At 39.6% G+C, this 72,089-nt stretch overlaps 3 protein-coding genes across 3 annotated transcripts; 2 read left to right on the plus strand and 1 right to left on the minus strand.

Moving 5' to 3' along the window:
• Positions 1–18,240: 18,240 nt before the first annotated feature.
• Positions 18,241–19,172, plus strand: LOC142103977 (gamma-crystallin-3-like). Its single transcript, XM_075188399.1, has 3 exons — positions 18,241–18,249; positions 18,431–18,673; positions 18,897–19,172. Exons 1-3 carry the CDS (start codon positions 18,241–18,243, stop codon positions 19,170–19,172), a joined length of 528 nt encoding a protein of 175 aa, XP_075044500.1.
• Positions 19,173–38,001: 18,829 nt separating this feature from the next.
• Positions 38,002–38,725, minus strand: LOC142103985 (gamma-crystallin-3-like; the record flags this gene model as incomplete). Its single annotated transcript, XM_075188411.1, has 2 exons — positions 38,002–38,277; positions 38,474–38,725. Coding segments are annotated over 2 exons (528 nt in total), but the record flags the coding sequence as incomplete, so codon positions are not given.
• Positions 38,726–42,786: 4,061 nt separating this feature from the next.
• On the plus strand, positions 42,787–53,260 carry LOC142144555 (gamma-crystallin-3-like). The gene is made up of 4 exons (XM_075203973.1): positions 42,787–42,979; positions 43,535–43,584; positions 52,487–52,762; positions 52,985–53,260. The coding sequence occupies exons 1-4, from the start codon at positions 42,787–42,789 to the stop codon at positions 53,258–53,260; spliced, it is 795 nt and encodes a 264-aa protein (XP_075060074.1).
• Positions 53,261–72,089: the final 18,829 nt, after the last annotated feature.

Here is a 72,089-nt window from a genome sequence, read left to right on the forward strand (position 1 = left end):
TAATCCCTCTCCATATTGATTGATTGATCAGGATAACTGTTGTAAATATGAGGACGACTTTCTATATCTATGAGAACTTAGGATCATATACCTGAAGATGCGTGTGTATGGCTACATAATTTATCATTTATAATTTATTATTATTAATATTTTTATATATTTTATTAATTATCTATGTACAATTTATTCATTATTCAACTGCATCTGATATGATATATTTGGTTTTGTTTTCATTCACATATCCATATAGATTAATTGGTTCAGATAGATTATATAGCTTTAGTGCTATTTTCATTCTTTTTGGGTATATGTGTTTACTTGCACATTTATATGTGTCTTTTGATTTATATGTACAGGTATACTGATGTTTTTTTTTAGCTACTGTTTAAGCAGCTCCTTGTAGGAGGTGAGTATGGGCATGATTCATTAAGGAACTTAAATTAAGAAGTTAAATACTGACTGTTTTTTCATGTAGCACACAACTTTAAATTTCAGTGTACAAATAAGCTATCAAGTATTTGTGTGCTACATGAAAAAACAGTCAGTATTTAACTTATATGCAAAACAAAAAACAAATTTTCACCCCTTGTATTGTAACATGGTTTTGTCCAGGAGACTTAAATAAGAAACTTCTTAATTTAAGTTCCTTAATGAATCAGGCCCTATATCTTTACCTTATACCTTATATCTTATATTATATCTTATAAACGTATCCACATATCAGCAGCAGCAGCTATTTAAATAAACCCACTAATTTTGCAGCACTGTACAGAGAACTCAATCACATCAGTCCCTGTCCCATTGAAGCTTACAGTCTAAATTCCCTAACACACACACACACACACACACACACACACACACACACACACACACACACACACACACACACACACACACACACACACACACACAGGGAGAGACTAGGGTCAATTTGATAGCAGCAAACTGACCTACTAGTTTGTTTTTGGAGTGTGGGAGGAAACCCATGCAGACACAGGGAGAACATTCAAACTCCACACAGATAAGGTCATGGTTGGGAATCGACTCATGACCCCAGTGCTGTGAGGCAGCATATCATATCTCCACTACCCTCTCTTCCCTTCTCCTGTGCACTATGGAACACCAGACATGTTTGTAACAAACTTACATCCATCCATGATCTATTCATTTCTAAATCCCTCAACCTCCTTGCCATTACAGAAACTTGGCTCACCTCCTCTGACACCATATCACCTGCAGCACTCTACTAAGGGGGACTTACCCTTAGCAACACTCCCAGACCCGAAAACAGACAAGGTTGTGGACTAGGCATTTTACTCTCTCCAAACTGCACCTTCCAAGTCATATGCTCTGAACCCTCCGTCTCATTCTCTTCCTTTGAAGTTCATACTATCCGTCTATTTTATCCTCTTCACCTCTGTGTTGCTGTCATTTATCGCCACCCCCCAGGTCCATTTTCCCAATCCAATTCCTTGACAACTTTGCAGCCTGGCTCACTTATTTCCTATCCTTTCACCTGTCTACACTCATACTACATAATTTCAACATTCGTTTTGATAATCCCACTGTCTCTTCTGCCACTAAACTTCTTTCACTTACTTCATCCTTTGGTCTCTCCCAATGGACCTCATCTCTCACCCTCTGTGATGAACACTTCCTTGACCTCGTCTTCTTCCGCTTCTTCCATCTCTAGTTTCTCCAATTTAGCCTTCCCATTCTCCGCCCACAACCTCCTTTCCCTCAGCCTCACCTTACCTCATGCGCTTCCCCTGCACCAAAATACACATGAACACAAAGAATCCTAAGTACTCTTATTCAATCCACTTCTCATTTTCCCTAAAACAATTATTTTCTCCAATGACTACATTGTCTTGTCCTAATCAGACTGCCTCTTTCTATAACAAAACACTCACTTCAGCCCTAGACAATGCAGCTCCAGCTACTACATATAGTCTCTGACAATCCAATCCCCAGCTATGGCACAAAAAACAGACCCACTACCTACAAAAGTGATCCCGCATTGCGAGCCCCACTGGAGAAAATCTCGTTCCTATCCTGTTTTCCTCCACATTCATTCATCTTACAGCACTGCCCTTTCAATTGCCAATCAAACATTCTTCAAATCTCTAATACCCACCCAGTCTTCTAACCCACGCCGCTTCTTTGCCACCTTCAACACACTTCTCTGTCCGCCTGCACCTTCTGCTCCTTGCTCACTCACTGCACATGATTTTGCTACCTATTTCAAAGACAGAATTTACACCATTCGACAAGATATTTCCTCATGCCAAATTCCACTCCCTCTACCCACCTTTACCTACACTCCCCAATCCACCCTTATTTCATTCTCTCCAGTAACTGAAGATGAAGTCTCTGCACTCATCTTATCATCTCACTCTACAACCTGTCCACTCGACCCTATTCCCTCATAACTACTACAATTCTCCTCCACTGCATGCCCACCTCTAACTCTCCTCTTCAACCTGTCTCTCTCCACTGGCACTTTTCCATCCTCATTTAAACATGCGCTCATCTCACCTATTCTAAAGAAACCATCCCTAGATCCAGCCTCTCTCTTAAACTATCACCTTCTCTCCTTTGCTTCCAAACTACTCGAGCGATTAGTGTACAAAGGCCTGTCTCACTTTCCATCCTCTCATTCCATTCTCTGCAATTAGGCTTCCGCCCCCAACATTCTACTGAAACTGCTCTCACAAAAGTGACCAATGATCCACTTACTGCAAATTCTAATGGTACTTTCTCCATACTAATTATTTTGGATCTCCGCGGTTTTTGATACTATTGATCACTCTCTTCTCCTACATACCCTTCACTCCATTGGCCTTCATGATACAGTTCTTTACTGGTTCACTTCCTTCCTATTGAACCGATCCTTTAGTGTTTCTTCCTCTGGCACATCCTCCCCTCCACTCCCACTATCTGTTGCGGTCCCACATATTTTCTTGGCCCTTTACATTTTTCATTGTACAACTCTTCTCTTGGGGCACTAATTCACTCATTTGGCCTCCAATAACACCTCTACGCTGATGACAACCAAATCTATATCTCTTTCCCTGACCTCTCTCCTTCTGTACTATCTTGTGTAACCAGTGTAATCTGTGTCTTTCTGCTATCTCCACATGATGTTCCAATGCTACCTATAGCTCAATATGTGAAAACAGAGCTTATTAACTTCCTTCCTGCCAGAGTTACCACCTGCCCTGAAATCACTGTCAATAACATCACAATTTCTTCAGTCTCACAAGCCCGCTGCCTTGGTGTCAGACTTCACTCCGCCGTCTGGTTTATTCCTCACATCAAGACTTTCTCCCAGTCCTGTCAACTCCACTTTAAAAACATTGCCAAATTACGCCCTTTTCTTTCTCAACATGCTACCAAAACTCTTATTCATTTTCTAATCATCTCCCATTTTGAGAATTGCAACCTCCTGCTATCTGACATTTCTGACACCTATATATCCACGCTTCAATCCATCTTAATTGCTGCTGCAAGATTGATCTTCTTCTCTCACCACCCCACATCTGCTGCACCACTTTGCAAATCCCTACACTGGTTCCCTGTATCTTCCAGAATCCAATTCAAATTACTAACCCTTACCTACAAAGCCCTCAACAACACTACAACACTATACATCTCAAATCTCATATCAAAATACTCCCCTTCCGCTCTCTTAGGTCTACCTCTGACCTGCGCCTTGTTTCGTCTGGTAACCACCTCTCACTCTTGCCTACAAGACATCTCCTGTGCTGCTCCCCACTTACAGAATTCCCTACCATGCTCAATCAGACTTTACCACAGCCTTTAAATCTTTAGATGGTCTTTGAAAAACCATCTCTTTTTTAGAGGTGACCTTATCCTCGATAAAACTATTCACACTAATGCACCCTCACAACTATCCCAATCTCCACTCTGAAACACATTTACTCCTCTTGTTTTAGCTGTGTCCTCTTCCACTTAAAATGTAATCTCTCTGATGAGCAGGGTCCTTCATACCCTTTGTTTTCATGTGTGCATTTATTTTCTCTACCTTGTATGTCCCTATTTTATGTATTTACAGTTTCCCAACTGTACAGCATTGCGGAGCACTTTGGTGCCTTACAAATCTATGATAATAATAATAACAATAATAGGAGTATGGTTGTATGGTTACACATATATAAGAGACAATATTTTAAAGATCATTATGAGACACAAGACTTTTTCAATTAACTAATTTTCAGGGTTGGACTTACCAGCCATAAAAGAAAGCTGGGATAGAACTCCCTCATTGTCTTTGAAAAAGTATGAGAGATTCAGATGAAACGCATCAGACAGAGGAGACAAGGTCCACACTTCAGTTCTTATTCAACTTCCACATTGACTATACTTCAATTTTTTTATTGGATTTAATAACAGCATACAATTACCATAAATGAGCTTAAGCTGACTATACCGAGAAACTAGCATCTTTTGTGCAGAGTTCTGCGTGATAACTCCAATATAGGATGCAAGTGTTTTCACTAACACTGCCTGATGGCTGCAACAACATCCAGACAAAGATGAGAGTTCTATCAGTGCCCCAGCGTGATACCGCTACCAAGGAGTCCACACCTGTACCCCGGTTTCAATATGGAAATGGTAGTTCTTATTATTCCTGCCCTATTACAAACACCACACTCAGGTGACAGCATATGTTTCATTGGCACTTATAGTATGACAACGCTATCTAGGAATCTGCACTTATCATCCCAGGTTGAACATCAATGGTTTGAAAGGCTTTTTACATGGACATTTGTTTCATATTTATACTACTCATTATATTATTTCTATTATATATAGTTTCTAAATATTTTATCACAACTTTATTTAAAATTTAAAAATGCTGTAATTTTCACAGTTACGGATAGCACGGTATACTAATCTTTTTCTGCTTTGTAAGAGTAAGGACTTTGGCAAGATCCTTTTTTTTTACAGCTGCGACATAACATATAATATCATTAGCTCAGCGCTGGATATTCTTGTATGTGTGTGTGCGCGTGGTCTCATATACACAGAAACATATAATTACTATATTGTTAGAATGGCCAAAAGTAAGGATGGTGATTTCTAGAGTGTCGATTTTGGTTACATCACTTTACTGGTGATTTAATATCAACTCGCACTTTCATACAGTGGAAGCTTCAAACTTGCCTGAGAAAATTGCTGACAAAGAAAAATCATAGCTTGGTACATTTTGCCCTAGATGTTACTGGATTTGACTAATATCCAGGGATCCAGGGATTGTTGTTTTATTCATAGAAAAATTAAGGTTGAAACAAGAAATAGATAAAATGCATATAATAAATGATGTGATTGTGAGTCATATAGTTTGAAATATTAATTATTGTAAAAGATTTGCACTCTAGATTTGAGGAAACTGTTGAAATTAAAGAAATGTGTCTTATTTTTCTTAATTTTACATTATTTTGAAGACAGATATCTGTTTGACAACATTTTATATTTTATACATTTTTTAAGCAATAAATCATAATCACATATTACTTACTGTGGAAATATGTGATATTTTTAAATGATTGATTATTATTATGATACTTATTCATAGGGTAGGTTATACACTGTGGGTGATTTATTCGGAATACAGCAGAGATTTTATAAGTCCTATCGTTATTAAACTGCGGGAATGGTAGGGTACATAAATGAAATATTTAATAACAGAAAGATACAAATGATACTGAAAAATTGTAAACTAATTAAGAGAGCTAATTTGTCATTAGTACTGACTATAGTTCATACTATATTGTTAGTACAGCAAGTGGGAAACAAATGAGAATTTAGTTAAATATAAAAACCTATATATATTGATTAAAATATGCTTGTGTGATGAGAATTGATGCTGTAATTTCTTCTTACAGCATGGGTTGGAAAATCAGACATCAAGTTCTGGTGATTCACTTCCGTGTCTTGCTTCCACTCTCAGTATTGAACTGTGGTTCTCTCCTTGAGAATCTCCCTTTAACTGCAGCGGGATCCTCAGTGTCCTTACAATAGTACCACCAGGTTCCAGAGCAGAGTGCAGAGGCAAGGTCCAAAGACAGGGACGACATGCCGAGGACAGAGGCTGTCAGTAAACTGAGATGGAACCATAGTACTGGCTGTAGTCATGGCTGGCAGAGATCAAAAACAAGGTTACGGAACAGGCTGAGGTCAAGACTGGCGCCAGACTAAGAACAATCCAGGAACCAGGCAAAATGTATTTAAAATGGGGAATCGTTATTTTGTGACTGACGTTTGCAATGGGGTCAGCAAAGCAAAAACACAACTGATACTACATGGAAAACAGTAATGCTAAGTTATAGTATCGCAATGTAAAGTGTTAATTAGTAATAGCATGATTTTCTAATGTGGTAAAGAGTCGGATGTCATGTTAATGCTTGCTACATCTGTACCATTATTTTAAAACCTTGCATGTTTTGTATATTTCTGTATTCTGAGTATAAGGAACAATTGGAAATAATGTTCGAAGAAAATAAATTCAACATTTGACTGCAGTGATAAATGTATTTTTCAGAGTATATGCTAAATCATTAATGTCAAATGAACATACCGAGTAAATGTAATCTGATCTAACTCTTCCATCACATCCTTGTGTGTGAATTTGGAAAAAGCTTCCAAGACTAGAAGCTTATCACTAAAATAAATCACTATGTGCTTTGAAAACACATACAATTGATTGGGCAATGCTTATTTGAAAACAATAGAATTACTTTAATAACTCATGCTACATAATTTCAACATTCCTATTGATAATCCCACTGTCTCTTCTGCCACTAAACTTCTTTTACTTACTTCCTCCTTTGGTCTCTCCAAATGGACCTCATCTCCCACCCTCTGTGATGAACACTCCCTTGACCTTGTCTTCTTCCGCTACTGCTCCATCTCTAGTTTCTCCAAGTTAGCCTTCCCATTCTCTGCCCACAACCTCCTTTCCCTCAGCCTCACCTTAGATCATGCGCTTCCCCCTGCACCTAAATACACATGAACACAATGAATCCTAAGTACTCTTATTCAATCCACTTCTCATTTTCACTAAAACATTTATTTTCTCCAATGACTACATTGTCTTGTCCTAATCAGACTGCCTCTTTCTATAACAAAATATTCACTTCAGCCCTAGACAATGCAGCTCCAGCTACTACATATAGTCTCTGACAATCCCATCCCCAGCTATGGCACAAAAAACAGACCCACTACCTACAAAAGTGATCCCACATTGCGAGCCCCACTGGAGGACATCTCGTTCCTATCCTGTTTTCCTCCACATCCGTTCATGTTACAGCACTGCCCTTTCAATTGCCAATCAAACATTCTTCAAATCTCTAATATCCACCCAGTCTTCTAACCCACGCCGCTTCTTTGCCACCTTCAACTCACTTCTCTGTCCACCTGCACCTCCTGCTCCTTGCTCACTCACTGCACATGATTTTGCTACCTATTTCAAAGACAGAATTCACAGCATTCGACAAGATATTTCCTCATGCCAAATTCCACTCGCTCTACCCGACTTTACCTACACTCCCCAATCCACCCTTAATTCAATCTCTCCAGTAACTGAAGATGAAGTCTCTTCACTCATCTTGTCATCTCACTCTACAACCTGTCCACTCGACCCTTTCTCCCTTAACTACTACAACTCTCCTCCACTGCATGTCCACCTCTAACTCACCTCTTCAACCTGTCTCTCTCCACTGGCACTTTTCCATCCTCCTTTAAATATGCGCTCATCTCACCTATTCTAAAGAAACCATCCCTCGATTCAGCCTCTCTCTTAAACTATCACCTTCTCTCCTTTGCTTCCAAACTACTTGAGCGATTAGTGTACAAAGGCCTGTCTCACTTTCCATCCTCTCATTCCATTCTCTGCAATCAGGCATTCTACTGAAACAGCTCTCACAAAAGTGACCAATGATCTACTTACTGCAATTCTAATCGTACTTTCTCCATACTAATTTTTTTGGATCTCTTCGGTTTTTGATACTATTGATCACTCTCTTCTCCTACATACCCTTCACTCCATTGGCCTTCATGATACAGTTCTTTACTGGTTTCACTTTCTTCCTATTGAACCGATCCTTTAGTGTTTCTTCCTGTGGCACATTCTCCCCTCCACTCCCACTATCTGTTGGGGTCCCACAAGGTTTTTTTCTTGGCCCTTTACATTTTTCATTGTACAACTCTTCTCTTGGGGCACTTATTCGCTCATTTGGCCTCCAATAACACCTCTACGCTGATGACAACCAAATATATATCTCTTTCCCTGACTTCTCTCCTTCCGTACTATCTTGGTAACCAGTGTAATCTGTGTCTTTCTGCTATTTCCACATGATGTTCCAATGCTAGCTAAAGCTCAATATGTGAAAACAGAGCTTATTAACTTCCTTCCTGCCAGAGTTACCACCTGCCCTCAAATCACTGTCAATAACATCACAACTTCTCACAAGCCCGCTGCCTTGGTGTCACACTTCACTCCGCCCTCTGATTTATTCCTCACATCAAGACTCTCTCCCAGTCCTGTCAACTCCAATTTAAAAACATTGCCAAATTACGCCCTTTTCTTTCTCAACATGCTACCAAAACTCTTACTCATTCTCTAATCATCTCCCGTTTTGACAATTGCAACCTCCTGCTATCTGACATTTCTGACACCTATATATCCACGTTTCAATCCATCTCAATTGCTGCTGCAAGATTGATCTTCTTCTCTCACCACCCCACATCTGCTGCACCATTTTGCAAATCCCTACACTGGTTCCCTGTATCTTCCAGAATCCAATTCAAATTACTCACCCCCACCTACAAAGCCCTCAACAACACTACAACACTATACATCTCAAATCTCATATCAAAATACTCTCCCTTCCGCTCTCTTAGGTCTACCTCTGACCTGCGCCTTGTTTCGTCTCTGGTAACCACCTTTCACTCCTGCCTACAAGACATCTCCTGTGCTGCTCCCCACTTACGGAATTCCCTACCATGCTCAATCAGACTTTACCACAGCCTTTAAATCTTTAGATGCTCTTTGAAACCCCATCTCTTTTTTAGAGGTGACCTTATCCTCGATAAAACTATTCACACTAATGCACCCTCACAACTATCCCAATCTCTACTCTGAAAGACATTTACTCCTCTTGTTTTAGCTTTGTCCTCTTCCACTTAAAATGTAAGCTCTCTGATGAGCAGGGTCCTTCATACCCTTTGTTTTCATGTGTGCATTTATTTTCTCTACCTTGTATGTTCCTGTTTTATGTATTTACTGTTTTCCCAACTGTACGGCATTGCGGAGCACTGTTGTGCCTTACAAATCTACGATAATAATAATAACAATAATAGGAGTATGGTTGTATGGTTACACATATATAAGAGACAATATTTTGAGGATCGTTATGAGACACAAGACTTTTTCAATTAACTAATTTTCAGGGTTGGACTTACCAGCCATAAAAGAAAGCTGGGATAGAACTCCCTCATTGTCTTTGAAAAAGTATGAGAGATTCAGATGAAACGCATCAGACAGAGGAGACAAGGTCCACACTTCAGTTCTTATTCAACTTCCACATTGACTATACTTCAATTTTTTTATTGGATTTAAAAACAGCATACAATTACCATCATTTACCATCATTATTTTATTCAAGTCTATCAGTCCTCCTTACTTTCTTGTCCTGGCTCTCTCCCCTAGTTAGTACCCCCATTTATGTGTCTCCCCTCCCTCTAGGTTGTTAGCTCTCATGAGCAGGGCCCTCTTTCCTTGTGTGCTCCTTCTACAGTTCCTTCCCCCTCTGTACCTCTTGGCCTGATTCGCTAGCCCTGTTTTCCCTGTTTTATTAATCTTTGGCCTTCTTCTTGCTGATCTCTACTATCCCTTTCTCTTTCTGTGAGATATAATCTGATTTGCTTTACCCTGTCACCTGTGTTTGTATATATTTGTATCATGTTGTGTCTTGGTTCTGTTTTCTGTATATGAAATGTACGGCGCTGCGGACCCTTTGTGGCGCCTTATAAGTCAAAGATAATAATAATAATAATAATAATAATCAATGAGCTTAAGCTGACTATACTGAGAAACTAGCATATTCTGTGCAGAGTTCTGCGTGATAACTCCAATATAGGATGCAAGTGTTTTCACTAACACTGCCTGATGGCTGCAACAACATCCAGACAAAGATGAGTGTTCTATCAGTGCCCCAGCGTGATACCGCTACCAAGGAGTCCACACCTGTACCCCGGTTTCAATATGGAAATGGTAGTTCTTATTCTTCCTGCCCAATTACAAACACCACACTCAGATGACAGCATATGTTTCATCGGCACTTATAGTATGACAACGCTATCTAGGAATCTGCACTTATCATCCCAGGTTGAACATCAAAGGTTTGAAAGGCTTTTTACATGGACATTTATTTCATATTTATACTACTCATTATTTATTTCTATTATAAATAGTTTCTAAATATTTTATCACAACTTTTTTTAAAATTTAAAAATGCTGTAATTTTCACAGTTACGGATAGCACGGTATACTAATCTTTTTCTGCTTTGTAAGAGTAAGGACTTTGGAAAGATCCTTTTTTTTTACAGCTGTGACATAACATATAATATCATTAGCTCAGCGCTGGATATTCTTGTATGTGTGTGTGCGCGTGGTCTCATATACACAGAAACATATAATTACTATATTGTTACAATGGCCAAAAGTAAGGATGGTGATTTGTAGAGTGTCGATTTTGGTTACATCACTTTACTGGCGATTTACTATCAACTCGCACTTTCATACATTGGCGGCTTCAAACTTGCCTGAGAAAATTGCTGACAAAGAAAAATCATAGCTTGGTACATTTTGCCCTAGATGTTACTGGATTTGACTAATATCCAGGGATCCAGGGATTGTTGTTTTATTCATAGAAAAATTAAGGTTAAAACAAGAAATAGATAAAATGCATATAATAAATTATGTGATTGTGAGTCATATAGTTTGAAATATTAATTATTGTGAAAGATTTGCACTCTAGATTTGAGGAAACTGTTGAAATTAAAGAAATGTGTCTTATATTTCTTAATTTTACATTATTTTGAAGACAGATATCTGTTTGACAACATTTTATATTTTATACATTTTTTAAGCAATAAATCATAATCACATATTACTTACTGTGGAAATATGTGATCTTTTTAAATGATTGCATATTATTATGATACTTATTCATAGGGTAGGTTATACACTGTGGGTGATTTATTCGGAATACAGCAGAGATTTTATAAGTCCTATCGTTATTAAACTGCGGGAATGGTAGGGTACATAAATTAAATATTTAATAACAGAAAGATACAAATGATACTGGAAAATTGTAAACTAATTAAGAGAGCTAATTTGTCATTAGTACTGACTATAGGTCATACTATATTGTTAGTACAGCAAGTGGGAAACAAATGAGAATTTAGTTAACTATAAAAACCTATATATATTGATTAAAATATGCTTGTGTGATGAGAATTGATGCTGTAATTTCTTCTTACAGCATGGGTTGGAAAATCAGACATCAAGTTCTGGTGATTCACTTCCGTGTCTTGCTTCCACTCTCAGTATTGAACTGTGGTTCTCTCCTTGAGAATCTCCCTTTAACTGCAGCGGGATCCTCAGTGTCCTTACAATAGTACCACCAGGTTCCAGAGCAGAGTGCAGAGGCAAGGTCCAAAGACAGGGACGACATGCCGAGGACAGAGGCTGTCAGTAAACTGAGATGGAACCATAGTACTGGCTGTAGTCAGGGCTGCCCCTTAATGTACTTACTTTGCTACCATAAGGTTAGTAGATAGGTAGAACTGACACTTCTTATCTGTATTAGACATGTCAGCTATGTGCAAGGGGAAGATACTGGGATCAAATTAATAATGGGCCACAGCTCCAGGCTTCCTCTAACATATAGGCCCAGGGGTGCATCAGGGACCCGATCAGGTCCACATCCTGGTGGCTGTCACTTCCCAGGGACCAATCACTTTATTATGTGCCACACAGGGCTAATCTGCACTCTTCCCTCCATCCTGGCTCTCTGGAGTAGCAGCTGCAAATAAGCATCCCACTTGAAAATTCTTGAGAATGGTTCATTCTCAGAGACCAGTGTTCACTGTGCCCTGTGCTGTAAGCATAAGATCAGGATGAGAATCATGCACCAGGGACAGTAAGGTCAGTGTATGTTTTTTCAGTGCAAACAGCATTTATTGTGTAACATTTTGGTGTATCAGACTCTGCTCTGTGCCCGTTGGTGTCATAATCTGCTTAGTGGGATTGTCTCTTTCGAACTTACAAGCTACCACTATGGATGGGTATCAGTGAACAGTGTGAGCACATTAGTGAGCCTACAGAAACATTAGGTGGAAGTTAGCAAAAACTAAATATGCATTGTCTGGCTATTGTTCAGTACGAAAATGAGCATTGTATATGTATATTGTTGATTAATAATTGTGCAATGTGTGTGTGTCTTAGCGATCAGATGAAGTGTATTGTTATTGTCCACCAGTAGAAGCCTGTTGGGGACAAACACTAGAGATGAGCTGTTCGGATTATGTGAAATCTGACAAAATCCAACATTGGCAATCCGGCTGAAACCGAGTCGTGATTTCTCCCACCAAACTTGGATCTCAAAACAAGGCGAAACATAATTTCAATAATTGATTTTTGCAAAACTGTCAATAGTTTTGGATCACCATCTTTTGTATATATAGTCCGCCCTTGTTCTCTCACGTGCCATTTTAGAAGAGACACCATGTAGAGAGGAGGTTATTTGCACTGCTCTGCTGTTAAATATAGTTCAGGGTGAACTAGGGACAAAGGAAAGCAATAGAATACTTTCATTATTGTAAAGCAGTTCTGTAGAGAATAGACAGCTACAATAGTTTGCTGATCAATTGCTTTTAATTTCAATCTTAATACACTTTACACAGACTAGTGGCTACTTATTATTGTTAATGCATTGCATTGCATATACTGTATATCATAGTAATAGACAGTATACAGACTGAGTTAGATAGATATCATTCTTAACTAATTAGTATATTCTTTGAGATTAACAGTGCTTTTGCTGACTATTAGCAGCAGAATACAAAAAAACAAACAGATTTCTTTCTTTTAATAGTGAAAGTCTTTCTAGTGAAAGTAATCTTGTGTGGGGCAGTGACAAGTGAAATAATTTTGAAAAAAACTGGGTGTTTGCGTGTGAGATTTAGCAGTAGTTGCACACCCCAAAAATAGCTATATATTTCAATCTTTTCTATGTTCAATACATTTAAAGTTTGGAAGGGTCATTCAGTGAAATCTATATTTAAAGAATATTGTTAGTGAGGGTCAGCATGCAGCAGCACACACCCCAAAATAAGCTATATATTATAATCTTTTATATGTTTCAATACTTGTCCATTTTGAAAGATCATTCATTGAAATCTATATTGGAAAAAGGCTGTTTGTGTGAGGGTCAGCAGCAGACACATACACCAAAAAGTAAACAGGGTCTTCTTGTCTTTGACTCAGAGTAACACAACACTGATAAAATATAAAACTTGTTTGGTAAAAGTATATTGTGGAACAGTGTCCTATCATTCCTTGCTTTCCCTATCTTATTGGGCGTTCCTCTGGTGTGTTGGCAGAGATATACAAGTAGCTCCAATCTGGTCAAGTAGCATTACTCCTCTTGGCAACTATTGATCACTGTACTGATCAGGAGAAACTCAGTATCAGTACTTGCGGTAGTACTAATGTTACAACCTCTACTAGTATAAAAGGTAATGTGGGAAGAAAGTTGACAAACGCTTCCTCAAAATCCATGCACTTTTTGTCAAATTCAATTTCTAAGAAACCATCAGCTCTTGATGTAAGGAGGGGGATTAAGAGGGAATTATCTGATAAATGCGGTGATTTGTCTAAAAAAGGAAGATAGCTAACATTCCATATATCAACCACAGTGATAAGACAAGGCTCAGACTATGACCACTTTTTGCTTGTAGGAGTCCTGCTACTGCTGGTACTGGTATACTCACTAGAATGGCAATTCCAAAACATAGTTCCCAACGTGGTTGTACATCTTCCTTAACTTAACATTCCCCACCATGTCGCTCAGAGTGTGCGTCTTTCACTGACACCTCCAAAAGAGACAAGTCAGTGCCTAAGAATAAAACCGAGGTTGAAGAACAACTTGTGCACTAGCAGAATCATGAGGAGAGTTTAAAGAGGGTATCCATGAGTGCTATATGTTAGTCTAAGGTTTAAGATTCAGACACTGTAATAGTAAAACAGCCTGATTCAAGTTTTCAACCATTTAGATATGTGAGGATGGGTATTATTAGTATGAGGAGGATTATGGTGATATGTAAAAGTAAGGCTGCCAACGGTGTTATCACCAGCAGATACATTTGTCTCTCTCTTTAGACCATGCCTCTGCAATCTGCTCCGGGACCTGGTAGTACTGTCGTATGGATACTGAGGATCCCAGTGCAGTTACAGGGAAATACTAAGGTAGAGAGTACTGAGAGTACTGACAGAATCTATAATCTGGCCACTAGGTGATGCAGGTTCCTTCTGTAGGAACAGGAACATGAACACACACTTAATATTGTAACATTAGTTAAACTAATAGTATTAGGAAGCGATAGTTGCGGGAGTTCTACCCGGGACACTCCGTGCTGAGCTTTATTTGTCATCATGCTTATTGTTTTCAGCTAAAGGGTAAGAGGCCATCCATCCTCGGTGCAGGAGTTTTTTTTAAATATCAAGAACGTATGCATGAAGTTTTTTTCTGTATAAGAACGTTTTTAGCTTTTTATATGTTGGAAATAAATTGAAAAAGGATTTTACACTATGGAACACTGTGTTTCTCCCATGTTTATATAACGGTGGAGTGGAATCTGGTATTTCATATACAAAGTGAACAAGAAGACATCTGTTCAGTGATACGCCTGATTTCTAGCTGACTCTAGTGAGTACATATCCATAAGGGGTAAAGAAGATTTGACACACGAGGTGGTTATTTACTTATATGCTTCCTTTGAGATTGGCTCTAGTAAGTGCATACCCTGGAGGGGTCTAACACCTCCCCCTTGTTTTTCACGTGGTGTTTCCATTAACAACACTTTCACACAGGCTCTAAAGGACTCTGTCTCCTTTATATTTTGATATACATACAGGTTGCACTATGTTTGTTTATTTTCTTTTTTTACATGCTCATCCATCTGACCAGCGACTATAAAAGATTTGGTGCGACAGAGAAGAATTAATATACACAGTAATTGAACTATACAGACTTTCATGGATATTTATCATCATGTAAATTGTTTTTTTATTATTGTTATTATTTTTTATTGGTATTTTTCATGTGTTTTGTATTTTATGTGTTAGATATTGCAAGATCATCTTACAGTTTAAAGTAGGATAGCCATGGTCCTATCTGCTTTTTCTATGTGATATCCGGTAGCGCCCATTTCTCTTAATATTTTTCTATTTAAACCACTATTACTGCATAAATTGGGGATTGTGAATTTTAAGAGGAAAGACAGCTTTGTGGATAGACCGCGCAGAGAAACATCATTATATATTTTTTATAATAGTATTGTTTCGCCATTTTTAACCAATCAATTTGAAACCATTTATCATTACAAGTGGGGAAAAATACATTAACAAGATCAACATTGCTATATACCAAAGCATTAGTATCCCTACATGTCTGGCATCTGTCCCCTGTCATCATTTTTGAACCTCATAAGTCTCTTAAGAATTTCCATTCCTTGATACATCTCACTTGTCATATAGTTAATACATCATCAACTGATGCTCCAAATTCAAAATCCTGCTCAGTCCGTTTTTGTTTAGATGTTCCAAAAAGTTAAATATCAGGTATATGAGAAATACGCTGTCCAAAGTTTCTGGCATAACTAGGGATATTGCTTTATAGAAACACTCTACCAGAAGTTGATGTCTGATAGTTATTTTTAACCAATGCTGTAAGAAGAAATGACAGCATCAATTCTCATCACACAAAACATGTTTTAATCAATATTTACAGTTTTTATTTATTTAATTAAATTCTCATTTGTTTCCTGTACTAACAATATAGTATTAGCTATAGTCAGTACTAATGACAAATGAACTCTCTCTTAATTAGTATACAATATTCCACTATCATTTTTATATTTCTGTTATTAAATGTTTAATTTGTGTACCCTACCATTCCGGCAGTTCAAAAATGGTACATATATAAAATATCTGCGGTATTCCTACCAAAATCACTCATGGTACAAAACCCACCCTATGAATAAGTATCATAATATTATGTAATCCTTCTTAAAAGATAATATATTTCCACAGCAACTAATATGTGGTTAAACTGTATTGCTTTTAAAAAAAAACAAAAAACAAAATGTAAAATGTTGCCAAATAGATATTTTTCTTGATTTTATACTATTTTGAAGACAGATAAGACACATATCTCTAATTTCAACAGTTTCCTCAACTTTAGAATGCAATTTTTTTTAAATAATTAATATTTCAAACAACTATATGACTCACAATCACTTCATTTATTATAAGGTCTCTATTGTTGCAATGAGAACATACATTTTATCTATTTCTTATTTCAACCTTAATTTTTCTATGATAAAAACAACAATCTTTGGATCTGTCACTAACCGCGGCTCACGTAGGGCCACTTCCTCTTCTGACCCAGTTGTTATGGCAACAACCAGGACGTCATTTCCAGTTACTCCGTCCCAACTGTTGCCAGGGCAATGGCCAGGACACTTTTACTGTCAGCGCCACATACTGGCATCTGCAACAGCCGTGCACGAGCGCAAATAGCATTAATTAATGGCAGACTAGGGTGCTAATTATGATAGCCTGATCCTTGCCCCCTGATTGGTTAGTTTCGGTATTTATGGCAGGGAGGGCTTTGACTCCCTGCCCTTTCTAGCGTCTCCTGAAGCATTGCTGACCAGCTCTTTGTGTGTGTTCTGTGAACTCTAAACTCTCCTGCATTGACTTTTTGTTTTGACCTTTTGTTGTGACCTTTGGCTTGTTATTTGGACCTTGCTCGTTTCCTGATTTCCCTGATCTCTGATCTGTTATTTGGAATTTTCCTGCCAGCCCTTACCTTATTGCTCGTCTCTGACCATCCTGTCTCCTATGGCCCCTGACTCTGGCTTGTTCCTGACAACCCGCTACCATCCGGACTCTTCCCTCCTACCTTGCTACTGAAATATTGTTCATAAATTTGCACTACATTAAAGTTAAGACCTGGGGGCATCTGAGTACACGTGGCATTTAACCTGGTGACAAGCTACATAGAAAATGTTGATTGCTCACTTCAACTTCCTTGTTACCTATCGACCTGGATCTAAAAATGGAAAGGCTTTAAAACAATTTGAAGCTACTTCAACGTCACATTCTCTAAAGATCCCATTTTACCAGCAGAGACTTTCCTCGCACCAATTGATTCCACAATGTTTCGGATAAGAGTGATGTCCTCAAGCCAGGGATTGCAATTGTACGCATCCTTAATACAATACATTTTATTTAATGTTGGAGCAATGTTATTAATACATGTTGAGACAATCCATAGAATATTACATCAGTCCTACATTGCAGAAGTTCTATGTCTATGTCACTGAAATACAAAATATCTCAAAGTGAAATGTAACACTTTGACTAATGATGATATTGATGTAAATGTCGACTAATATTATTAAATTATATAAAGGTACCATGAGATAGAAATCAGTCATTTTATAAGCTCCCGTATAATAGGCATTTAGCAAAGCTATTGCTAATCAAATAATAGAAATGATCCAGAGTTTCAAATATTCTATATGTGAAAATAGCTTATTGTGGATTGTGACCAGTGTGTACTGCAAAATGGTAGAAGCTACAAGGTCAGGAGTATGTGTTTTGGTTTTAAAATTACCTAAATGAAAATGCATGAAACACAATAATCGGGACCATTCATATGGTTGTGAAAGGTTTAGGTTAAATGGTTTTTAGCATTCTAAGCAATGCTTTGGAAAAATGCCAGTGAGCATTAAAGAACAATTGTCACATAGAATGACAAGTCAGTATACTTCTGCTTACAGAAGAAAAATTGAGTATATAAAGCTCCCTTTCCTCATGCCCTGACTACACAGTTCACTAGAACATATTAAACCAACAACATGGGAAAGGTAAAATATCCCTAATGTCATATATATATGTTTTTCCATTCAATTTCTAAAAAGTGATTTATCTTAGACAGAACTGACAACAGCCTGACTTCATAATTTGTGTTCTACAGATTTTGTTGTATGCATGAAATGTAAATGTTTCCCCCAAAAATTGAAATATGAATATATTTTCTGTTCACAGATCATTTTCTACGAGGACAGGAACTTCCAGGGTCGCTCCTATGAGTGCAACTCTGAATGTCCAGACATGTCCTCATATTTTCGACGCTGTAACTCCATTCGTGTGGACAGTGGAAACTGGATCCTGTATGAACACCCCAACTACAGAGGACACCAGTACTTCCTCCATAGAGGAGAGTACCCTGAATTCCAGCAATGGATGGGTTACAATGACTCCATTCGGTCTTGTCGCCTAAGCCCACAGGTAACTAGCAGACATTTTTATTTAATAAGGTCTCTTAAAATACAACATGTTAACATTTAAGAAATTGTTGAACAAAACTCATCGACTTACTGCCTTGAAATTAGACAAAGTGTGAAGATTAATATCACTTATAATTGTATTATATATTTAATGTGCATTTATTTCTGAAATTAATTATTTTTGAAAATTATTAGAATTGTAATTTTTTATATCATTATGGCAGCACCAAGGTTCATTCAGAGTCAGGATCTATGAGAAAGAAGACTTCAGAGGTCAGATGATGGAATTCAATGAAGATTGTCATAATGTCAATGAGAGATTCCGTTACAATGATATCCACTCTGCTCAGATACAAGATGGGTACTGGATGTTCTATGAAGAGCCCAACTACAGGGGACGTCAGTTTTACCTGAGACCTGGAGAATACAGACGATACACTGATTGGGGAGCCACAAGCCCCAGAATTGGTTCCTTCAGACGTGTCCATCATATGTATTAAAACAGCATACAAATCAAACTGTTTTTTTCATTCATTAAAATATTTTGAATTCATGGTTTGTTAAAATGTATTTATTTATGCCTTTATTTATTTTAGTCCTTTAGCCTAATTCTCCAACTAACTCTTGGCTTGCTGAAGAAAGATATGTAATATCTTAGTGTAAGCTGGTATTTGTATATTACTATAGTATATGTGTCTGTGATGTAATCTCATGTCTGTCATCTAGACTTTCCATTAGGACAGGGTAAGGAAGGTGGCACATTCATTATTTCAATTTAGTTTGTATGTACCTGACATTGGTGATTTAATACCCTAATTTAAACACATATCTTTAGAGAGGCTAAATATTACAAAGTTTAATTCTCTTCTTACTGAATTTCATTCTTCAAGTTAACTTAAAAAAGCACTTTTGAAAATTCACATATTATATCATATAAAGAAACTGAGCTAACTTCTACACTTCTATTCCAGGGCCAGAATAAAAGCAACATGTGCTGGATATTATTAAAGAACTATGGTGAGCAGCACCATGCCACCTCTAGGGGAGTGTCCAGCATCATGGAGGGCATGGGTAGAGCCTCCCTCCAACAACCCCAATCATCATCATCATCAACATTTATTTATATAACGCAAGCAGTTTCCGTAGCACATTACAATTGAAAACAATCAGTAATAAAGCAATACTTTGTAATACATACAGACAGAGAGGTAAGAGGGCCCTGCTCGCAAGCTTACAATCTATGGGACAATGGTTTGATACACAAGGGTAAGTGCTACATCATATTGAATATCTGTCCAGCTAGAATGCAAGAGCTACAAAGTATTTAGTGGGCTTTATGCTTAGTCACACCACTATGTTGGTCAGATGGTTGTTGTCTTGTGTTAGATGTGTAGAGAGTGGTAATAGGGTAACATAGGGAGATTAAGAGGGTGGAAGAGGAATATTATGAGCTTGTCTAAAGTGGTGGGTTTTCAGAGAATGCTTGAAGGTTTGAAGAGTAGAGGAAAGTCTTGTGGTGCGAGGGAGTGAATTCCATAAAGTGGGTGCAGCCCTAAAAAAGTCCTGTAGCCTAGAATAGGAGGAAGTAATGACAGTGGAAGAGAGATGCAGATCTTGTGCAGAACAGAGGTGTCTAGTTGGGAGATATTTTGAGACAATGAGGATATGTATGTCTGTGCAATATTGTTGATGACTTTGTATATTAGTACAACTGGCGTTGTGCAGATGAACCACGGCAAGTAACTTCAGCTTGTAGATGAACCACTAACTGACATACAGCGGAGCCGATGGAGAGCAATGATGACAGGTAACTTTGGCAACCGATAGTATCCAGGAGAGAAACAGAAAGACCGATATGCAGCCAGAACCCACAGCAGTGTGAGCAACACGAAGATCAGGCAATGAGTCCATGATCACAGATGATAGAAATAGTCCTCTGGAACCAATGAGCTTCAGAAGGAGGTCCCAATCAAGCTAACAAGGAACACCCATGAAAAGGTAGTGACTCTGAAGCAGGAGCAAGCACCAACTGAGCCAAGGACAGACAGCATTGGAGGTCGCCCTGGACACAGGACTCTGACTATAACCCGGTGAGTAGAGTTTTCTACTCGTCAGGCTCCTCTGTTTAGCACTTCCTCGGGTCAGTCTAAGCATTCAGGCACGCAGATCTGGAAGTCTCAGATTTATACAGTAATTACGAACACAATTTGTTTATTGTAATTGTATTGGTAATTAGATTTCTGAAAGATGAGTGAATTTTGAGTTCAAGTGTGACACACCAACACCCTCCCCAGAAATTTATCTTAGATGAATTTTGCGGACCTTCGTACCAGATACTGTCAAAAAGGTTATTCAGCAGAAACATCCAGTGTAAGGAGTCCAACAGAATCTGACGTCCACCCCAAGGAGTCCAACAGAATCTGACGTCCACCCCAAGTAGTCCAACAGAATCTGACGTCCACCCCAAGGAGTCCAACAGAATCTGATGTCCACCCCAAGGAGTCCAACAGAATCTGACGTCTACAGGACGGGACATCCACTGATGGGACAACCCACAGAAACTAGATCAGAGTCCCTGTCTGGACTCAAAATTACTGTCAATATGGGGAATATAGACAGTAAATACATAGCTAACAGCAACTCCCCCATAGAAATGATGCACAGATTTCTCGGATATGTGGGGAGTAGAAGATCTGCAAGCATATTTTAAGAAAGCGGGAATAGCCAAAGAATTGTTGAGTGGATTTGCTAAATGCTTTTTAAGCTGAATGATATAATGAATCAAGTAGGTTGTGTACTATAAATGTATGTTTGATGCTGCGCAGCTGAAAAAGTGAAATGTGACCCCTCCCTTATTCTGTGTAAAAGATTTCAGTGTTTTAAGATAATAAGGGGGGCTATGAGCTATGAGCAGCAGGGAAGCAGCAAATCTCTCTCCCCCTATCTGTCTAGTGTGAAAAAAATCTTCTAGAAGGACTCTGTATTTTGTTATCTGACAATGTATGTAAAATTGATAAGTTCACGCTGTTTGTCAAGAGTAACTAAAATGTGTCCGGAGTGGTGAGCGGTAATATTATATTGAAGCTGACTTGTATTTAGTTTAATACTGGAACTTGTAGTTCCACAGCAGTAGTCTTGAAGATATCCGTTAATTTTTCTTCCTCTGTATGTGAGTTTTGTATCCATCTTACTGCGTGTGAGGGATATCCGTGTTTGTCTGCCTTGACCGTTTTACAAGAAACATGTTTCAAGGTCGGAAAAAGTTGTATATTTGTAAATGTAATGCCTCTATTGCTTAATTGTAAGCTTCTGAAGAGATGCAAAAGAAGTTTTAAAACCTTTGGTCCATCACTGCACAAATCAGTGGATGGACAAAACTGTAAATAATGTACAGATAGTGTCAGGAGAAAACATTGACCTCCAGCTGGCAGGGGTTCAACAAACTGTTTCCGTAGTGAATTTGAGGAAAAATAGCTTTCACTTTAAGTTAAAAGAGATAGGTGGTAGTGAGCTTTTACATGCAGGTATTATAAGTGGTTTTAGTCTGTGTGAAAATTGTGCTGATGAATGTTTTCAGAAATCAGAAGGGTTTGTTATGCCCATAAGAAATGTTACGAAATAAAATGCTGTCTGTGAGCGAGAAATGTTTAAGTGAATATATTTGTACTTTCGACACGGAATCTGTGTGAATATTTGGTGATGGGAGATTTTATTGAGAAAAAACTGAGTGGCTTGCGGACACAATGTGAGGTGTCTAACGAGAGTACTCTGATACAGAAATACTTTATACAACTTCCCAAATGCTAGGGCTTTGAGAATTTGCTCGCCTGTGTCGACTTCTTTAGTCACTGGCTGGAGGCATGGCTGTATAGGAAAGCAAATGCTAAAACAGTAGCCAAAAAAATTGAGGGAAGTAATCTGCAGATATGGGGTGCCAGAGGTTATTGAAAGTGACAGAGGGGCACACTTTAATGGGCAAGGATTCCAGGAACTGTTTAAAGACATGAGAATCATATCTGCCATTCACATTCCCTACAGACTCCAAAGTTCGGGATGTGTGGAGCGCCTTACTGGTACACTGAAATTGAAAAAGCAGAAATAAAGGCTAAAACAGGCCTGCCATGGATTCCATGTTTACCCATGGCAGAGATTCTGTTTGGCACAGTACACAGAACAGGCTGTTGTTTTCCACAGCAACTACCGCATGTACATAGTGATTTGTTAAACTATGTTGCCTAATTACAGAAACAACTAACTGAGATACATGGTCAAGTGTTCTCTTGCATTGCAGGCCCTAATTTTGAAGCAGACACCCATAAACTGCAAGCAGGGGACTGGGTAATCGTGAGAAAGCATGTCAGGAAGAGTCTTAATCCCAGATACGGGAGTCCTTTCCAGGTCTTATTGAGGACTCCAATGGCAGTGGAAGTACAGGGAAATGACACCTGGATACAAGCATCCCACTGCAAGATCTTCAGACAAGGGAAATCTGAGTAAAATGTATTTTACAAGTTACTTAAAGGTCCAAGGGACACTAGTGAGTGGTGTTCAATGATATTAGCAGGAGGAATATTGATTGCACATTATTTTCTTTTGCTGTAGGCGTTAGATGTGTACCAGTCTAGAAAGGAAAGCTAGGTCTGGAAGAACCAGACTCATGGCAATAATAATGTAGAGATCATTATACATTATGAGAAATTCCAAAATGAAAGTTTAACCAAACCAAATAAAGAAAATAGCAACCTATGACTGTAGTGGTTTATAACAAATACAGAAATGTATTTGTTAGTATTGTGGCTCAACACATTATTACATTTACACAAGACAATAGGTTAATATTGGACTACCCGACAGCTTAGTCTGGAGGGTACTGCCTGAAAAAAAAAAACTATTTCTCTGGCGCTTATAGACAGCAAATTGTAAAAGATATAGGTATCAGATGCAGCAACTCAAAAAAGAGGCAGTGTTTAACCTCTATAAGAATATAGCAAAAAGAAAAAACAAGAGTTGCGCAAAATCTCCTAATATTTATTAACTCATTGAATCAATATAAACATATATAGCATACTGGCTGACCCTAAATACTCAATTTGGAGCCCATGGTTGCACCTTTTTCATTAATGACACAGATGATCAAGAGAAAATAATTGATGAACACTTACAAAAAATAAGACATGAAATATACATTTTTAAAGGAGCATGCTGGAGATGCTTATCTAGAAGGATAGTTTCCATGGCTGCACCTGGCCGATTGGTTCAAGGGTATAGGAGGATGAGTATCAGATCTTATACATGTTGTATTTCAAGGACTGTTACTGATCCTTATAATATATGTATTAATGAAACTGATGATTTGGCTTGTTAACAAGTGTATTAAAGCTGTGTTAAAGTGTTTCTCTTCCAGAAAAATTAAAGTTATCACACCTGTCTTAACCGCTGTACTGTACACCCTATCTAATGAGTGTGAACCTTGTGGAACTCTCAGTACTACTGCCATCGGTGCAGAAACCAAGAACCTTTTCCTTGGAATCCACATGCTCATAATTGAAGCCTATCCTTATGAAGATATACAGCACAATGGACAATCCCTTCTATTGTGAAATAAGTGACATGTAACATTTGCGGAGCGCACTGTGTATTTTCCCCCTCCCTTTCCTTTTTTCCTTCCCTATGAAATCCATAGTTAGGAGACAAAAAGGAAGCACAAGAGGCCCCAGAGCCTCTCATTTCCACTGATATGTGAAGATCTGACATCAGGACATGCAGCTGGTGCAACATGGTTGTCGACTCATTGACCATCTATTAATATCAGCTTGGAAAGGGATCATGGTCTTGCTACTAGTGGGGGATGGATTGTTCTATGTGCCCAGTTTTAGGCATCCCTATGCATATGTTCTGTTAGAAGGGTGTATGTGTATAAGTACCCATTGTAAGTGACAGCAAGAATGTGAGCTCTAATAGGTAGTATAGGGTAAATAATGAATAAAAAGATGGGAAATGGGAATAATGAATTTGCTGAGCTAACGCCATCTTGTTCCCTGTCAGGCATTTTGTCCTTGTACAGCTTAGACAGCTTAAATGCAGCTAGTTTGTAGAAGTTATTCAATATTATTTTGTTTGAAAGAAGCTATACCCACGATCTTGGATTTGGCAGACAGGAGATAAACCACAAGACCCCTTGGAAGATTTCCTGTCAGAATGTAGCAAGGTCTGTGTAACGAAATCATGCACAATGAGTGGTTAAGACGAAGATAACAGTTAGGGGCGTAGTTTGCTGAAGTACGTAATTTTGTGTAACCAGAGTGGTAGAAGTATGTGAATTTGTAAACAAAAAAGTAGAGCTTATTGCACACACAGAACTTGCAGTGTCTTTTATTCTCTCCGGCTGATGAGCTCATAAACTGGTAAACTGACGCTTACAGGTGAACTGACTGATTAGATCCAACACTTGAAAAGGACGAAACCACTAGGCTACATAATATGTAATCCAGGCAGTTCAGATTGGGCAATAGTTGGCCTTCTCACACAAGTATATATTGTAATGGCAAAAGGGTTTCTGGGATCTGTCTCAGGACCCTTGGGACTATCTGTGGCAGGAATGTAGTGGAAACTGGGAGACCGGATGAATGTCTTGCTCATAGAGTTTGTTCTCATCCTGTATCCCGGATGTTAGGAGGAGTGTGGAGGTGTCCCCGGAGAAGACCCCCACCAGCGCTGTGTCCCTGGAGCCGGTGCCCGTGAAGAGGGCGAAGATTCCGGCTGTCGCTGTGCACCTGGAGGGGCTGAAGACTCCCCAGATGGTGGTGCCCTACAAGCGGGTGAAGAGGGAAGAAGAGAAGTACTCACCCGTCCAGCGATCCAGCGGTGAGTATCGTGGCTTTCTTCCTGCAGGTCCTGTGCGCGGAGGAAGGATGAGCCAATCAGGGCTCATCTTTCCCTGCTGGCCAATCAGCGGCCGGATGCGCGAGCCAATCGCGGCTCACGCCCGGCCATTCAAAATATGCCTGTAGTCCCCCGCGTCTTGGCAAGAGCAAAAGCGAGGAGGCGGCAAGTGGGCTTGGACTGAGAGTGTCCTTGTTCGTTGCCGTATTCTTGGACAGCCCTTACCTGGTAGGCACGGCCGTAATCTCTGTCTCTTTCTTAGAGGGACGTGGTTGGAGGTGACAGGGGTTGCAGCTGCGGATCTGCTGGGATTGGATCGCAGCTGGGATATCGGAAGCGGACTGGAGGTGACCATCGTTTTCAAGGTAAGTTCTTTTGTGTTGAGTCTGTCCCTGTTTTCCCCGCAGGGGGCGTTACAGGAGGAGGAATGTTGAACCAGACTCCCTACTGAAATCTATTACTGGAAACTGGACCTGATGTACTGGAACCTGGACATGGAAACGGGGGGGGACCTGGACCCACGACCAGAGACTCAGTAGCTCCAAGAACTCAGAAACTCAGATGAATATAGTACCAGAACTGGGACTGGGAAGTCTCAAAACTCAGGCAGTGAATGTACATGGGAGTCAGTCTCCTGAATAGAATAAGCCTGGAGCTCGCTCTTTACAACTCAGAACCTAAGGTAGGCCTGGAACTGGAAGCATACCCCGAGACACAGAGAAGGCTCCAGAAGACAGACTACTCAGAACAATAACCTACTACCCATGAGAGCCTGTAGGAGAGACAGGAAGAGATTGAAGAAGTAAGGATTAACACGGAAGGTAGCAGCTGGAATCTGTACATGAGCAGATAGAATGAAGGTGAATCCACACGAGGAGTTAATATCCAAGGTCTTTATTTCAGCAGGAAGGATGAAGCTGAATTCACAAACAGGGTTAACAGTTAGTCTGTATTAAAGCAAACAGGATGAAGTCAAAAGGGTAAATAATTGAAGTCCCTATCACAGCAAGCAGAGTGAAGCTCAATGAACACAAAGGTAAATGGTTGGAGTCTGTAACAGCAAACAGGAGGAAGCAACAACAAACAGCAACAGAGATGAACTAGAACTAGGAAGTGTTGCACTGGAAATTAGCTGAGTGTAGAGGAAACTTATATAGTCTGCAGAGGGAGCTAATTTATGGATGAAGTCAGGTGCTCAGAATAAGCAGAATGTAGCAAAATCCTTTGCCCAATATGACAGCCTCCAGTACTGCAGACAGACGTCATACTTGTCCCAGGATAGAATGCTGCATTCAAGCAGGAGGGAGGTTATGGAGATATGGTTCCGCCAAGTGGTGTAAATAGGACTAAGAACTCGATTTGTGACATGTAATACTCACATTGATGCAGATTTAGTTGCTAAACATCTGTCTTGACAAGACAAAACAATTTAACTTGAAAATCCACATTCTGAGAAATTAAGGCACTTTGGTCACCCAACCAGCAGCCAGTTGGCAGCACTAGTAACATGCTGAAAACAGTAAGGCTGTCACACGCCGCTCCCATAGTTAGCTGCCGGCGCTGTGCCTTTCCCTTTAAGAACAATGATTCTGCTTGCTTCTGCCTCAGAGACATTACTTTCACAGGTGTTCCTGGTTACTGTGATCTGGACCTCCTCCCGCACCTCATTGGTCTTGGAGCACTATAACAACCTCCCATGGTTATGGGCTCATTGTCTGTTCTTCGTGTTACTCTGGTTGCATTTGGATCTGGCTGTGTACCAGTTCCTTCCGTGTGTCCGTTACCTGCTCGATGGACTATACTCCTCACCGCTGTTCACCTACAAGCTGCCAACCCCTCACCACTGTTCACTTACAAGCTGCAAACTCCTCACCGCTGTTCACCTGCAAGCTGCAAACTCCTTACCGCTGTTTACCTGCAAGTTGTAACCTCCTCATCGCTGCTCACCTGCAAGCCAGAACTTCTCTCCGCTATTCATCTGCACACTGAATAGTATCATGAGTTGTTGCTAACCTGTGCCTTATCTATTGGTTCACCTTACGTCTGGCTGGCTAAGATTGATGGATCTCGCTGTTAGAGCTACTATTAAGTTTTCCTGTCACCTGTAGTTCCACGTCTGATACGGGTTATCCTTACTTTGCTATTACCTGTTTACTGGACTGTTATTGTGAACTACCTGTTGTATCGGTGGCTAGTACTTGGGCTCAAGTCATCTGCTCAGTTGCTTCATATTACAGCGAACTTATCATTGCAGTTACAACGAATCCTGCTACCTGTAGTTCTACGCATGGTTCAGATACTTCTCACGTCTCTGCTACTTCTAGGCAACATTCTACTACACGTGTCAGTGATCATCAAAGTCCTAGGGTGATGTTTAACGCTTGCTGCTCTACTTATAAGAATCACAGTGTTTCCAGTACCACCTGCTATGTTGAGTCATCTCTACTCTCGGATCAGCTAGTTCTTTATACTACTCTGTTTGGACTGTAAGCTGTACTAGTGATTCACATCCATCTGCTGTGTGGTTCTCTATTGGATCCTAGTGTTCTTGTCTATCACCATTGCGTTGAACTGTATATCATCTCCTGCTGTTGCCAAGGTTTACCGACTGTGAAGTAGCATATGTGATTTGTGTCTGTATTACAACGAACTGCCGTGTATTCATCTCTGCCAATATATATATCTAATTCCTTTCATTCCTGTTGTATCAACATTTAATACACTACGTTGCAGCACTACTACTTTTCCTGTGTATTATTGATGCTTGTAAGCTGTGAACTTATCCCAAGAATATCATTGGGTTCTGCCTGCACCATCCTCTATAGAGGTAAGGGATCTGCAAAAACCCTCAGAGCCGTGACAAAGGCATTGCAATGAGTTACAAAAAGTCCAGCGAAAAAGGGATTTTTTGGTGCAAGAATGTAACGAAGGCTTCTGAAGATTTTTGTGGAAAAGTGGAGGTGCCAAAACAGTGCAAAATGGCATTGTCTTTGGGGCCACACACCCACCCATATGTTGAAAACAACATGCTTAAAAGTTAACAAACCAAGCACTCTAGCGACAGGCATTGCCCCTTTTGTGGGTTAAGTGCTTAATTTGTTTGGGCCCCCACAAAAGCAAACATTTTGGTTGTTGCTTTTTCAACTGGATATTAGATAGGGATGTTTACAAATTACTCCTGGGCTGTTATCCTTTGGATAACAGTGATCATCTTTCTCAATGGTAACCAATCATCACCCTCATTTAAGATGTCTACATCAATTACATTTGCTTTGAATATAGAAGATACACCAAGTAGGTACCCGTTAGGCAACATTTGTGACACGTTAAGAGGGTCAGCAGCAAAACATTAGAGAGGTTCAGCACTGGAGCAATACATTTGAGATGGTGGTTTCATATTAATATAATATAGTTGCTGAAATATTTGGGAAAATTTACCCCTAGATATGTTATAGCTGCATCAGCAGAACAGAGCTTCATTTTTTTGAGAAAATGAGGAACTGACAGTGGATTAGTAATCCGGTGGTAGTCAGCACATCGATTCATACACGGGCATACACATTGTACTTTGTTTAGCGTTGTACATTGTGTATGCCCGCATACTTACATTTCCACCCTAACCTCAAGGAAAAGAGCATCGCGGTTGGCAGTGACATCATCAAGACTGTTCGCATTCTTCATAGGTTGCGATCCATTGCAGTCACCGGTCACAGCAGTCGTCCTGGAGCCAGGTCAGGAAGGAGCCGCTCGGCGTCATCACGTCTTGGTAAGTATTGTCGGAATAATGGCAACCATTCTTCCGTACCCCACCCTAATAATCATACCTATCGATTTGTCTTGATTAATATTAAAGCCAGATACAGAGCCAAAATCAGTAATAGTATCCAGGATATGATTAAGGGAACTTAATGGGTTTGATATACAAAGCATTAAATCATCTGTGAATGTAGTAATCTTAATTTCAGATGTACCAGACTGAATTCCCTTAAAACTAGGCAGAGCATCTAAAATACATAGCAAGGGATCGAGGACCAAGTTAAATATTAGCGGAGATAATGGACACCATGACGGGTGCCCCTTGTCATAATTATAGGCGCACTTGTCTGACCATTGATACTAAAAAAAGTGACCAGCTTATCCTATAGGAAATTAATAAATAGAGAGAAAGCAGAAAAAAAAATCTGATGTATAAATACTTGTTGAAGATGAGTCCAAGAAACCCTATTGAATGCTTTCTCAGCATCAATAATCAAAAGCATATCTCCAGCAACACTATTCCGACCTCTTTGAGATTATGCCACAATAGCCGCAATAGCGGTCCTGACTCCTTTTACCGCCTTGTTGACCCATCTATAAAACTTATCCTTAGAATAATCCAATCTAAGGTGAGCATTAGAAATTAAGAAAGTTTCAAGGAGTTGTTGTTTTGAATTATAAAGAGAGAGAGTCTCCTCCGAGAGACTATTTAAATAGATATTAAAAGCATTAGACATTGCCATATGTAGAATGTTGTATTTTTCGCAATATTCTCACTTCCTCTTGGCTAAATATGAAATAATATGCCCTCTCAACACTGTTTAGCAGTTTCCCAAAATAAAATAGGATTATCCCAAAGGGATAAATTATCATCTACATACTCAGACCACCTAGTAGTCAAAAAGTTCTGAATGATAAAGATAACAAGGGAATTTCCATCAACTTTTTCCATAGATATGAGTGCGAGCCAATACTGACACAGACATAGTGGCATGATCTGAAATCAATGTACTATTGATGTTAGTAGAATGTATCCTAGGCAATAGATTGTCAGCCACTAAGAAATAATCAATCCTCGAAAAAGTGGTGAACAGATGAATAGTATGTTTTTGTTCTATCCATAGGATTATGCAATCTCCATGGATCAATTATTTTATGTCTAGGTTTTAAGCCCTGATTCTGTTCCCATTGTGAACTGGATACACATGATGGAGTTTAAGATTTATCTAAATTCAAATCAGCAACAGTATTGTAAGATTTGGAGTATTGCGCTGTAACAAAAAAGCTGATAAAGATACATAGAAATCCCAATTTGGAGTGTTTGGGAAATAGATATTCAAAAGAGTAATCCTTTCTGAATTCATTTTAATATCCAAACAGAGAAATCTACCACCAGAATCCTCAAAACAATCCAAAATATTATACTGAAGGTTTTTTTTCGAAGAATAATTGCCACTTCACTTTTTTTTTGCGAATAAGAACCCGAAATACAATCGTTAATCCAGGAGTCTCGCATGGATACTCTCTGGCTAATCAACCAATGCGTCTCTTGAAGAAATACTATGGGGTATATTTATATAAAAAGTGGAGATGTTGCCTATAGCAACCAATCATATTCTAGCTATCATTTATTTAGTGCATTCTACAAAATAAAAGCTAGAATCTGATTGGCTGCTAAAGGCAACATCTCCACTTCTTCAAACCAGTTTAGTAAATCTAGCCCTATATCTGGCTTAAAAGATTAAAGATCATCGGGAGGAGACCCGACGACTTTTAAATGGACTATTTAGTCCTCCAACATTGAAACCAGACGGAACAGTGTTGAAATTGTAGATGCCTGAGATATATTTAACATATTATTATTAAGGATCAATCTAAACAAATAGATTTACACTCAGTCAACAGACCAAGATTGTACGTTATCCTCAGAAAAAAAACAAAAAAAAAACAAAGAACCCACACATAATGCCCTGCCCAGAACACCAATCTAATAATAGTAGTGGTAGAGTAATAAACAAACAAATCAGTAATACATTTTCCTCCAAATATTACAATAAAAAAATTAAACAAAAAGATCAGTAAGAAAGAATGAATAGTAAAAAGGTAATAACCAAAATAATATACAATAAATGATGATCTAATGTGTCAATCATCGAAGTTTAAATTTTGAACAAACTCCTTTGCTTTATTAATGTCAATGTCAAACCAGCATGTATAATTTTAAGTTTCGCTGGAAACAATAAAGCAAAGCGGATATGATTATAAGAGAGAAGTTTACTTAAAGGAGTGAATTCTTTGAGACTTTGAGAAACTTTGAAGGAGAAGTCTTGAAAAATCAATATTTTATCATTCTTTAAAATGAAATTTCCTCTCTTTCTATAAGCTCTTAATAAGTCATCTTTATCTCGAAAGTTCAGATATTTAGCAATAACCACTCTTGGCCTCAATCCCTCAGTTCCCCTATTCTGTGAGCTCGCACCAAAATGATGTTATAGTCAGCTTTTCTAATCTCCAAAATTTCAGGAATTTCATCTTGCAGTGAGTCAATAAGATCAGGGCCTTTTTAATGACTCAAATAAGCCTATAAAATGTAAATTGTTTTGCCTATTGTGATTTTCAAGATCCTTGACCTTTTCTGTTAAAGAGTGTATAGCTTTTTTTTTAAACAAAGAGGTGTCAAGGATCTCTGTATGAGAGTCCTCTACATCGCTAACACGTTGTTCTAAAGCTGACATACGTTTGTCATTAGAGTCTAAGCAAGCAATTATTAAAACCATAGAGGTTTGCAAACTAGATACAATACCGTCGCCTGAATGTCCCCAAGTTTTTGTACAAGAAATGACATAATAATTAGTAACATCTCCGCTTCAGAGGCTGAAGCAGCAGCCAATAAGGCAGATGCAGAAGCAGAAGTAGTATCTTCTCTCTCAGAAGAGTACATAGACGAGGGTGAGTTACTTTTACGTGACTGAAAATTAGACAGGGTCTGTCTAGATTTTCCCATTTTTGCAATAGCAGGCTTATGTAAATAACATTTCATCCCACAAGAAATAGACACTTAAATTTAAGGTATTTACATCACAAAAAAAAGGGCGTATTTCCCTCACTTTACCTTCAATCGCAAAGGCAATAACATATATCAAACTATAACTTCAAAGTAGAATCAGCATGCCGTAAGCCTATCTCCAACATATTTCCAAACACACAATGCCTATTTTAGAGAGTATAAATAGCAAATAGGAAAGTAATGGGAAAAAATAACATATTCCAAGTATATCAAATAAAAAAATAAAAATAAAAAAACAGAGAAAAAAAGAAGAAAGAAATATAAAATAAAGCTATATAAGATTTGTTTTCCTCTTTTTCTCCCTTTGCTAACAAGTGCAGCAGCTTAAGAGCTTAAAGATAGCCAACGCCAAGTTATATTTTCATCCGTAAGAATATTCTTGGTCCTGAAATTGGTAATATATAATGGTAAAATAATGGTACAATATACCAGAAGCTTTCTGAGATATACAAGTATTAGTTAGCTGGATAATAGGTTAGCCAGCTAAAAACTCGAGTGATGATACACTTCGTTTAACTGTTGCCACGAGCGTCTTTAGCTGATCCCGAGCTGATAGAATCCTTCCCCTGTCACTCACCAGACCTCTGGTTCCTCTGGGTCAAGATTCAGCCCACTCACTACTCTGCCGGACTGTTAAAACCTATCTCTCCCTACTTAAGGTTCCCCCTGACCTTCCTTCCTTGCTTGTTCCTGGTCCTCATTCTGCCGAGGTAACCAAGAAGTTCTCACCTCCTGGATCGTGATCCTGTCAGCTAAAATACGTCTCCCGTGTACCCACTGTAATACCTGTCATCCGCAGACTTGTATCATACCTGCAGACTGGACAAGCCTCATCTCCACACTAGTGGTAATACCTGTGTGCCGCAGACATCTCCACGCTACTTTGTATCATACCTGCATACTGGACAAGCCTCATCTCCACCTTAGTGGTAATACCTGTCAGCTGCAGACAGTCCCACGCTACCTTGTATCGTACCTGCAGACTGGACAAGCCTCATCTCCACACTAGTGGTAATACCTGTGCACCGCAGACATCTCCACGCTACTTTGTATCATACCTGCAGACTGGACAAGCCTCATCTCCACCTTAGTGGTAATACCTGTCAGCTGCAGACATCTCCACGCTACCTTGTATCGTACCTGCAGACTGGGACAAGCCTCATCTCCACATTAGTGGTAATACCTCTCCGCCGCAGACATCTCCAGGCTACCTTGTATCGTACCTGCAGACTAGGCAAGTCGCATCTCCACATTAGTGGTAATACCTCTCCGCCGCAGACATCTCCACGCTACCTTGTATCGTACCTGCAGACTGGACAAGCCTCATCTCCACATTAGTGGTAATACCTGTCAGCCGCAGACATCTCCACGCTACCTTGTATCGTACCTGCAGACTGGGACAAGCCTCATCTCCACATTAGTGGTAATACCTCTCCACCGCAGACATCTCCACGCTACCTTGTATCGTACCTGCAGACTGGACAAGCCTCATCTCCACACTAGTGGCAATACCTGTCCGCCGCAGACATCTCCACGTTACCTGGTATCGTACCTGCAGACTGGACAAGCCTCATCTCCACATTAGTGGTAATACCTGTCCGCCGCAGACATCTCCACGCTACCTTGTATCGTACCTGCAGACTGGACAAGCCTCATCTCCACATTAGTGGTAATACCTGTCCACCGCAGACATCTCCACGTTACCTGGTATCGTACCTGCAGACTGGACAAGCCTCATCTCCACATTAGTGGTAATACCTGTCAGCCGCAGACATCTCCACGCTACCTTGTATCGTACCTGCAGACTGGACAAGCCTCATCTCCACATTAGTGGTAATACCTGTCAGCCGCAGACATCTCCACGCTACCTTGTATCGTACCTGCAGACTAGACAAGCTTCATCTCCACATTAGTGGTAATACCTGTCAGCTGCAGACATCTCCGCGCTACCTTGTATCGTACCTGCAGCCTGAACAAGCCGCATCTCCACATTAGTGTTAATACCTGTCAGCCGCAGACTTGTATCGTACCTGCAGTCTGGACAGACCTCGTCTCCACATTGGTGGTAATACTTGTCAGCCGCAGACATCTTTACATTACCTGGTATCGTACCTGCAACCTGTATACTACATCTCCACATTAGTGGTAATACCGCTCAACCTCAGTGCATTCCTTTGTGACCTGCTACTATACCCACCATCCTCAGAAGCATTCCTGTTCTGTGCCCATCTTCCGCTGATTACAGCACAGCCTCTGCTCTCCTGTGACTTTCAGTTACTTCTGAGCCTCTCCTACTACCTAGCTCAGGCTAGCATCTGATCACCATCTTCTATAACTGTTATCCGTTAACTCTACCATACACTTCAGAGAACCACGACCTGCACAGTGGAAGCCGCTAAACCCCATACTTCCTTGTGGGAGTTCCTGGAGAAGACCAGCCGCTGTGTTAGACTCCGCGCCTCTGGTGGGTAAAGTCAACTATTGGTAGATTCTGGGTCTAGACTCCTAGTGACCGTTGACAACCCGTCTGTCCTGAAATGATCACGCTGTAGAGGTCCCAAATAATAAATACTGAAATTTTAATAGACATTTGGCTGCACTAGTGAACTCCACATAGTAGACAATTATGTGACGGCTGCGTGCTAAAGGCCTCTATAGATGTAACGGGAATGAGGGTTATGGATATACAGCCCATTCAATATTGATTTGCACAATTCAAACAGATTAAAGGAAAAAAGAAGTATAGGTATACCACACAGAGGATCACCTCAATGGTATATGTCCACCTAATCCAGATTCCCAAAGTGAGTTAGAGCTGTATCCACAAATACCATAAGCTACCAAAATTTGATTAAAGTGCGGTCAGAGTGATACAAACAATCCAAACGAATTCCTAACGTATCTCTTTAATGTGATGTTTTCCAAACTATGTGCAAACTGCTGATACTCTATACTATACTGGATTCACTGGGGTGTAACTAAAAGGGAGTAATTGGGGTAACTGGAGTATAATACTGTTGTGTTGCTGAATATGTTTGTCCAGTGTTGGGATCAATGTTTCTTACAGTCAAGAATATAACCTATAGCCACCGTACCCACTAATTTCAGCATAGCCTCTTTTGACCTCCAATGACATCACACATCAAGGCTTTCAATCTACTGACCGCCATACAGCATTGCCCAGTAACTTTTCAAGCCTTTCAGGCTCCGACTCCCAGTACTGATACTGCTGCTTCCAAGGCAGACATGCCAGCCACCGCAGTTTGTTTGTTTATCGCCTCACACACTGTTGGATACCACCAACCCATACCAGGAACAATCTGAGAAAAAAAAATCAAGGAACGCCTACTAGTTAGCGGCTTATCTCCGGAGAAAAAGTATAGCAGAGAGCAGCGGCAGATTCTTTTAAAGCCTCTTATCTGCATCTGTCTCTGGATTGCATCCTCCTATACCTCCCCTCAAACTGAGGAATTCGGAGGAGAGTAGAGGAGAGCAGAGAGCACCTAAAAAGTGCGACTGCTGCACCTGGCCTGCTCACCGGAAGTCTTGACCAGTGAACTATATTGTGTATCAATCACTAGGATGCCTTCTGTGTTGCATATTGGTCAATAGGATTCTCTCTGTATTGTGCATCGGTCACTAGAATGCTCTTTGTTTATTATATTACTAGGATGCTCTCTGTATTGTGTTGTGGTCACTAAGATGCTCTCTGTATTGTGGGTCATCACAAGGATGCTCTCTGTGTTTTTAAGGGTCACAACAATCCTCTCTGTGTTGTATGTTACTTAGATGTTCTTTGTATTGTATAACTATCCCTAGTACTGGGCAAATAATTATGCATAGATGTATAATGCATACTTTGTCTTACTAAAAATACATACATGTTATTTCCCCTTGAGGACGCAATGTGCAGTCTCCTGTAAATATTGACATCATTTACTGCTCACTAGTTTGATTGACATCTTTTTTATATGCAGACTCCTGTCTATATCGATTGATGTAATTTGTTTGCAGTCTCCTGTCTATATTGATTGATACCATTTATATGGTTGATTCAATCATTTATATGCATTTTTTGTTTTGTCATCATTTATTGTCAGTAATATAACATATATTTTAAACTTTCAACAGTGCTGATTTCATCAGGATAGTTCCTATGGTGGGGTCATGGCTTCCTTAGTCAGGAACTTGAAGCACAAGTGGGAGGTATTTTCCACTATTTATTTCTTTACATGCTGCATGACCCAGTTAGTGGTGTATGCATCATACAGTATGTGGGTAGAGGAGAGGGATATTGAGGTTGTTGGAGGGAGGCTCTACCCATGCCCTCCATGATGCTGGTCACTCCCCTACTGGTGGCATGGTGCCACTCACCATAGGTCTTTCCTAAAATTCAGCACATGTTGCTCTTATTCTGGCCCTGGGGTAGAAGTTAGCTCAGATTTTTAAAATGATTTAATATGTGAGATTTTAAAAGGACTTTTTTAAGTTTACTTGAAGAATGAAATTCCTTAAGTAAAGTCAGATGCACAAAATTATGACCCTCTGCACTAATGAAATGTAGCATAAAAAAATATTAATCTGTACATTAATCATGAATGATACTTATTATAGGGTGCTCTTTCTGTAGTATTAAAACATACACACAAACAGAAAAAAGGGAGAAATACTACCTGTGGGAGGCACACCTATCATTCTGTAATACATCCAATAAGTATTGTCATAAACTGGAGGAGACGGGAAAGCGGAAAATTATTTTCTCATATATCACCCAAACAGCAGATCAAAGAAACATATTAAAAATGTACATTTATTTAACTTAATTAAAACTGAAACTAAAAGTGTAATATAAAGATTAAAATATGTGAGATCAGTAGGGGAAGCAGAGCCAAAGATCTCTAAAGTCAATTGGTAGTTAAATCTCTTACATGTGTACCTCTAAATTAGAGATGTAAGACTGATACAAGCTGTTATACACATTACTGTGTTAAGTAGATATGTGTTATTTGGAATGCATGATGTAAACATACATCAACCCATATATAAATAGATCATGTTCTATTGTAGCACAGACTCTGACAGCTCTAACCGTGTATATTACAGATATCAGGTTTGCAGGGATCTTGTAGCTGTTCTAGAATATGAGCGATCTTTTCATCAATTAACTCACTATATCCAGATCGCTTTTATTTTCAGTTTTAATTAAGTTACATAAAAGTTAATTTTTAATATGAGTCTTTGATCACCTCTATGACTAAATATTTTTCCACTTTCCAGTCTAATCTAGTTTATGACAATAATTATTGGATATATTTCACATTATTAGGTGTGCCTCCCACAAGTGACTATGTCAGATACACACAAAGTAATATGAGCTAATGAATGTGCCACCTTCCTTACCCTGTCCTAATGGAAAGTCTGAAAGACAAACATGAGTTTGCATACACAGACACATATACTATAGTAATATACAAATACATGCTTAAAATAAAATTGTACATTTCTTCCTTCAGCAAGACAAGGGTTGGTTAAAATAAATGAAGGCATAAATAAATAAAATCTAACAAACAATGAATTCAAAATATTTTAATAAATGGAAAAAACAGTTGGATTTTTATGCTGTTTTAATACATATGATGGACACGTCTGAAGGAACCAATTCTGGGGCCTGTGGCTCCCCAATCAGTGTATCTTTCGTATTCTCCGGGTCTCAGGTAAAACTGACGTCCCCTGTAGTTGGGCTCTTCATAGAACATCCAGTACCCATCTTGTATCTGAGCAGAGTGGATATCATTGTAACGGAATCTCTCATTGACATTTTGACAATCTTCAGTGAAATCCATCATCTGACCTTTGAAGTCTTCTTTCTCATAGATCCTTACTCTAAAGGAACCTTGGTGCTGCCATAATAATATTAAATAAAGGCAATTATATTAATTTTCAAATGTAATCCATATCACAATTGTAAGTGATCTTAATTTTCACACTTTGTCTAATTTTAAGGCACTAATTTGATCATTTTTGTTTAACAATTTCTTAAATGTTAACATGTTGTATTTTAAGAGACCTTACTAAATAAAAATGTCTCCTAGTTACCTGTGGGCTTAGGCGGCAAGACCGGATGGAGTCATTGTAACCCATCCACTGCTGGAATTCAGGGTACTCTCCTCTATGGAGGAAGTACTGGTGTCCTCTGTAGTTGGGGTGTTCATACAGGATCCAGTTTCCACTGTCCACACGAATGGAGTTACAGCGTCTAAAATATGAGGACAAGTCTGGACACTCAGAGTTACACTCATAGGAGCGACCCTGGAAGTTCCTGTCCTCGTAGAAAATGATCTGTGAAAATAAAATATTAATATTTAAAAACAATTTTTAGAAACATTTACATTGCATGTATAAAACAAATTCTGTAGAACACAAAATATGAAATCAGACTGTTGACAGTTCTGTCTAAGATAAATCACTGTTTAGTAATTGAATGAAAAACATGTATATGATATTAGGGATATTTTACCTTTCCCATGTTGTTGGTTTAGATGTGTTCTAGTGAACTGTGTATTCAGGGCATGAGGAAAGCGAGCTTTATATACACAATTTTTCTTCTGTAAGCAGAAGTATACTGACTTGTCATTCTATGTGACTATTGTTCTTTTATGCTCACTGGCATTATTCCAAAGCATTGCTTAGAAGGCTAAAAAGCATTTAACCTAAACCTTTCACAACCACATGGATGGTCCCAATTATTGTGTTTCATGCACACTGCATTTTCCTATAGGAAATTTTAAAACCAAAACACAAACTCCTGATATTTTAGCTTCTACCATTTTCCAGTATACACTGGTCACAATCCACAATATGCTATTTTCACATGTAGGATTTATGAAACTCTATTTCATTTCTATGATTCGAGTAACAATATTTTTTGTTAAATACCGAATATACGGAAGCTTAGAAAACTACTTATTTCCATCTCATGGTACATTTACATAATTTAATAATATTAATCATTATCTGATCAAAATCATCATCAGTCAAAGGTTTATATTTCACTTTCATATATTTTGCATTTCAGTGACATAGATATAGAACTTCTGCAAGGTAGGAATGATGTTAATATTCTATGGATTGTCTCTGCATGTATTAATAATATTTTTCTACCATTTTATAAAATGTATTGTGTTAAGGATGTGTACAATTTTCATCCCTGGCATTGGGACATTGCCACTCTTGTCCGAAACATTGTGGAATCAATTGTTGCGAGGAAAGTATCTACTGGTAAAATGGGATCTTTAGAGAATGTGATGTTGAAGTAGCTTCAAATTGTCTGTCTTAAAGCCTTTCCATTTTTATGACCAGGTTGATGGGTAACAAGGAAGTTGAAGTGAGCAAAGAACATTGCCCATGTAGCTTGTCACCTGGTTAAACACCAAGTGGTTTTCAAATACTAAAGGTTTTTGTGATCTGTATAAATTGTTATCAGAATGTGTGATCCCTCTAGTAGATTTCACCATTCGCAGAAATCCACCTTGATTTCCAATAGATCTTTGGCTCCATTACTATAGTCGCATATGCTAGTAGGAAGAATTTAGAAAAGAAGGCACAATTTTGGAGAATTGTTTTGTCCCCTCTCTGCTGGTATAGTAGTAATAGGGGCATAAACCTTCAAGATCCAGTTGTATCTGGATGGATGCTGCAAAAAAAGCATTTTTAGTTTAATGAAAGCCTCCTGGGCAGCTGAGGTCGACTGAATAGTTGAGTTCTTTTGTGTTAGAACAGTTATGGGAGTCACAAAGATTGGAAAAGTTTAATATGAACTGTCTGTAGAATTTGGCTTTAACATTGTTGGGTATGGGCCTTTGATCAATATTCTTGGTTTTAGCTGGAGCCATTTGAACAACTTGATGGGATATTACATGCCTTAGAAGTCTATTGTTTCCTTCTCAAAGGCACTTTTCTATTTCAGTATATAGGTGATGTTGCTGAAAGTTCTCCAATGCTATCTGGACATGTCTCCTGTGGGAGGTTTAATCTAAACAGACAACTACAAATTGATTCAGCAAATTGTTGAATAAATTCTTGATAAAGCTTTCGAAAGTGTTTGGAGAATTGCAAAGATGAAAAGCATTACATGGTATTAAAAATGTCAACACCAGGTTCTGAACACAGTCTTCCACTCATCACCCACTCTTACTTACTTGACCTTGCTCTGAGGTTGAGTTTAATAAAGATGGTAGATGTGCGTATTCTTTCTAGTAATTCTGGGCTGAGAGGAACAGAATAATAGTTGTGTATAGTTATTTTATTTAATGATCTATAGTCAATACAAAGCTGTAGATCTTTTTTCTTAACAAACCTTTTTTAACATTTTCATCCAGATATTCTCTTAGGACTTTCAATTATGATTCTGATGGGTTGAAGGTTTGTCATAAAGTTATTTCTGTGCCAGGTAACAAAATAATTGTATACTGAAGGTGTAGCTTGTACGCATTACGCTTGTGGACCACATTGGAGTGATGTGATTGGCACTTCCACAAAACAAGCTTAACTTATTCCCATGCTGTTGGCACCTCTCTTTATTGGACATAAGATCCAAACTTCCAGTACTTGTATAGGTTCTTGCACCTGTGCCCATGTACATACTGCCCCTTGTAGTGCCACAAATTTTACTTTAAATGTTGTCCCCATCTGGACATATAAGTGTTGCCACATCAGAGAACTATTATTATTGCCCCACTGGTAATGAAATATTATGCCACTATAATATAATAAAAAATTAAAAATTCCCTTACATATAATCATTAATTAAGTTTGGCCCATTAATTTATTCATAACTTAATTTAGCCCCTGTAAGATAATTAATAATAATTTTTTACGTATCTAAACAAAATCATAATTAAAACTTGCTTTGTGCTTTTTGTTATGTTAATAATAGCCAGCAGTGCAAAGCTGTTTGCTAATCGCGCCTATCCAAAGCAGCGTGATGATTCTGGCAAATTTCATAGCAACCTTGGGCGAGTTTGCAAACTCGCAGCTTCATATATATGGCGAATTATATTGTTAGAATGTCATGGACATTTTTCACGTTTGTAAGGTGAGTTTATAGTTTACTACATTACTTCAATTCTAAGATTAATCCATCTCCATATCGATTGATTGATCTGGATAATTGTTGTAAATATGAGGATTACTTTCTCTATCAGATCTTATACCTGAAGATGCGGGTGTTTGGCTACACTTGCATGTAATAATATTTTTTTATAATTTATTAAGATTTTTTAAATATATATATATATTATATAAGTAATTATCTATGTATAATTTATTAATTATTCACTTGCATCTGATATAATATAATTGGCCTTGTTTTAATTCACATATCCATATAGATTAATTGGTTCAGATAGACTATTTAGCTTTAGTGCTATATTCATTCTTTTTTTATATATGTGTTTACTTCAAAATTTCTATCTATGTATTGATTTATATTTTTATGTATAGGTATACTGATGTGTATTTTTTAGCTACTGTTTAAGCAGCTCTTTGTAGGAGGTGCTTAATGTGTATTTCTTATCTTATATTATATATATTATATTATATCTTATATAAACATAAACTTATCCACATATGCTCATCATCATCATCAGCTATATATATAGCGCCACTAATTCCACAGCGCTGTACAGAGAACACACTCACATCAGTCCCTGCCTCATTGGAGCTTACAGTCTAAATTCTATAAAACACACACACAGACAGCGAGAGACTAGGGTCAATTTGATAGCAGACAATTAGCCTACTCGTATAGTTTTGGAGTGTATGTATGCATGTGTGTATGTATGTATGTATGTATGTATGTATGTATGTATGTATGTATGTAGAGCTAGATGAAATAAGCTCATATATGTACAGAGAGAGGGAAGGGCTGGTGCACTACTTGTATGAGCGAAGTTTTAAAGAAGGCTGGCCAACTACATTTACTTTCTTGTCTAGATATATGACCCACATAGTCTGCCCCCTCCATGATTTTTGAATCTTACAGATCCCTATAAATTTCAACAATGAGGGATCTTTTGCATGATGTCTTGCAAAGTGATCTGAGACACCATGTGCCTTCAGTCCCTTTCTAATGTTCCTCTGATGCTCAGAAATCCTAATTTGTAGGTTATGGATAGTTCTTCCCATGTATTGCCTACCACATGGACATTCTTGTAGGTAAATAATGCCCTTACTATCACAGGTAAGTTTATCATGGATCTTGTGCACCTCACCTGTCCCATTTGACTTAAAAATTTTGATAGGTTTGGTGCGTTTGTTAGGGTAGGACTTACAGGCGTGGCAACGATTACAGTAGTAAAAGCCAGAGCCGTAACGACGGCGGTGCGGGCGGTGCGACCGCCCAGGGCGCAATGCCTAGTGGGGGCGCAACACCCGCCCTCCCTTTCCATACCATCAGTGAAAAACAATCTAATCCTGCGGTGGCACTTTGCCAATTGAAGACAGCCAGCGGAGTAGGGCGCCTGCTTCCTGCTCTTGCAGCGTCCTGGAACACAGGCAAGGAGGAGCCAGCACAGAAGGAAGATGACAAGAACAGAAGCCCAGGTAAGTAAACTAGTACGCTGTCCGAACCGGAAGTTATATGGAGTTCATTGCATTGCTGAAGTGCAGAATATACATTGGAGTATTGAAAATTTGCACTATTTTGGGTAATTGTAAAATAATTTATTATTACTTAGGGAAATGTGTGCATGGATGCAATGTTCTAAGTTCTACAGCACAAAATCCAAATGATCCTAAACTACAATATGGTTAATTTGAAAAATAAAAATACATAACAAGAGCCACTTCAATTTTCTCTATTAACTTCCACCCTCCTATCCATCCCCTCTGCACTTCCACCCACCTCCCCTAATCCTCCTCCCCTCATCCTCCCATTATGTATCTCTCAGTCCAAACCTCTCCTATCAGTATTCTTCTCTTTCACATTATTGATATAGTTGTTCCCTATCTTTCATTAATTTACTATTCCATTACTTACTTTCCTCTTGTGTTGATCATCGCTATTTATATTAGTATTAATAATATTGTTAACATCATGCTTCGGTATCACTACCACTGGCCCTTGAAGTCTCATGTTACACCACTCCGGTCACCCAGACATAGGACGTCAAAGCCAAGCCCACTCAGTGCTCCCTGACAATGAAGAGGTGAGTATACCTTTTTTCTAGTTAAACTATGTGGAGAATACCAAGTTTGTAGTACACAATATAATTCACACAAAAAAGCAGTGCGCTCTGGGGTAAATGCATGGTCCTCTAAGGAACCCACAAACCGCAAGTGTAAATACTAGTTAATCACTGTGTTTGACATGTGGTGCCACTGGTATTTAACCCAGTGCCATATATCTATATAGATATAAATATATATATACATGCATTTGGCTTTTCATGCATTTGCAAATATGTGTAACCGAATTTTTTCAATAAAGTGCCAACCACACCCCCACATAAGTTGGCCACACCCACTCGGCAAATGTCACGCCCTCTTAGATGGGGGGCGTCGGTGCCCTGTCTCGCCCAGGGCACTAAAATGTCTAGTTATGGCACTGGTAAAAGCAACTATTATTTTCCTCTAGCCAAGTGTTTGTGCTCTTCTGAGTGTCAATCTGGATACTGCTTTTGACCGATCTGTTCTTTCAGGCTGTCTGCATTCTTGTAAATGAACTTGGGCATATCTGGTAGTAGTTATTTTAGTTTTTCATCACATAATAGTATCCTCCAATGTTTCCTTATAAAACATTCAACTTTTTTAGCGTCTTTGCTAAACCTCGTGATAAATGGAAGTTGTATGGAGGCATTCTTTGGCCTTGTATCCTTTTTTGCAAAGAGACTGTCATTGTTAGTCTCCCGCATCTCAGTGTTCTTGTTCAACTAGTTTGTTAAAGCCCCTTTCAAGAAATTTATTTTTAAGTGTTGTGGCCTGTAGATCATATTATTCCAACATGGAACAGTTGCGCCTAAGCCTTGTGAACTGGCCCTTCGGTATATTCCGTAGCCAGTTGTTATGGTAGCTGCTGGATAACGAAATATAGGAATTACAGTCCACCTCTCTCAGGAAAATCTGCACTAATATCGGCGGTGAAGTGAATATTCAGGTCAATGTTGTTAATGTAAAGAAGGACCAGGTCTAGCTCTTCTCTTGCCCCTGTTCATATACATATGACATCATCTATGAACCTATTCCATTGCAGGATGTTGCTGCGATGGGGTTGTTCTCCAAAATACAAAGGCTTGTATCAAAGGAGTTTTTCGTGGACCTGAGACCGGGAATCACACCTGAGAGTGAGTAAGTCTTTCCACTCTGGGTCCTGTCGTGTACCCGCTACTGCCTACCTCTCCGTGTACTGACATACCGGCTGCTAGAGAGGTATATTCCACTCTTCTACGTCTTTTTCTGGAAGCATACACTAGGAAAATACTGCAGGGAGAACTGTGACACTTTGGTTCACTATACTTATTGCTCATGGAGAACTATCTGTATACATAGATTCACTTCTCATTGTGTGCACACATTTGGAATTAAGGACTGAGTCTTAGCTCCTGGTTCATTATAATATTGTGGTTTATTTTGATATATCCACGCTGTCAGTGTATCTGATCTGTAGACAACCATTATACTGTTTTGTTGCTCTGGAATACTTTGTTCCAAGACTGGAAGTCTATCACTGAGACATGATTGATGCTTCTGTGCACTGTCTTTTACTGTACTTACTCTGCTACCATAAGATTAGTAGATAGGTAGAACTGACACTTCTTATCTGCATTAGACATGTCAGCTATGTGCAAGATGATGGAGCCAGGATCTGATTAATAATGGACCACAGCTCCAGGCTTCCGCTCACATATAGGCCCAGGGGTGCATCAGGGCACGATCAGATCCACATCCTGGTGACTACACCTTCCCAGGGACCAGTCAGTTTATTATGTGCCACACTGGGCTATTGTGTACTCTTCCCCCCATCCTGGCTCCCTGGAGTAGTAGCTGCTGATAAACATCCCACTTGAAGTTTCTTGAGTAAGGTTGATTCTCAGAGACGAGTGTTCACTGTGCCTTGTGCTGTAAGCAGAAGATCATGGTGAGAATCATGCATCAGGAACAGTGAGGTCAGTGTATGTCTTTTCAGTGCAAACAGCATTTATTGTATAATAAATAACAGCTTTTATTTGGTGCATCAGACTCAGCTCTGTGCCTGTTGTTGTCATGTTCTGCTTAGTGGGATTGTCTCTTTTGAACTTACAAGCTACCACTATGGATGGGTATCAGTGAACAGTGTGAGTACATTAGTGAGCCTACAGAAACATTAGGTGGATATTAGTAAAAACTAAATATGCATTGTCTGGCTATTTGTGAGTAAGAAAATGAGCATTGTGTATGTATATTTTTGATTAATAATTGTGCAATGTGTGTGTGCCTTAGCGATCAAATGAAGTGTATTGTTATTAGCCACGAGTAGAAGCCCGTCGTGGATAAACACTAGAGATGAGCAGTTCGGATTATGTGAACTCGGACAAAATCCAATGTTGAGGATCTGATTGAAACCGAGTCATGACTTGGTTTCTCCCTTCAAACTTGGATCTCAAAAAGGCGAAATGACATTTCCATTATTGTTTTGATTGTTTTGGATCGCCATCTTTTGCATATATAGTCCGCCCTTGTTCTCTCACGTGCAATTATATAAGGGACAGTGTGTAGGGAGGAAATTATCTGCAGTACTCTGCTGATAAAGTAGCGTTCAGGGTAAACCAGGGACATAGGAAAGCAATAGAATACTTTCATTATTGTAAAGCAGTTCTTTAGAGAATAGTCTTCTACAATAGTTTGCTGATCATTTGCTTTTAATTCCAATCTTAATACACTTTACACAGACTTGTGGCTACTGATTATTGTTAATGCATTGCATTGCATATATATAATAGCAATAGACTGTATACAGACTGAGTTAGATAGATATCATTCTGAACTAATTAGTATATTCTTTGAGAAAAACAGTGCTTTTGCTGACTATTAGCAGCAGAATCCAGAAAACAAACAGATTTTTTTCTTTTAAAAGTAAAAGTTTTAAAATGCAGGCACACAGCAGGGAGTTTCCCAGCTGAAATGCCAGAATCCCATATTATAGTTATCCCAAAGCCAGGAAAAGATCCCGCAGAATGTAAAAACAATAGACAAATTGCCCTATTAAATTCAGACATAAAAATCTTTGCGAAAACTCATCGCTAACAGGCTCTCCTCTGTTATCCTGCGCTTATTCACCGAGACCAAGGGGAGTTTGTCACGGGGAGACAAGCCCCGGACAATTCAAGCTGTATGCTCCATCTTATAGTACAGACCCACAATAAGGAAGACGCTTTCCTCCTGCTCTCATTAGACTTTAAAAAAGCATTCAACAGACTACACTGGTTATATATGACACGGGTTCTTGAGCAAATGGGGCTTGTGGGGGAGATCCTGAGAGCAATACTGGTGTTATATACTAAATCCTTTGTGCGGGTATTTAGCGATGGTTTCTATACAATAATTTCTCTATCTCCAATGGTACTCGTCAAGGGTGTCCTCTTTCCCCCTCTTATATATCTCTTAGCAATTGAACCATTGGCAGCTAGGGTGAGGCTTTGCCAGGAGTATGAGGGAGTTGTTGTGGGAGGTGTAGCCCATAAACTTTGCTTGTTTACAGATGATGTCCTACTATTTGCTACCAGCCCGGAGACCTCGTTGCCAGTGATCCATAGAATTTTAGCCCACTTTAGCAAAGTGTCTCTATACAAACTTAACACATCTAAAGCAGAAGCTCTCACTAATATCTTTTCTCTAGAGAGGCAGCGAGGTCTAAAGGACAAATACACCTATAATTGGAAAACTATAGAACTCTCATATCTAAACATTCAGATAACCCTGCATCTAGACACGCTAATAGATAAAAATTTCTCCCTCCTGTTGGGCCAACTGTTGACATTAACAGCCTCATGGATGTGCTACGAGGTCCCTGGCTGGGTAGAATCTCGGTATTCAAAATGATGCTCCTTCCAAAGATGATGTACTTGTTTTACATGCTCCCACACTGGCTCCCAGCCCATCTGATAAGTAAAATAGTTAAGGTTATGAGGTAATATGTGTAGAAGACTAAATCCCTCTACAGCAAATGACTAAGAGAAAAGATCAGGGTGGTTTAGTTCTCCCTGACCTGAGGAGATACCATAGCATGTCTCAGATGCGTGACTGGTTTCTCCCACAGGGAAGGAAGTCATGGGTTAACCTAGAGAAGGCTTGTAATTCATATTTTCCACTGGTTGATCTCAACCAGTAGAAAATATGGAAACCCGGGATTGGAGACCTCTGGTTTACAACCTACCCGATCTTATTAGGGATGACTTGACAGTGTGGAACCGACTGTGTGGCGGTCCTGAGGGATTTGCACGGCCCACGACAAATATCTCAATACAATTGGTTGCCAGACTGATTCCCGCCTTAATCCTTTCAGGGTGGGCCTCTAGGGGGGCATTGACATTGGGTCATTTGTTTGAATCGGGGACACTGTCCTCCTATACCCACTTGAGTGAGCAATACCACTTGCCTAGAGGGTTTTCTACAAATTCTTACAGCTTAGGCACTGGCTGGCAGAGCCATCAATCAAAGACATTGCCATAAGATCCCCTTCGGTTACATGCTTTGTAGAAACACTCTACCAGACGTTGATGTCTGTTATTCTTCAACCAATGTTGTAAGAAGAAATGATAGCCTCAATTCTCATCACACAAAACACATTTTAATCAATATATACAGTTTTTTTTATTTAACTAAATTCTCTTTTGTTTCCCACTTGCTGTATTAACAATTAGAGATGGGCAGGCTTGGTTTCCCGAAAACCGAGCCCTCCCGAACTTAGGGGATCTGAGTACCGATCTGAGTCGGCTTGGTACTTTCCCGCTTTTTCGGATCCCAAAACGAGGCAAAACATCATTGTGACGTCGTCGGATCTCACGAGTTTTGGAATATATAAATACGCCCACCACAGTGATCTAGCACCATTTCAGAGAAGGATACAGAAGGGGTATGATAGAGTGAGAGCAGTTGGACAGGCAAATATAGAAGTGAAAGAAGAGGGTGGTAGCAGTGTTCAACAAAGCTCTATTGCTAATTGTCATTGGTGAAATCCAAATATTCAAGTCCTTGCAGGCTTTTTGTCAGAATTTGCACCAAAAAGTGTAGGGTGTTGCATACACCCAAAGACAAGAGCTCCATTGCTGAAATTGTCATTGCTGAAATACAAATATTATATACTAATTCTTGCAGCCTTTTTTCTGAATTTTCACCAATAATTGTAGGGTGTTATCCAAATGGATTCACAGCAATACACAGAAGAGGAGGAGCAGCAAGCAGCTGCTGCCACCAGTCCTGATGATAGTAATCCCTGTATGTCATCTGGTAAAACCTACAAGTATGTAAAAGTACATAGTCTTTTTAAGGCAGGGAAAAAAAAATAAAAAAAACACCTTTTACCGTGGTGAAGAAAAAAAGAGCTGTAATCTATTAAATGTTATATGCCGAAAAAAAAATAATTGCCAACATGCCATTTTGACATCTGGGGGTAAATGTATCAAGGTCCGATTTTGCAAATCCAGCAATTTTCTCGGGAGAGTTGAAACTCGCAGATGTATGATGCTGAGATTTCATGCAAAATCAGAGTTGTGCTTCTGTCAAAATCGCTATTTGCAAAATCAATAGAGATCAAACTCCCGACTGTTTGCCACTGCAACTATACAAGCAGGGGCGGATTGGGAACTTAAAATGGCCCTGGAAAAAATTCTTGAAGTGGCCATGTGTGGGTGGGACCAAATCAACTGTAGGTGGGGCCAACACAAAAGTAGGCAGGATTTAGAATTACTGGAATATGCCCAGTGATTGTTGGTGGTTTGAATCAACAACAGTGCAGGGAGGGGTGGCAGAAAATGGCATAAGTAAAGGGGAGAGCTATTCCAAGGTATTGCTGGAGATATACTAAGTACAAAGGAGGCAGGATTAATGATATTGTCAGTGCAATGGGGGCTGGCTATATGTTCAAGTGATCTAAGAATGGGACCAGTGCAAGGTAAAAGGCAAAAGGCAGAAGGCAGGAATGGAAACAATACAAAAACCACTAAAGTATGACCAGAGCTGGTACAAGGCTCTTGAGGGTGGTGGGGGGGGGCTTGGGGCACTTAAAACAGAGGGGTTATCATATTAGATACATTTTAGACAAATACACAAGCAAAGCTGTGTGCACTACTGTTAGTTGCACGCAGCTCTGCTTTCACGAGCAGTACAGTGTGAAGCAGGACATACCTCCCAACTGTCCTTGTTGTTGGATCAAATCCTGACTAAACAAGACTGTCACCCAATTTCGGGACTGTCCTAAAACATTCAGGACAGTTGGCAGACTGTCCTGGTCTCTCCTACCTGTTCTTGTCACTTTTGCCACCGGTGGCTGTTGGTGTCTTTAGATCAGTTGCTGCTTGTCTGGATCCTGGAATGTTGGAGGCCCTATTTGTAAAAAAAAATTGGTACATGAAATTTAGAAAACTACAACCATTCCCGGCATTAAATCAATACCATCCACATTTAATAATTAGGCCTCCCTCTAGCCCCAAAATTAAAATTATAGTATTCACATTAATAAATAAACCTATTTTCCTCCCTTCAAGCCCCAGCAACAAATTAATTACATTTATGTTTAATAACTATAACCATTTCTTACAACCATCACAGCATTAAATAATACATATTCACATTTAATAAATAGCCTTCCTTTCGAAACTCATCCACATATTCAATTAATAGCCCCAAACAAACTCAGCATTAAATTAGCCATATGCCCCCCCTGCCATCACACACACAAACACACACACACACACACACACACACACACACACACACACACACATTACATAGCCACATTCCCCCCTGCCAGCACACACACACACACACACACACACACACATTACATAGCCACATTCCCTCCTGCCAGCACACACACACACACATTACATAGCCACATGCCCCCCTTCCATCACACACACATCCACACATTACATAGCTATATGCTCCCCTGCCATCACATCCACACATTACATAGCCATATGTCCCCCTGCCATGACATCCACACATTACATAGCCATATCTCCCCCTGCCATCACATCCACACATTACATAGCCACATCCCCCCCTGCCATCACATCTACACATTACATAGCCATATGTCCCCGTGCCATCACACACACACACATTATATAGCCATATGCCCCCCTGCCCTCACACATTACATTTAGAGGCCCCCTACACAAATATTACATTACATTAAGAGGCCCCATTAGACAAATATTGCATTACATTTAGAGGCCCCCTAGACAAACATTACATTACATTAAGAGGCCCCCCTAGACAAATATTACATTACATTTAGAGGCCCCCTACACAAACATTACATTACATTAGGAGGCCCCTCTAGACAAATATTACATTACATTTAGAGGCCCCCTACACACACATTACATTACATTAAGAGGCCCCTCTAGACAAATATTACATTACATTTAGAGGCCCCCTACACAAATATTACATTACATTAAAAGGCCCCCCTAGACAAATATTACATTATATTTAGAGGCCCCTACACAAATATTACATTACATTAAGAGGCCCCCCTAGACAAATATTACATTACATTTAGAGGCCCCCTAGTCAAACATTATATTACATTTAGAGGCCCCCTAGTCAAACATTATATTACATTTAGAGGCCCCCTACACACAAATATTACATTACATTTACACGCACACACACAGACTTACCTTCCAGCCCACTTCTCAGCACGCATGGGACGGCACCTGTCATGTGGTGTGCGTCCCATGTGACCTCTGCAGCCACACAAGAGGGATTAATCCATTTGCAGCTACGAGGGGGAAGGTGGCTGGTCCCGGGGAAGGGGCCAGCCACCAGCTATACTACGTGTGCCAGCATCTCGGACTGGTGCACCCTCCCCCCTTATTCGGCATAGTTTCGAGTTGCCCGGATTAAGTAGATCCGGACGCCCAGTGCTCATTCAAGAAAAAAAAATAATGTCCGGAAAAAAAAAAGAAAGCAGCCTGTGGGCGGCCTCACATTCTCTAAAGATCCCATTTTACCAGCATAGACATTCCTTGCACATTGTTCCGAACAAGAGTGGCAATGTCCCCAAGCCAGGGATGAAATTATACACATCCTTAATACAATACATTTTATATAATGGTGGAGCAATATTATTAGTACATGGGGAGACAATCCATAGGATATTAACATCACTCCTACCTTGCAGAAGTTCTATGTCTATGTCACTGAAATGCAAAATATCTGAAAGTGAAATATAACACTTTAAGGATGATTTTGATGCAGTTGATGATTAATATTATTAAATTATATAAATGTACCATGAGATGGAAATTAGTAGTTTTCTCAGCACCTGTATATTAGGTATTTACCAAAAATCTAAAATATTGTTACTCAAATTATATAAATGATCCACAGTTTCATATATCCTATATGTGAAAGTAGATTATTATGGATTGTGACGAGTGTGTACTGGAAAATGGTAGAAACAACAAGGTCAGGAGTATGTGTTTTGGTTTTAAAATTACCTAAATGAAAATGTATAAAACATAATAATAGGGACCATTCATGTGGTTGTGAAAGGTTTAGTTTAAATGCTTTTTGGCCTTCAAAGCAATGCGTTGGAATAATGCCAGTGAACATAAAAGAACAATAGTTACATAGAACGAAAAGTTCAGTATACTTCTGCTTACAGAAGAAAAATTGGGTATATAAAACCTCCCTTTCCTCATGCCCTGAATACACAGTTCACTAGAACACATTTAAAACAACAACATGGGAAAGGTAAAATATCACTAATGTCATATACATATTTTTCCATTCAATTACTAAAAAAGAGATTTATCTTAGACAGAACTGACAACAGTCTGATTTCATAATTTGTGTTCTACAGATTTTGTTTAATGCATGTAATGTAAACGATTCCCCCAGAAATTGAAATATGAATATATTTTGTTTTCACAGATCATTTTCTACGAGGACAGGAACTTCCAGGGTCGCTCCTATGAGTGCAACTCTGAATGTCCAGACATGTCCTCATATTTTAGACGCTGTAACTCCATTCGTGTGGACAGTGGAAACTGGATCCTGTATGAACACCCCAACTACAGAGGACACCAGTACTTCCTCCATAGAGGCGAATACCCTGAATTCCAGCAATGGATGGGTTACAATGACTCCATTCGGTCTTGCCGCCTAAGCCCACAGGTAATTAGCAGACATTTTATTTAGTAAGGTCTCTTAAAATACATTATGTTAACATTTAAGAAATTGTTGAACAAAACTTATTAACATAGTGCCTTAAAATTAGACAAAGTGTGAAAATTAACATCACTTATAATTGTGTTATATATTTACTGTGTATTACATTCTGAAATGGAGTACATTTGAAAATTAATATAATTGTCATTTTTAATATTATTATGGCAGCACCAAGGTTCATTCAGAGTCAGGATCTATGAGAAAGAAGACTTCAGAGGTCAGATGATGGAATTCACTGAAGATTGTAAAAATGTCAATGAGAGATTCCGTTACCATGATATCCACTCTGCTCATATACAAGATGGGTACTGGATGTTCTATGAAGAGCCCAACTACAGGGGACGTCAGTTTTATCTGAGACCTGGAGAATACAGAAGATACACTGATTGGGGAGCCACAGACCCCAGAATTGGTTCCTTCAGACGTGTCCATCATATGTATTAAAAAAGCATAAAAATAAGTCTGTTTTTATCATTCAATAAAACATTTTGAATTCATTGTTTGTTAAAATGTATTAATTTATGCTTTAATTTATTTTAGTCCTTCAACCATAATTCTCAAAATAACCCTTTTCTTGCTGAAGAAAGAAATGTACAATTTTAGTGTAAGCTGGTATTTGTATATTACTATAGTATATGTGTGTGCACATAATCTCATGTCTGTCATCTAGACTTTCCATTAGGAAAGGGTAAGGAAGGTGGCACATTCATTAGTTCAATTTAGTTTGAATGTACATGACATTCGTGATTCAATGCCCTAATTCAAACACATATCTTTATAAAGGCTAAATGTTGCAAAGTTTCATTCTCTTCTTAATGAATTTCATTCTTCAAGTAACCTTAAAAAAGCACTTTTGAAAATTCACATATTAAATAATATAAAAAAAACTAAACTAACTTCTACACTTCTACCCCAGGGCCAGAATAATAGCAACATGTGCTGGATATTATTAAAGACCAATGTTGAGCAGTATCATGCCATCGGTAGGGGAGTGACCAGCATCATTGAGGGCATGGGTAGAGCCTGCATCTAACAACCTCAATCTCACTCTTCTCTATCGACATACTGTATGATGCATACACCAGTAACTGGGTCATGCAGCATGTAAAGAAATAAATAGTGGAAAATACCTCCCACTTGTTCTTTAAGTTCCTGACTGAGGGATCCAGTTATGTTACTGACATTGAATGATGACAAAACAGAAAATGCATATAAATGGTATCAATCAATATAGACAAGAGACTGCATATAAACCTGGTATCAATCAATATAGACAGGTGTCGAAGTCAGCAAATTGGGTAAAGTCATTTCAATTAAAGTCGAGCAAAGTTGGTTGTCTTTGTCTGAAAAGATGCGTACGGTACACTACGACGTACAAGGGCACGCTACGGCGTGAAAGGGCGTACGCATCCACTACACGTGGCAGCAACAGTAATTGGTCTTTTACCATACATTCGCACAAACACGCATACTTATAAAATAGTACACATTAATGGTAGTTGCAACACATAGTCAGTTATGTCGAAATATAGTAGTATTTATATGTTATTATTAGAGTTACATGCATATTAGTGAAATACACGGAACAGGTTGAAGGAATCATATCATGAGTGGTATCATAATAAACCTTTTTACATATCCTACTGTTTGGTTCACCCTGCGAGGGAATCACAGGGTGCATACACAAGTTATGAATGATAGGGAATTATGAACTACTTAAGACTAAGGAATCTTGGCGGGAAGAGCCGAGCATACCCCCCGGAGAGGTGACCCCCTTCTTTGGATTCCTTAGGATGAACTAGCCAATGATTGACAACCACTTGGACCTTCCTGAGACCTGGACCAATAGATGCAAGCTATACCATCTTCATTGTATTACTGTATTTCATTGTGTATATAAGCAGCAGCTTCACATCCAGTGTTCAGACATCTTGTCCCCAGACTTTAGGATTGAATGACTGCACTGGATCCAGAGCGCCTGCAATAAGTAATGGCTGTATTTATTATTACTTCGCTTGAGCATATTATTCTACTTATCGCGAATAAATCTTTGTGCGTTGGAAACACAAATCGAGGTTCGACAATCGTTATTGGTTAGCGACAATACGCACATAACAATTTGGGGGCTCGTGAGCTTTGGAGGTTTTGTTGCCAATGATACACAAGACCAACGGATTTCGGTTCCGCAACAAAGGGTGGAGACGCGTCATATACGGGTAAGAACGCATTGTGTTCAAAACCTGAATTTTACTCTGTGTTGTGAAACCGAATGTCCATTTTGCATTATCTAGGGCACGCTAACTAGAACCTAGGGACAAAAGAGAAAACTGTTTCTTTTTTTTCTGTCATTGTGCATTTTAACTGTATTGCTTTGCTTAGCGTATGTATATTTCCTGCTGTGCGTACGCGAACTTCCGGTAGATTTGCCACGTGGTTAAACAATCGTCTTGATAGTTATTATATGTGCATAATATAATTACTTGTGAAAGCCTCTGAGATATTATTACCGTTGTTGGGAACTTTTGATTTTCTGCGCAGAAAAGGTGTATAGTGTGTGATTTTGTAACGTAGATACACTGTTTATTATTCATTGTGCTCAGTTGCTGTCTGACGAGGCGGATTGCCCAACTGAAGGACGGTATACAGGGCAGGTATACCGAATGCGAAAACAGGGTTTTCACAAAGCGCTGCCAATAGATCGCAAGTTTTGCTAATAATTGGTATTGGTAGGCAGTGCGATCTAACCGCACAGTTAGTGCGAATTGGTGAAGCAGCTAGGAGGAATTATATTGGAAAGGCTGATTGATTGTATCGACTTTGTTCTCCCAGTTATAATAAACTCAATAGATTTTGTGGTTTAGCCAGGGTATCGAGGAGCTGATAGCCCTTGGGTTCCACAGTGATATTGTCTGTGTTAGGGGTCCTTGTTTAATACAAGAGGAAGTGAGTGGATGCGGCTTGAGCAAAAACGTCCACGGCCAGTAAGAGATCTCTAGCGGTAGAGTGTTTGTAGCAAATTGTTGAAAGCGTTCTGCATAGATTGGTGTTGTTCAACATGGGTGCTAAGCATACGCTAGAGATGGTCAGTGTACTGCCTAAGGAAGGTCCTATTGGTTCAGTGAGGTTTCTCATGTGTAAGAAATATGGTGCATACGCAACTGTGTATTGTGACACATGGGTCAAGATGACCAAAGATTGTGATAGGCCTTTCCCAACAATAGGAAGTTTTAATGCAGAGGTACTAAATACTGTAAAGGATAAAGTATGGTTGATCAAGTCAACGAAAAAGAGAAATAGACATAATGATTGTTTAAAATTGTGGCAAATGGAAGGTAACACGTGGCAGAGCAGCGAATGCAAACCGGAAGTAGGCGTGGTGAAAAACGCGCGCACGGCGGAAGTAGCCGTTGAGAAGCGTGGCGAACTCAGCGCAAGCGCGCCCCCGCCATCTTATGTGGCGGGAGCGGTAAATACAGCCGGTATTAAAACTGAAAAAAAGAAAAATTGCTAAGTTGTATCCTGTTTTAAGCCAGTTTAAAAGAAGTGTATCAGAAGATGAAGATGAACCCACTGTGATTTCGGCCATTGCCCATGCTGTTAGTGTACTAGAGGCTCAGCGCAAGTATGAGAAAATGGCTGAGATAGGTGAGAGTAGCGTGATCACTAGGAGTGAAAGCATTCTAAATCTTGAACCAGCAAATCCTGTAGTGTCCCCTGAAGTCAGTGAACCAGAGGGTGCGTACCCAGTCCGCACAATATCAGTTCCCAATGGGAAACCGGATAAGGATGGTGTAGTTCCTTTAAGAAATGTTACAATGCATTGTCCCTGGACTAGATCAGAATTACTTTCCATTATGACTGAATTCCCAGATCCTAGAAAGGAGTTAGCTAAATGTCAGAAATTTGTTAAAGACTAAGGAAATGCCCACGAACCAACCAATAAGGATTGGCGTGTAGTGTTGAGGGCGTGTCTTCCTCCCAATGCTAACATACAAAAATTTATTGAAGATTGTTTGTTGGAGGAAGATGACACCTTGACTGATGAGATTAACCAAAAGAATATAGAACAAATTGTCAAACACTTAGCCATCTATTTTCCAGTAGTAGTAAATTGGAGTAGGATTTTCACCATTAAACAAAAGGATAGTGAAACAGCAGCAGATTACTTCATTAGAGCTATAGCAGCGATAACACGGTTTACTGGGATATCCAACATAGGGGAGGACCCACATCATAGGGAAGTAGCTGTAGGAGTATTAATGGATGGCCTTAGAGAAAATTTAAAATCCAGAGTACAAACCACATTACCTAATTGGAGAGGCATCACAGTAGATTCTCTTAGGGAGTCTGCTGTGGAGCACGACAAAAACCTTTTTAAACAAAAGGAGGAGAAAGGTGATAGGTTAATGACGGTGAGTATACAGGCTCTAGAGGGGATGCATACACGACCACCAGCATACAACCCACATAATAAGAAACATAGAGTGATCGGATGTTTCAATTGTAATGAAGAAGGACACATGAGGAGGGATTGTAAAAAAGACAGATACAGCCCTAGAGGTGGGACACATAGATATCCTCCAAGGAAAAATTCACATAGAATCGAAGACTCACATCTACCCGCAAATATCATAACCACAAATATTGCGCGGGAAAATGATAGTCAGCACTAGGGGTCAGGTCATACCTGTAGTCTACAACCATTGAGGGTAACTGAGAGTCAGAGTGAAGAACCAACAATGATAGTTGACATAGCTGGTAGGAAAGAAACTTTTCTTGTAGATACAGGGGCGGCCCGGTCTGTGATAACCTCTCCTTTCAATCTACAGGTGACCAGTAAAACAATTCCAGCCATCGGGGTAACGGGAAAAGTGTTGCATTATCCACTAACTAAACCAGCTGAGGTTACATATCGGGCCCCTGCATACCAAGCATTCGTTTCTCTTGGCTGCGGCGGCTCCTACTAACTTGCTAGGGAGAGACTTGTTATGTAAAATGGGATGTGTCATATACTGTACTTCTGATGGTGTGTTCTTAGATATACCGGAGAAGGTCGCACATGAGGTGCAGGATATATTGGACACCCCTCAAAGGTTAATGTTACACTCTCCTGTTATAGAACAAAGTCCATCTCAAGTAAAGGGGATGTTGCTGGAAATACCAGGTTCACTATGGACCAGAGATGGACAGGACACTGGACTGATGGCAAACGTAGCCCCTGTCATGGTCAATCTAAAAAGTGGTAGGATAGCTCCAAAAATCCCACAGTATCCATTAAAACCGGAGGTGGAACTAGGGGTATATCCTGTTATTGAGAGGCTGTTACAACAAGGGATTTTAATTCGTACAGCCAGTACAGCAAATAGTCCCATTTTCCCTGTGAAGAAGAATGGTGGGAGGGGCTATAGATTAGTCCAGGATTTAAGGGGAGTTAATAAAGTTGTTGAGAGCCAATTCCCTGTAGTGCCGAATCCAGCTGTCATCCTCATGCAGATTCCACCGTCTGCCAGTCATTTTACTGTCATTGATCTATGTTCTGCTTTCTTCTCAGTCCCTCTTCACCCTGACTGCCAATACCTTTTTAAATTCTCCTACAGGGGAGTGCAATACACATGGACCAGACTACCCCAGGGGTTCATTGACAGCCCCAGTATTTTCTCTCAAGCCTTACATGACTGTTTGCAATCCTTTCAACCCCACAATGGGTCTGTTCTAATTCAATATGTGGACGATTTGTTGTTGTGCTCTGATTCTTTTATGTCATGTTTACATGATACTAAATTGTTGTTGCTTCATCTTTCACAAACAGGGCACAAGGTGGTAAAGGATAAATTACAGCCATGTCAGACTAAGGTCAAATACTTAGGACACTGCCTCACTAAGGGGCTAAGACACTTGACAACCGACAGAATTGAGGCCATACAACACATGACTCTGCCGCAGAGCCAGAAGCAGATTCATACTTTCTTGGGGATGTGTGGATACTGTAGATCCTGGATCCCAGGTTTTTCTATTCTGGCATTACCATTGCAGGAGCTAGTCTCTTCCTCAAAACCAGAATGTGTTGTACACACAGAAGAGTCAGAGCAAGCGTTCTTTAATCTTAAAGATAGTCTGACTAGAGCACCTGCATTGGGAATACCTGATTATGAAAAGCCTTTTGAGCTTTTTTGTACAGATGCTGATGGATGTGCAGCAGGTGTCCTCGCACAGAAACATGGTGACGCTAGCAGACCGGTAGCATCCTACAGTGCACAATTAGACAATGTGGCAAGATCACTCCCAACATGTCTCAGAAGTGTAGCAGCAACGGCTCTTCTGGTAAGTAAGAGCGAGGACGTAGTATTAGGACATAATTCAACTATCTATACACCCCATGCTGTATCAGCTCTGTTAAATTCAGCCCAAACCAGACATGTTTCTTCAGCTAGATTCACAAAGTGGGAACTAGCCCTGATGGCACCCTCAAACATCACCATCAAACGATGTAGCACCTTAAATCCAGCTACATACCTTCCGTATGTGTCTCTAGAGACACAAAGCGTGGGAGGTGAGGAGACCCTGGTTGATGATGAGTTAGGCAAGAATACTGACACGCATGACTGTATGGAACACCTGAATCAGACCTTTACTGCAGGGCCCGACATACGTGACACCCCCTTAGAAAATGTAGATTTTACGTTTTATACAGACGGAAGTTGTCATAGACAGACAGAGACGGGAGAGCTATGTACTGGTTACGCTGTTGTAGATGATCAGGATGTGGTAGAAGCTGAACCCCTTGGCCCACCTCACTCAGCCCAGGTGGCGGAACTAGTAGCACTAAGGAGAGCGTGTGAATAGGCAGAGGGTAAATCAGCCAATATATATACTGACTCTAGGTACGCATTCGGGGTAGTGCACGATTTTGGGGCCCTTTGGCGTCTTAGAAACTTTACGACAGCAGCAGGTATGCCAGTGGCACACTCACAACACATAAAAGGACTTCTGACAGCGATACAGTTACCCAGAACAGTAGCCGTCATAAAGTGCAAAGCCCATACCTTTGAAGAAGACCCAGTGTCATTGGGCAACAACAGGGCAGACGAAGCTGCTAAATGGGCAGCAGGGCAACCTATGACTGTATCGACTGAGACTATGATGGTTTTTCAGACATTAGACATGCAGAAATTAATTGAAATGCAAGATTTGTGTTCCCTGCAGGAAAAGGCGGCCTGGAAGGCGAAGGGATGTGGTCAAGAGTCCTCAGGACTCTGGAGGAATGGACAAGGTAAGCCTGTAGCTCCCCGAACATACTATCCAAGCCTGGCTGAAGCAGCACACGGCCTGACTCACCTGGGTAAAGAAGGTATGTGCAAACTGGTGAGAGCATACTGGTGTGCTCCCGGATTTTCCTCTCAGGCTGGTAAGAAAGCAATGTCGTGTCTTACTTGTTTGAGGAAAAATGTTGGGAAAACTATTCCAACTGAGCCATCCCACATCCCTCCTACAGACGGACCTTTTCAGGTAATACAAATTGACTATATCCAATAACCACTGTGCAGGAATTTAAAGTATGTGTTAGTGTGTATTGATGTGTTTTCCGGTTGGGTAGAAGCATATCCGGCAGCCACTAATACTGCTGTGTTCACTGCAAAGAAAATTGTACAAGACTTTGTGTGTAGGTTCGGTATCCCTAGAATTATTGAAAGTGATAGGGGTACCCATTTTACTGGTGATATCTTCCAAAACATGTGTAAACTCATGGGAATCGGTAGCAGACTTCACACCCCTTACCGACCACAAGCCAGTGGTAAGGTGGAGAGAGTAAACGGTACTATAAAGAACAAGCTTGGTAAGATAATGGCTGAAACTGGGTTGACATGGCCTGAGGCTTTGCCATTGGTCCTCCATAGCATTCGGGCCACTCCTAGACCTCCTCTTAATCTGTCCCCTTTTGGGATACTGTTCGGACGACAACCTCATTTGATCGTGAGTCCACAAGACGACTTGAAGTGTAATAATGAAGTGACTGTACAATATCTTATAAGAATGAGTAGACAGCTAAAACAACAACAACAAAAACTAAAAATGCTGTCACCTGGTATGCCAGAAACGAACTGTCATGATGTTGAACCTGGAGACTATGTTATGATCCGCAATTTCTTATGTTCAGGTTGTTTAACAGACCGTTGGGAAGGCCCGTACCAAGTGCTGCTGACCAGTACTACATCACTGAAGGTTGCAGAGAGAGACACTTGGGTCCATTCCACCCACTGCAGGAGAGTCCATAATCCGGAAAAAGTGCAAGATAAAGCTAAGACCAATGACATAGATCTGTCACTCGTGAGTCTGTTCCGGGAGACCTAAAGCCTGCAGTCGAGACACCTGAACCAGAGACGTTGCCCCAGAACTATCTTTCCAGCGATGGAGTGGCGGTTTTTTTTTTCTTTTGTTCCAGGATTTTCCTTGTTTTTATTTTTTTTAGGACATTCTATTTTTGTGAAGGAGGATGGAGGACGGAGGAGAGTTCTGGGAGTGATACGGATGAAATGGAGGCAGAAGAAAAGTTATTAGGATACTCAGAGCAGCCCATTATCAAACTTGGTCCGGGGGTTATGAAAAGGTCTGCTAGCTCAGGAACTCAGAGGCAGTGTGAGGGGCTATTGTCTGATGAGTATTGTATCTGCAAGTTCTGCGACTCCCTAGTTGAAGAGAGATGCATCCAACGATGCCAGTCCCCCAGTACTCTGAATATAGGCGGGCATCCTTTGGAGGATTATCACTCCCTGGTGGGTAAGGTGCTAAACCAAACCGAGTGTTGGGTGTGCTCTCACGTGCCGCAAGGGCAGCATAATATAGGACTAGTGCCATTCCCTCTAATCATATCTGAAGTACTCGAATTGAGGGGTGGGAGGCCCATAGACGGGAGGTACAATACCACTAGGTCCCCTAGTCTGATGCTTCGACAATACTCCATAGGCAGATCTTTGCTGTGCCTAAATATATCTCATGCAAAGCGCCTGGAGAATTGGGAGGCTGACCTATCAGATCAGACAATGGCTCGCCACACTCATTTTAGAGGGAGACTCACAAGGTCACTACTAGTCAGGAATTTTGATGGAAGTCACAAATTAGGGCGTATAACCAAACATAAGAAGGTATCCATTGGAAAAGTCTCTACAGATAAATGTAAAAATGTCATTAATGCCGACACGTGTCTAGAGCAAATGGAGACACTAGGCATGGGTAGTTTTATCAAAACTCTGTGTGATATAATTCATGGGCATACTGTTCCTTATGTTCTCCCTGATGATGTGTATTTTGTTTGTGGGAGGAAAGCTTATTCCTGGGTGACTCCGAGTTCCAAGGGCTTGTGTTTCTTAGCTAAACTGGTTCCTGAAACCATGACTATTACTCATGAAGAAATGGTTGGTATTCACAAGACAACATCACCACCATACATACACACACAGTATGAACACCGTGGCAAGAGAAATATGATTCCTGGTGAGGAACCCATAGCTACAAAATTGATTAGTGAAACTGCTGGTTTCCAAGTTATGGTTGCTCTAGATCTCACCAGGACCGCTCGGGGAACATTAAACTTTAAATATATCCAAGACCTAGCTAAATTAATAGATAATATCACCGAGATGTATGATGACACTTTCAGGTATACTGGAAGGGAGCTACAAGCGTAGAAGAAGGAGTTGGTGCAACATAGACTGGTACTAAATTATCTCACCTCTATTACTGGTGGGTACTGTGTGACACTGGCCACCCAGTTCGGTGTCAAATGTTGCACGTACATTACTAATAATACGGGTGACCCTAAAGAGGTTATAGACCGGAAGATGGATGAAATTTTGCAGCTGAAATGGGAATTTCGAAAGAGCCATAATTCTTCGTTATATGAGGTCAGGGAAAAGGTGGCGGGTTGGATCTCGTGGTTGAACCCTGTGAAATGGTTCTCCGGTCTGGGGGAGTGGGTACAGGAAATGGTTGCTAGTGTAGGTAAGCTCCTTCTCCTTATACTGGGTGTCATCTTAACAATTGGTTTAGTTGTCAAATGTGTTCCTACTGTGTTGAAGTGTGGAAAATGGTCTCATAGGTGTAACACTGAGAAAGAGACTGAAAGGGTGGTACCAGATACCAAGATCATGGTCTGTGAAGAAGTATTGTATAATCCTGAACTTGAAACGGTGATTGGGTGATAGTTTATTACACTATCAAAGGGTGGAGCTGTCGAAGTCAGCAAATTGGATAAAGTCATTTCAATTAAAGTCGAGCAAAGTTGGTTGTCTTTGTCTGAAAAGATGCGTACGGTACGCATCGATGTACAAAAGCACGCTACGGCGTGAAAGGGCGTACGCATCCACTACATGTGGCAGCAACAGTAATAGGTCTTTTACCATACATTCGCACAAACACGCATACTTATAAAATAGTACACATTAATGGTAGTTGCAACACATAGTCAGTTATGTCGAAATATAGTAGTATTTATATGTTATTATTAGAGTTACATGCATATTAGTGAAATACACGGAACAGGTTGAAGGAATCATATCATGAGTGCTATCATAATAAACCTTTTTACATATCCTACTGTTTGGTTCACCCTGCGAGGGAATCGCAGGGTGCATACACAAGTTATGAATGATAGGGAATTATGAACTACTTAAGACTAAGGAATCTTGGCGGGAAGAGCCGAGCATACCCCCTGGAGAGTTGACCCCCTCCTTTGGATTCCTTAGGATGAACTAGCCAATGATTGACAACCCCTTGGACCTTCCTGAGACCTGGACCAATAGATGCAAGCTATACCATCTTCATTGTATTACTGTATTTCATTGTGTATATAAGCAGCAGCTTCACATCCAGTGTTCAGACATCTTGTCCCCAGACTTTAGGATTGAATGACTGCACTGGATCCAGAGCGCCTGCGATAAGTAATGGCTGTACTTATTATTACTTCGCTTGAGCATATTATTCTACTTATTGCGAATAAATCTTTGTGCGTTGGAAACACAAATCGAGGTTCGACAATCGTTATTGGTTAGCGACAATACGCACATAACACAGGAGACTACATATAAATAGTCTCAATCCATATAGACAGGAGACTGCATATGAAAATGGTATCAATCAAATTAGTGAGAAGTAAATTATGTCAATACTTGCAGGAGACTGCACATTGCGTCTCCAAGGGGAAACAACATGGGTATATTGTAAGTAAAACAAAACATATATTATACATCTATGCATAATAATTTGCCCTGTACTAGGGATATATATACAATATCTAGAACATCTTAATGACATGCAATACAGAGAGCATCGTTGTAACCAATAAACAATACAGAGAGCATACCAGTGATATACAACAATGACAGCATTCTAGTGACCATCGCACAATACAGAGAGCATACTAGTGACCGCCACACAATACAGAGAGCATCCTCTTGAGTAATATACAACACAGAGCATTCTAGTGACCGATGAACAATACAGAGAGATACTGATTGACCAGTATGCAACATAGAGGGCATCCTAGTCATGGATATACAGTCATGGGCAAACGTTTAGAGAATTACACAAGTGTTGGTTTTCACAAAGTGTGTTGCTTCAGTGTTTTTAGACCTTTTGTCAGATGTTGCTGTGGTATACTGAAGTAAAATTACGAGCATTTTCATAAGTACCAAGGGCTTTTATTGACAATTACATTAAGCTTATGCAAAGAGTCAATATTTGCAGTGTTGACCCTTCTTTTTGAAGACCTCTGCAATTTACCCTGGTATGCTGTCAATCAACTTCTGGTTCACATACTGACTGATGGCCGCCCATTCTTGCCTAATCAAATGCTTGGAGTTTGTCATAATTTTAGCGTTTTTGTTTGTCCACCCACTTCTTGAGGGTTGACCACAAGTTCTCAAATGGATTGAGGTCTTGGGAGTTTCCTGCCCATGGACCCAAAATTTCGATATTTTTATCCCCGAGCCAATTATTTATCACTTTTGCCTTAGAGCGAGATGCTCCATAATGCTGGAAAAGGCACTGTTCGTCACCAAACTGTTTTTGGATGGTTGGGAGAAGTTGCTCTTGGAGACTGCATTGGTACCATTCTTTATTCATAGCTGTGTTCTTAGGCAAAATTGTGAGTGAGCCCACTCTCTTGGCTGAGAAGCAACTCCACAGATTAAGGATTTAAGAATGCTTTACTGTTGGCATGACATAGGACTGATGGTAGCGCTCACTTTTCCTTCTCCGGACAAGCGTCTTTCCAGATGCCCGAAACAATCTGAAAGGGGATTCATCAGAGAAAACGACTTTCCCCCATTGCTTAGCAGACCAATCCCTGTACCTTTTGCAGAATATCAGTCTGTCCTTGTTTTTTTTCCTGCAGAGAAGGGACTTCTTTGCTGGTCTTACTGACACCAGGCCATCCTCCAAAATTCTTCGCCTCACTGTGCATGCAGATGCACTCACACCTGCCTGCTGACATTACTGATCAATTTCTGACTGATTTTGTCCCGATTCTGCAGCTGAATCAACTTTAGGATACTGTCCTGGCTCTTGCTGGATGTTCTTGGTTGTCCTGAAGCCTTCTTCACAACTATTGAACCTCTCTCCTTGAAGTTCTTGATGATCCGATAAAGGTTAATTTAGGTGCAATCTTACTAGCAGCAATATCCTTACCTGTGTAGACCTTTTTGTGTAAAGCAATGATGACTGCACATGTTTCCTTCTAAATAACCATGGCTAACAGAGGAAGAGCACTGATTTCAAGCACCACCCTCCTTTTAAAGCGTCCATTCTGTTATTCTAACTCAAGCAGCATGGCAGAGTGATCTCCAGCCTTGTCTTCATCAACACCTTCACCTGTGTCAACGAGAGAATCACTGACCTGATGTCAGCCTGGTCCTTTTGTGGCATGGCTGAAATGCAGTGGAAATGTTGTTTTTGGGATAAAGTTCATTGTCATGGCAAAGAGGGACTTTGAAACTAATTGCAATTCATCTGATCACTCTTCATGGCATTCTGGAGTATATGCAAATTGCCATCATAAAAATTGAGGCAGCAGACTTTGTGAAAAATAATATTTGTATCATTCTCAAAACCTTTGGCCATGACTGTACAATAGAGAGAGCATTCTAGTGACGGGTAAACTACCAGTGATCGGTGCTGTAAACACCGACACTCTTTAATCCTCCACAATTACTCCTATACTGAACAGAGTGACAAAGAAAAAATAATTACTTACTAGTAAAAAGACAAAGAGTAAAACCGAAGACAGGAGATCGCGACTGTTGTAATTGACGTCACTTACAGCTGCGACTTGCAAAGTTCTGAATTTAAAGCGACAACGCACGGAAACAGGTAAGTATTAGATTTTCATTACCGGGTAGGAGTAGGGGTCTTTACCCTAAGTCCTAAGTCCTAACACCTACCTGGTAATGTAAAGCTAATACTTACCTGGTTCCGTACGTTGCCACTTTAAATTCTGAACTTTGCAAGTCGCAGCTGTGAGAGACATCATTTACAACAAGACTAACCAAAGGGTAAGATGTGTCTTTTTTATAGTGCTAAGACACTCCCACTTCATTATTATTCACTCCTACCTTGAGTTGTTTCTTAGTAACGGGCCAGCATTAGATCGTATATTAAAAAATAGACAAATCACCAAGATGCCATCTTTCACCAATAGAATCTCAATATGTGAGATAAACTATTAACTCGGCCTACCAAATGCTAGAACCCATTTCCTGAGATATTCCTATTGTTTGTTTATATTCAGGCTGATATATGATAGTGTATTCAAGTCTAATTATCAGCATCACTTATAATTATGGAAACATTTAAATGGAATTGTGGATTTATGTATAACCATTAATGAAAATAAAGGTAACAAAAAATTAATAACAAATAAGATATTTGTTAGAACTCATTTATTTATGTTCAAGTTATCATAAAGTATATTTAAATCAGATCTCCAACAAAATTGATGATCAAAAAGCCAATTCATTGATATAGGGACTATATATTTGGCCACAAATAAGGATAAATAGTCTGTGCATAACATGATTAGAGCTAACAGAGTATGGACTTAATAATATTTGGAAAAAGGTGATAAATATCAAATTAAAATAGTGAATATTAAATATAATATCCAATTTCTCATATAAAGGGACAGTTAAAAAACATACCACTCAAAATTTTTGGTGATAGTAAATATGCAGTGATATGTGGTTAAAGTAATAATGTAAAGATTATGCAAGGTCAAAGTGTAACATTATTGACAAAACATAAATTATGCTTTATTCCAAAATGTACAGTATTCCACGCATTATATATCAATCCAATAGCTTAAAAAAATAAGATTAAGCAAATAAATATGGCCAAATATTGGCCATTGAATCCGTAATTAATTTCCTAGGAAAGTAATACTTTCCTCATAAATATGCCATGAAGTTATGGTCATTCAGACCATATGATATCAAACTTCCCACCATATTTATTTTTTTAGTTTCCCTTTTCATAAGTTCTAATTGTAGGTCACCTCCTCTGATACCAATGCTAACTTGTTCTATTGCATAGGCTTGTAGGAATCTGGGGTCACCTTTATGCTATCTCAGGAAATGTCTGGCCACCATAGTAACTTGCTTGAAATTGTTGTTATCTCTTTCTGCATTTCTTATGTTGCCAATGTGTTCTAATACTCATTTTTTAAAAGTTCTACTCGTCAAGCCCACAGACTTCATTTTACATGGGCAAGTGAGACATTATATGACTCTGAGAGAGTCACAATTGAAAAATCAATTAATTATCCAGACCTTAGAATATTTGTCAGTGTATTCTTTGACTTGTACTATGTATTGGCTTTGCAACGTCCACATTTATAAAATCCAGACAGTGTTTTGTCCAGTGGTTTAACAGGAGAGAGAAAGCTATGACCCAGGTGATATCTCAAATTCTTGGCTCTTCTCCATGTTATTGAGACTCTTTAATCAAGGACATTTCTCAGGTCCTCATCCATCATTAAAACATTCCAGTGCTTCTGAAATATTTTAATGATGTCCATCCATTCGGTGCAGAATGTTCCCGCTAGTCGCACCTTAGAATCTTTCAATTCATGTTTTTGGGGGGGATAAAAAAGAGTTTCCCTATCCCTATGGTTAACCGCTCTATCTGCTTTTTGGATAACTCTGCGGCTCTATCCTCTATGATATAATATGTCCTTCAATTCTGTAGATCTCTTTCTATAGGTGTCTTCTTCGGAACAGTTGCTCTTCATTCTTAATAGTTCCCCTTCTGGGATTCCTCTAATAACTGGTGGAAAGTGAGAGCTGGAAAAGTGTAATATACTGTTCATAGCAGTCCTCTTACGGTATACATCCGTTGTAGGTTTACCATCTGATATTTTGGAAATTGTGAGATGCAGAAAGTTAATCTCTTCGTCATGAATTTCGGATGTCAATTTCAGATTTAATCGGTTGGTGTTTAATATTGTTGTAAATTCATGAAATACGGTGTCTTCAACATCCCAGATAACCAGAATGTCATATATATATCTCAGCCAAACACAGACATGACTGGCAAATTTCTCATTTCTCTCGTTAAACACCACCTACCGCTTCAATCATCCCAGAAAGAAATTATCGTATGTTGGTGCGCACAATGTACCCATCGCTGTCCCTCTGACCTGTAAAAATAATTTATCCTCAAAAACAAAATAATTCTTCGTCAGGACAAATCTTAATAATTTTATAAGAATGTCATTAAACTCTGTTTTTCTTCTCATATCAAGGAAATTTGAAACTGCATTGATAAACTGTTCATGGGAGATGTTAGTATAAAGAGATTCAACTTCATATGATGCCAACTTCATTGTTGAGCTGACATTAATGTCTAGTTCCTGTTCATATACATTTAACATCATCTATGAACCTATTCCATTGCATAATGTTACTGCGATGGGGGTTGTTCTCCCAAATGCAAAGGCTTGTATCAAAGGAGTTGTTCGTGGACCTGAGCCCGGGAATCACACCTGAGAGTGAGTAAGTCTTTCCACTCTGGGTCCTGTCGTGTACCCGCTACTGCCTACCTCTCCATGTACTGACATACCGGCTGCTAGAGAGGTATATTCCAGTCCTCTACGTCTTTTTCTGGAAGCATACACTAGGAAAACACTGCAGGGAGAACTGTGACACTTTGGTTTACTATACCGATTGCTCATGGAGGATTTTCTTTATACATAAATTCACTTCTCATTGTGTGCACATGGTTGGAATTAAGGACTGAGTCTTAACTCCTGGTTTATTATAATATTGTGGTTTATTTTTCTATATCCACGCAGTCAGTGTATCTGATCTGTAGACAACCATTATACTGTTTTGTTGCTCTGGAATACTTTGTTCCAAGACTGGAAGTCTATCACTGAGACATGATTGATGCTTCTGTGCACTGTCTCTTACTGTATTTACTCTGCTACCATAAGATTAGTAGATAGGTAGAACTTACACTTCTTATCTGCATTAGACATGTCAGCTATGTGCAAGATGATGGAGTCAGGATCAGATTAATAATGGAACACAGCTCCAGGATTCCGCTCACATATAGGCCCAGGGGTGCATCAGGGCACGATCAGATCCGCATCCTGGTGACCACACCTTCCTAGGGACCAGTCAGTTTATTATGTGCCACACAGGGCTGATCTGTACTCTTCCCCCCCATCCTGGCTCCCTGGAGTAGCAGCTGCTGATAAACATCCCACTTGAAGTTTCTTGAGTAAGGTTGATTCTCAAACACCAGTGCTCACTGTGCCCTGTGCTGTAAGCAGAAGATCATGGTGAGAATTATGCCTCGGGGACAGTGAGGTCAGTGTATGTCTTTTCAGTGCAAACAGCATTTATTGTACAATAAATAGCAGCTTTTATTTGGTGTATCAGACTCACCTCTGTGCCTGTTGGTGTCATGTTATGCTTAGTGGGATTGTCTCTTTTGAACTTACAAGCTACCACTGTAGATGGGTATCAGTGAACAGTGTAAGTATATTAGGTGGATGTTTGTAAAAACTAAATATGCATTGTCTGGCTATTTGTGAGTAAGAAAAAGAGCATTGTGTATGTATACTGTTGATTAATAATTGTGCAATGTGTATGTGCCTTTGTGATCAGATGAAGTGTATTGTTATTATCCACCAGTAGAAACCTGTTGTGGATAAACACTAGAGATGAGCACTTCAGTTTATGTGAAATCGGACAAAATCCAATGTTGGGGATCTGATTGAAACCGAGTTGTGACTTGGTTTCTCCCGCCAAACTTGGATCTCAAAACAATAGTGTCATTTCCGCTATTGTTTCTGCAAAACTCTCAATAGTTTTGGATCACCATCTTTTGTATATATTGTCCGCCCTTGTTCTCTCATGTGCCATTTTAGAAGAGACAGTGTGTATGGAGGAGGATATCTGCAGTGCTCTGCTGATAAAAAAAAGTGTTCAGGTTAAACCAGGGACATAGGAAAGCAATAGAATACTTTCATTGTTGTAAAGCAGTTCTGTAGAGAATAGTCAGCTACAATAGTTTGCTGATCATTTATTTTAATTTCAATGTTAATACAATTCACACAGGCTAGTGGCTACTGATTATTGTTAATGCATTGCATATATAAGCAGCAGAATCCAAAAAACAAACAGAATTCTTTCTTTTAAAAGTGAAAGTTTTAAAATGCATGCACACAGCAGAGAGTTTACCAGCTGAAATACTAGAAACCCATATTATAGTAATCTCAAAGCCAGGAGAAGATCCCGCAGAAAGTAAAAACTATAGAGCAATAGTCCTATTAAATTTGGAAATAAAAATCTTTGCGAAAACTCATTGCTAACAGGCTCTCCTCTGTCATCCCCATGCTTATTCAGCCAGACCAAGTGGGGTTTGTCACAGGCAGACAAGCCCCGGCCAATTCAAGGCGTATTCTCCATTTTATAGAACAGTCCCACAAAAAGGATGACGCTTTGCTCCTGCTCTCATTAGACGCTGAAAAAGCATTCAACAGACTACAGTGGTTATATATGACATAGGTTCTTGAGCGAATGGGGCTTCGTGGGGGAGATCCTCTATATACTAAATCATCTGTGTGTGTATTTACGATGGTTTCTATCCAATAATTTCTCTATCTCCAATGGTACCGGTCAAGGGTGTCCTCTTTCCCTTCTCATATATCTCTTATCAATTGAACCATTGACAGCCAGGGTGAGGCTTAGCCAAGAGTGTGAGGGAGTTGTTGTGGGAGGTGTAGCCCATAAACTTTGCTTGTTTGCAGTTGATGTCCATCTATTTGTTGCCCAGAGACCACATTGCCAGCGATCCATAGAATTTTAGCCTAGTTTAGCGAAGTCTCTCTATACAAACTTAACACATCTAAAACAGAAGCTCTCCCTATTAACTTTTCCCTAGAAAGCCTGCGAAGTCTAAAGGACAAATACACTTATACTTGGAAAACTACAGAACTCTCATATCTGGGCATTCAGATAACCCCACATCCAGACAAACTAAAAGATAAAAAATTCTCCATCCTGTTGCACCAATTCTTGACATTAACAGCCTTATGGATGTGCTATGAGGGCTCCTGGCAGGGTAGAATCTCGGCATTCAAAATAATGCTCCTTCCACAGATGATGTACTTTTTTCACATGCTTTCACACCGGCTCCCATGGATGACTCTACAGCAAATGACTAGGAGAAAAAATCAGGGTGGTTTAGCTCTCCTTGACCTGAGGAGATACCATAAAGCATGTCTGCTCTCACAGATGTGTGACTGGTTTCTCCCACAGGGAAGGAAGCCATGGGTTGACCTAGATAAGGCTTGTAATCCAGATTTTCCACTACTTGATCTAATATAGGTTTCCCGGGATTGAAGACCTCTGGCTCACAACCTACCCGCTCTTATAAGGGATGCCTTGACAGTGTGGGACCGACTGTGTGGCAGTCTTGAGGGATTCACACGTCCCACAGCAAATGTCTCAATACAAATGGTTTGCCAGACTGATTCCTATTTTAAACCTTTCAGGGTGGGCCTCTAGGGGGATTTTTGACATTAGGTCAATTGTTTGAATCGGGCACACTGTCCTCCTTTACCCACTTGAGTGAGCAATACCACCTGCCTAGAGGAGATTTCTAAAAATTCCTACAGCTTAGGCTGTGGCTGGCAGAGCCATCACTCAAGAACATTGCCATAAGATCCCCTCCGGCAATATATCAAGTGAATCTGACAAAAGGCTGTAACAGAACC

The sequence above is a fragment of the Mixophyes fleayi genome, chromosome 1 (assembly GCF_038048845.1).
Source record: "Mixophyes fleayi isolate aMixFle1 chromosome 1, aMixFle1.hap1, whole genome shotgun sequence".
In the NCBI taxonomy this organism is placed as follows: domain Eukaryota; kingdom Metazoa; phylum Chordata; class Amphibia; order Anura; family Limnodynastidae; genus Mixophyes; species Mixophyes fleayi.

What these genes read in the sequence shown, in the direction of transcription:
- LOC142144555 (XM_075203973.1), top strand. Translation starts at nt 42,787, where the DNA reads ATGCCTAGTGGGGGCGCAACACCCGCCCTCCCTTTCCATACCATCAGT. An exon ending in TGACAAGAACAGAAGCCCAG is followed by an intron (nt 42,980 to 43,534) that starts GTAAGTAAACTA and finishes CCGGTCACCCAG; the next exon opens with ACATAGGACGTCAAAGCCAA. An exon ending in CTTGCCGCCTAAGCCCACAG is followed by an intron (nt 52,763 to 52,984) that starts GTAATTAGCAGA and finishes TTATTATGGCAG; the next exon opens with CACCAAGGTTCATTCAGAGT.
- LOC142103977 (XM_075188399.1), top strand. An exon ending in CTTGTCGCCTAAGCCCACAG is followed by an intron (nt 18,674 to 18,896) that starts GTAACTAGCAGA and finishes TCATTATGGCAG; the next exon opens with CACCAAGGTTCATTCAGAGT.